Source organism: Oryza glaberrima, chromosome 8 (genome assembly GCF_000147395.1).
Source record: "Oryza glaberrima chromosome 8, OglaRS2, whole genome shotgun sequence".
NCBI classification, from domain to species: Eukaryota; Viridiplantae; Streptophyta; class Magnoliopsida; order Poales; family Poaceae; genus Oryza; species Oryza glaberrima.
This window is the reverse complement of record NC_068333.1, coordinates 6,699,923-6,771,446: the sequence shown is the minus strand read 5'-3', so window position 1 is coordinate 6,771,446 and position 71,524 is coordinate 6,699,923. Positions and strand designations below refer to the sequence as shown.

The 71,524-nt window shown below is 45.8% G+C and overlaps 2 protein-coding genes, 1 long non-coding RNA gene and 1 pseudogene across 4 annotated transcripts; 3 read left to right on the top strand and 1 right to left on the bottom strand.

The window, feature by feature from the left end:
- Positions 1-1,766: 1,766 nt before the first annotated feature.
- LOC127782622 (xyloglucan endotransglucosylase/hydrolase protein 24-like) lies at positions 1,767-3,498 on the top strand. Its single transcript, XM_052309893.1, has 3 exons — positions 1,767-2,521; positions 2,627-2,829; positions 3,043-3,498. Exons 1-3 carry the CDS (start codon positions 2,201-2,203, stop codon positions 3,428-3,430), a joined length of 912 nt encoding a protein of 303 aa, XP_052165853.1. The 5' UTR covers positions 1,767-2,200; the 3' UTR covers positions 3,431-3,498.
- Positions 3,499-53,864: 50,366 nt separating this feature from the next.
- On the top strand, positions 53,865-58,287 carry LOC127782337 (probable mannose-1-phosphate guanylyltransferase 3). Of its 2 annotated transcripts, XM_052309499.1 has the most exons (6): positions 53,865-54,246; positions 55,379-55,542; positions 56,303-56,491; positions 56,972-57,034; positions 57,126-57,365; positions 57,441-58,287. In XM_052309499.1, exons 3-6 carry the CDS (start codon positions 56,381-56,383, stop codon positions 58,110-58,112), a joined length of 1,086 nt encoding a protein of 361 aa, XP_052165459.1. In that variant the 5' UTR covers positions 53,865-54,246; positions 55,379-55,542; positions 56,303-56,380; the 3' UTR covers positions 58,113-58,287. The 2 variants fall into 2 exon arrangements, with proteins under 2 accessions (XP_052165459.1, XP_052165460.1); XM_052309500.1 differs by lacking the exons at positions 53,865-54,246; positions 55,379-55,542 and adding an exon at positions 55,557-56,181.
- A 1,714-nt stretch (positions 58,288-60,001) lies between these two features.
- On the bottom strand, positions 60,002-62,041 carry LOC127781404 (uncharacterized). The gene is made up of 2 exons (XR_008018987.1): positions 61,679-62,041; positions 60,002-61,487 (listed from the first exon to the last, which is right to left on the bottom strand). It is a non-coding gene; the product is annotated as an uncharacterized LOC127781404 (long non-coding RNA).
- A 3,794-nt stretch (positions 62,042-65,835) lies between these two features.
- Positions 65,836-66,992, top strand: LOC127782103 (probable mannose-1-phosphate guanylyltransferase 2; annotated as a pseudogene).
- Positions 66,993-71,524: the final 4,532 nt, after the last annotated feature.

The following is a 71,524-nucleotide window of genomic DNA, read 5'->3' as shown; positions in this document are numbered from 1 at the left end:
ACAATTTCTTTTACTGTTTGTACTGTACATGCAACATAGCCCTGCCTGTAGCTGACTGCAAAGCAGCACAAACAATCAGCCCCCTAGTTTATGAGGTAAAAGGATTAAACTTAAACAAACAAGCAACTTTTTAGTTTGATTTTTTGAAAACCATGAACCATTCTTACACTGTTACATTAAAAGGTAGATTGAAGATGCATTTTTTTAGTTTATGTGAGGTGGAGGTATGACTCCACCATTAAACTTAGGATTTCATATCCATTCGCTTATAAAACACATAAGCTAAAAATCTAACTTAAAAGCCTAAACCTAAATAAAGAGGGTCTTAGTTGTGTGCTAATTAAGTCAAAATTTTCTACTTTTAACTGAATTTATAGAAAAGATACACCAATCTATTTTAGTAGCAAATCAAATAAGATCAATACAAATTTATCACTTGTTTAGGGCGCACTACCAATTTTTTTGGGTAGGGTAACGATACAAACAGGCTCTAACTCAATAGTTTGACATTTGGAGTGCTTCGATTCCTCCTGCGCTGCCTCCTTTGGAACACGAGAATTAACTTTTCCAAAAAAAAAAAATCCTACCCATAATTTTATAAAGTAGTATTTATTTAAAGAGTAAATTGCGTTGACGGTAAAAAAACTTGACGGGCGGGTGCGATTAAGTGCGAGAACTTGAAAATTGGACATACTGATGCAACAACTTGGCTAGGTAGGGGCTTTTGTGGTTCAAAAGGCTGCCACATAAGATTTTTTTTTGCCATGTCAGCTTTCCACCTTGGACAAAGTCTACATGAGGGACACCCTTTACACATCATGATAATTTTGCACAAATCCCTTGTTGTTTTTCTCATTTGATGACATTTTTAGTACAGAGCAATTAATCATCAAGCCAAGATGAGGGATAGGACTTCAAATATGTAGTGCCCAGCTGCGGCGTAGAGGCGATGCAGTTTCCCCGTGCACTCACTGCTAGTCGCCGGCGCCTCTCGATCTGTTGAGGTGAGGAAATCACGGAGAGAAAAACAAAAGAGAGGCACATATATTTTTTGCTGTGTTAAAACAAAAGAACCAATTAGAATGTAAAAACTACTAGGAGGTTTTTTGTAAAATGAGATGGGATATCACTATGCTGATGCTAACATGGGACCTTTTTTTTTTTGACTGGAAGTAGCTAACATGGGACTTTGTCCAAGGTGGAAAACTGACGTGGCAAAAAATTTTATGTGGCAGCCTTTTGAACCACAAACGCACCCATCTAACCAAGTTGTTGCATCGGTATGTCCAATTTTCAAGTTTTTGCACTTAATCGCACCCACCGTCAAGTTCTTGTACTGTGAATGTAATTTACTATTATGAAAATTAATTTGGGATAAACTAAGCATCACTTGTCACACGTTGGAGCGTTTCCAATGCTTATCCAAACTAGCAAAAATAAGTTAATTGTTCCTACCTACTGCACATCTGCAGACCGCAGGTGTTTTAGGACATCTGACTGCCAGATATAGGTAACTCCAAAATAACAAGTCAACCCCCATTTTTGTTTCTTTCTTTCTTGGCTCCCATCAACTGAACTGAAACCATACTTTTTTTTATTACAAAAAAAAGAGAAAAAACTGAATCCATACGATGTGTACTGTACCTAGCTAGCTAATCAGCAATGTTCTCCATGTGACACTTTGCTATTTTTCGACAAGAAACATGGCACAGGCTATTAATTAGCCACTTGCTTAACTAGCCAATAATTAAGCGTGCATGCAGCATGAAGGTTGTTAGGTTGCATGGCATTTGGTAGGTAGCTAGGTCAACGGTGTGTTCTTCGTCGCTCGCCATGGAAGTTCTTTTTTATTTTTTTTTTAAGCTCTCGATCGAACTCCTGCATGCACGAGCCACCAGCGTGTGTGTTCAACTGTGTTCATCATCCAAATGCATTCCAGGCGAGGCAACATGCATGCAGATTATTGCAGTGTTTAGCCAGCCTGACATCCCCATGAATCGTAACATGCCATGTCCCCTATCTCAAACATTCCCCACGAACATGCCTCGCATGTTCCTGCAAATTCTATCATCTTCTCGATGATCAATCTGTTCTCGATTGGTTATTATAAATACAATTCCGCTCGAAATCGAATAGCAACAGCAAGAACAAGAACAAGAACAAGAAGATCAGGAAGAATCAATTGAAGAATTAATATTCCATGGCAATGCCGTGTTCCGGTGAGCGGTGCCGCCGCGTGTGGTGGTCGTCGGCGGCGGCGGCGGTGGCGTTCTTCTTCGTCTTTGTGGCGGCGGCGGCGGCGGTGGCGGCTACGGCGTCGATGTACGACGACGTGGAGGTGGTGTGGGGCGGCGACCACAGCTTCTTCTTCATGGACGGCGACGGCGACGCCCTCGCGCTCTGCCTCGACGAGACCCACGGCTCGGGCTTCCGCTCCAGGGACGCCTACCTCTACGCCCGCTTCGACGTCGACATGATGCTCGTCGCCAACAATTCCGCCGGCACCGTCACCACCCTCTACGTACGTTCCCCCTCCTCCTCCTCCTCCTCCTCGCCGCCGGCCGCCGCCGCCGCCATGGACGATGCATGCTGATCGACATGTCGTCGTGTGCGTGCGTACGTGCAGTTGATGCCGGACGACGTGCCGTGGGAGTATCACGACGAGGTGGACCTGGAGTTCCTCGGGAACGTCACCGGCGAGCCCTACACCCTGCACACCAACATCTTCGCCAATGGCGTCGGCGGCCGCGAGCAGCAGTTCCGCCTCTGGTTCGACCCCACCGCCGACTTCCACACCTACTCCATCGTCTGGAACCCCAAGCACATCATGTAAGTACTACTTCCTCCGTTTTATATTATAAGACTTTCTAGCTTTCCTCACACTCACATATATGTGTCTAGATTTATTAATATTTATATAAATATGAGCAATACTAGAAAGTCGTATAACCTAAAACGTAGATAGTAGTTCGTTTGATCCCTCGCCGCCGCCATTGCCGTCGAGACAGAGAGCTTCGCATTGACACGCCGCCATTGATGCAGAATTCTGGTGGACGGCGTGCCGATCAGGGACTACCGGAACACGGCGGCGCGCGGCGGGCCGGCGTTCCCGACGTGGCAGAAGATGCGGGCCCACGGCAGCCTGTGGAACGCCGACGACTGGGCGACGCAGGGCGGGAGGGTGAAGACGGACTGGTCGGAGGCACCCTTCTTCGCCTACTACCGGGGGCTCCGGGTGACGCCGTGCGCGCCGTCCCCCGGCGTGGCGTGGTGCGGCGACGAGCCGCCGGAGTCGCCGTGGTTCGATCAGCAGGAGATGGACGCGGCGGCGCTGAGCAAGGCGAGGCAGGAGCACCTGCTCTACGACTACTGCGAGGACACCAAACGGTTCAAGGACACGGGCCTCCCCGTCGAGTGCACCATCAACTAGCTAGTTATAGCTAGAGAGCGTGTTTAGTTTAGTCCAAAATTTCTTAATTAATTCGTGTGTAATTTCTCTCGGTTTGTATATCGGTTATATATATATATTTATATATATATAATCTGTTTTAGTTAAATTTAGAATTATTTCTATTATTATCTAAAAAAAATTAGAATTATTTTACTTAATGGATACGCATGCAACACCATTACATACCAGTATGTTCACCATCGATTACAAGCGTGCTCGATCCATAACACACACGCTTCAAGAGATGTGGGCTCATGCAACGCATGGACGTGGCGAGTCACAATGGAACATCCACTCGAGTGATTATAATCTATCTCCAGATTATACATGCATGTCTTTCTATAGTGTAGGTATGCGTGCCTCCACGTGCCTCGCACGCAGCGACGGTTACTCGTAGCAATCGAGCGACAGACTACTCGTATGGGATGACGTCTGGGCAAGGGTGGGGAGAAGGGGGGTGGGACGGCACGCACCAGATCAAAGGCGGTGTATGCGGCAGTGTTGTGGAAAATGGCCATACTGATTGACTAATCGGTCGTAACGTTAACGGTAGTAAAACCACCACCGCGTTAATGTGATACGGTGTACATTTATCGTTCACGAACGTTAAAACTCGTTTTTAGCGATTAGTTGGTCGTTTTCCGTTAAATCACCTGAATAATCGTCCGTATGTTGTATTTGATGATCATTTAGTGTAGTTTTCTTTACTTAATTTAGAATTGTTTTTGTTTTGTTACATATATTTTTATGTTTTACTTATTTAATGCAACCAATTCTACCACCATATGATATATAAATCCGGTGTTAGAAGAGTTAATGTTTTACTTATCTGTTTAATTAAAAAACAACATGAAGATATTTGATTTATATAGTTAAACACAACTAATTCTTCAAATAAGTATATAATATAATAAAATTTGTACATATATTCGCGAACGTTAAATTTTCGTATAATTTCGATTAATCGGTGAACGATACCCTTTATGTCCGACAACCGTATTCCGTCTTCTACAACACTGGTATGCGGCGAAGCCAAGGGCGCAGGCCGTGCCCCACCCGCAGCGAGAGGCCGCTCCATGTCTAGAGGCTGCCGGCCCAACTCCCTCATCTCGATCGCCCTCCTCCGACCCGCGCACTGCCCGACGTCCTCTCAGACGCCGCCCCGGCGACCGGCGGGCGGCGAAAGTTGGTGGGCGGTTTCCGGGCTGGGAGTTGAACTAGCGTTTCGGTTTTTCAACGCATTGAGGCTACGCCGCTACGGGGGAAGACTTTTCACGATGAGTGGACGGTGAAAGGTAGTGCACTCTCTCTGACGAGAAAACTTTTGGTGGAATGGTTGTGCGGTGACGACACCGGGTTGGGGCCGGCGGCGTCAAAATTTTTAATTAGTGTATACGCGGTTGCTAACGATCTGGCGCACGTTTTGGTTACGTCCTCGCGCGCGGTTTCGGTTCGGGCCCACCAGCGAGGCAGTTGTTTTTTTCAGGAGGAACCGCGGAGGCATGCACACACTAGCGCTTGATAAGAGGAACAATCGTGATTTTGCAACGTACGTATATTTCTCGATAATTACGGTTTTAATTAAACCTTCCTTCTTTTTAGGAGGTTTGTTTCCTTATTTTTACTAAAAAATAATCTATACGTGAAATTTTAAACTTTCTATAGAAGAAAATTAGGTCACACCCATATTTTAAAACTTCAAACTTGAAATTTGAATTTTCAACTCAAGGTTTAAAAACTTTCAACTTAAAATTTAAACTTTCAAGTCAATTTTAAAAACTTTCTACTCGAATTTCAAAAAATTTCAACTTGAATTTGAAAAATTTCGACCTGAAATTTAAAAACTATCAACTCGAATTTGAAAATTTTCAAGTAAAAATTTGAAAACTTCCAACTCAAATTTCGGAAAATTTTTAACTCAAATTTCGAAGACTTTCAACTTACCATGCAAAATTTTCATCTCAAGATTGAAACGTTCAACTCAAAATTCAAAATTATCATCTCAAATTGAAAATTTCCACATCAAAGTTCAAAAAATTCAACTCAATTTTTAAAACTTTTAACTCAAATTTCAAAATCTTTCCAACCACAAATTTAAAACTTTCAACTATTTTTTTAAACTAAATTATATATATTTAACATAATAATATGAATGATGGTAATTATCACTAATTATTGTAATTAGTGACGAGAACGTTGTAACTAGATAGGGGCACACGTGGGAGGGCCTAAACGCTAGGGAGTTGACTGGGGAAAAAGTGCGTGCTACATATCCAATTCGCGCGTCTGCGCGAACTAGGTGCCCCCTCGCGGTGTCGGGTGCGGGGTTAGCCGCGAAGGCAGGACGAGGTCAGTTGCATGGGTTTGCTTGCAAAGATGGAAAATTGGCGGGCGCACCCGTACTGCCTATGTTCGGGGGCTTTGGTGGGCACTTCAGCGAGAAATTTGTGGGATAACATACTGTAATGCACTTTCATTCTTCAGGTGATTTTTTGTTTGTCTTTCTTACACATCATATATATAGACGAAAATGCCCCAGGCATCACCTCGAGCTCGCCAAGTCTCATGCGACTCCCTTTTAGGCTAGACACAAATGCGTCTCTTTGTCATGTGGCTCAATCGTAATTCGTGCACACGCGCTTGCATATGAAAGGCCACTCGCCACTGTAGACTACGTAGGCAGCGTAGCTTCAAGGTGTCTTGAGGATGTGCTGGATCCATTTGAATGTATTTCGTGAGCCTGCAGTGTGAGATCCTTGCAACTATATGGCAGCTAGGAAAACTTATTTGATTTGTTTGCATTGTTACACCTTTATCGTGGACTTGCATTGGACGTATCCTCCGCGATCCACCACCGGGGACGAACACTACTAGAAAAATAGTTTTTAGTAACGTTGGTCTTTTATTTTTCCAGGTGGGTATGACCCTCAGAGCTAAATGACCGCCTAGAAAAATATAAATCGGGGTGAAGCTGACCGTCCGCCTGTGAAAATCAATTTTTCCAGGCGGACTACTTAAGAGGTCCGCCTGGAAAAATATGATTTTTGCAGGCGGAACCTTATGTGGTCCGCCTGCAAAAATCATGCCTCTACCAAAAAAAAAAATCTAGTCATCCTTATCCTCTCCTCCACCATCCTTATACTCTCCTCTCCACCACTCATTTCCCTCCCCCTCCTCTCTCTCTCTCTCCTCTCTCACACACTTAGCAAAAAAAAAATCCTCCACTGGCTCCGCTCCTCCCTGCCTCCGCCGCCGGCTCCCTCCTCGCCGCCGGCCGGCTCTCTCCTCGACGACGACGACCGCGACGCCGCCTCCGTGCGCCTTGGCTCCCCTCGGCCACGACGACGACGACCTTTGTGACGCAGTGAAGCTGCGGATCCACTGGCTCCCCTCCTCCCCGCCTCCACCACCGGCTGCCCTGCTCGCCGTCGGCTCCCTCCTCCCTGCCTCCACCACCGGCTGCCCTGCTCGCCGTCGGCTCCCTCCTCCCTGCCTCCACCGCCAGCTCCCTCCTCGACGACGACGACGACCGCGACGCCGCCTCCACGCGCCGACGACGACCTTTGCGGTGTCGTGAAGCTGCAGATCCACCGATTCCCCTCCTCGTCACCGGCTCCCTCCTCGATGACGACGACGACCCTCGCGACGCTGCAAAGCTACGGATCCACCGGCTCCCCTCCTCCCTGGCTCCGCCGCCGGCTCTCCTCCTCGCCGTCGGCTCCCTCCTCACCACCGGCTTCCTCCTCGACAACGACGACGATGACGACGGCGGCGCCAACGACGCGATGACAGCGCCCCCGGGTCCTCCTCGACGACGACGGAACCAACGACGTGAAGACGACGGCGGCGCCACCGGCTTCCTCTTCGACGACAATGACGACCACGACGCGACGACAACGACGACGCGACGACAGTGCCAACGGCAGCGGACGGAGGAGGAGAGCCGTCGTCGGCCGGAGGGAGAGGCCGGCGGCGGCGGTGGGGCGTTTTTTTTATTTGCTGAAATGTGCTTTGCAGGCGGGTGAATCTACCGCCTTCGAAGATGTTGTCCGCCTGCAAAAATTAATTTTCGCAGGTGGGCCTCGGGTCCGCCTGCGATAATTATCTATTTTCACAGTTGTTTGCTTATAGGCGGAACGCCGGTCTGCCTAAAAAGACGGATTAGGCCCGCTGCAAAAACCTTTTTTCTAAGGAGTGGAAGCCACTAGCCAGCGTGGCCTAGGCCAGGTGTTGGGTGCGGATCCTTAAGCTGCTGCAATTGTAGGGTCTAGGGGCATTTTTGTTCAATCATGTAAAAGAGAACAAAATCTACTGAATGAGAGAAAATGCATTCTATTGTGTTGTCCTGTTTAAGAGTGATACTGCATCGTATCATAGTTACGCGTTAGTATCGCGAGTGATAATCACAAATTTCTCAAGCCGAAATTAGTAATAGTATAATACTAGTAAGTACTCCTCCGTATTATAATGAGTTTATTTTTATCATAAAATAAGTTTATTTTTAAGTATTTATTGCATCAGAATTTGTAAAAGTATAGAATACTTTTATTTGGGAGTAGATAAAGTGAAGAATAATTGTATGGCAAAATTTGCTACAGGATATCCCAAAAATATGTAATTAGCTTGTGGACATCGTAAGAACGTAAATTTGCTGTCGGGCAAAAAAAACAGATAATTAGCTGCCGGACACTCGTAGCTTATTTTATTATTTCTGGAGGACTTAGAGAGAGAAATTGATGTGAGAGTTCAATTCTGCCCTGCCTTCAACCTCTAGCGAAAATCTAAGGTCTGCTACAGGGATTGAAGCATGCGCAAACGACTCCTCAGCATCTGTTTTGGCTACCAGGTAAGTTCAATGCAGCTTTGTCCGGCCATATTGACTGTGATGTCGTCGTCGTCTTCCTCGTCGCAAGTGATATGCCGCGCACTGGGCGGACGGGTGGGACATCGGCGTCGGGGAGGTGGCCATGATGGAGTCGCTGCTGCCGTACAGGTTCCTCGACGATGCGCTGCAGGGACTGACAGCGGCAGCGACGGCGCCGTACGCAAGATCATGGAGGTGCACCAGGACAAGGTGTGGGAATTGCCGGCCGGTGCCAAAGTGCTCGCCTCCTTGTCCAAGACCAGTGTCGAGATGTTCTGTGCCGGCGACCACATGCTCGCCATCCAGGGCCACCCGGAGGAGTACAACGATGGTCAGTGAAGGCTGACGCCCGTCGCCGCGGGGACTCTTGTTGCTCGGTCACCTCCACTTTCTCGGCGCGCTGCTGCACCAGGCGCTTCGATCCCTCGCTACGGCGAAAGGCCCGGTGCTGCCGCTTCGGCTTGGACGCGTGCCTGTGATGGTCGTTTCGTCGTCGGCCGCGGCCAGTTTGCACCAGACCCAATCAGATTGAAATAAATTGGACCAAGGGCAAACTTGTCTTTTAATGAGTGTTTCTCTCTCCAATTCTTTCGAAAATATTAAAATAAGGTCAGGAGTGTCCAACAACTAATTTTCAGTTTTTTATGGTGTCCGACAGCAAATTCGCATTCTTACGGTGTCCACCAGCTAATTACTTTTTTTTGATGTCATGTAGCAAATTTTGCCTAATTATATTGGGCTTTGATAAAGCAGAGATATTTTAGTTATTTTGGTTTTGTATTGGTATGTATGGGATAGATGAAAAATAAACTTGTTTTGGGACAGAGGGAGTTAAATCATAGGGTTAATTGCATCCATACCATTAAAAATTTGTTGAATTTGAAAAATGCTACTACAATCCATATATTTGTGGATATGCTATTATTACTAGTTTGTAATTATGATAGTGCCATAAACATACGTACTTTGCACGTATTTGATAAAAATGCCCTCACCCTCAACCCTACCTTGTCCTCTACCTTTGCTCTCTCCATTAAAAACACAGTGCCGGACCTTGTCCTCAACATACTCGGCCGTTATCTCCGGTCGTCCTCTTCCTTAGCACCACCAGCTGTCAAACTATCGTGAGGGGATCAAGATTCGGGGTGCTCAAAATCCATCCACGAGTGAGAGTTCCCAACTCTCCTCCCTCGTTTTCCACGCGCATACTTTTCAAACGGTTAAACTGTGCTTTTTTTAAAAAAAGTTTTTACGAAAATTGCTTTAAAAATCATATTGATCTATTTTTTAAAAAAATAGCTAATACTTAATTAATCACGTGCTAATAGACCACTTCGTTTTCTGTGCGTACTGTTCCGGTTAGGAACACCCTCTGCCGAACACAGCTACAGGGTGCTCAAATCCATCCGCCAACAAGGGAAGCCATTGACGGCAGATCAAGCAGAGAGAAGGGGACAATGTACCTTCGTAGGGCTTGCTCTCGTCCTGCGGCCGAGATGGACACCACGGTCCATTGGAGATGGAGCAGCCCATGGAACGCATCAACTTCACTGGCAATATGCAATCCCATCGAGCCATGGCAACAGATCTAGCACTAGGGAAGAGGTGCAGCCGGAGTGTGGAGATTATAGATACTTCATACCCACCTGGCATGGTTATCCGACTAGTTATAAGGGGTAACTTATATCTATGAAATATGTAACGGATCATGACTTGGTTATTACGTTTCCTTGTATATTACGGAACGGGATAAAGATCTGGTTTGATAATATTGTAAATTAGATTTAGGAAACTGATACTGTCGGAGGGTTAACTCCTCCAACAGGGAACCGTGAGGCCCCCCTTTGAGAATTCGGCTGGGGGCAGTGGGTGATTAGCGAGGTCTTTCGTAGGCAAAAGAGACACAAATGACTTATAAAGGTTCGGGTCGCTGAGAAGCGTAATACCATACTCCTGTGCTATGCTCACTGAGTGAAGGATTACAAGATCTCCTTGTTAGAGAAGAAGGTGGTGCTGATGATTGGGGGTAAGAGATTGCTCTAGAGTCTAAAATGGCTCATCCCGGATCCATCCATTGATCCCCCTTCCCAAGTAGGCCTGGATCTCCTTTTATATCTCAAGGGGTTACCACATGGGCCCAAAAACATAGCTTTGGAGGAGAAGTATTACAATCTTTGCATTAAATGCATGTCTTGTCTCTTAACTTGGGAAGCGGGCGCACGTCATCTTGATAATGGGGCATGTCAAATCTTGCCGCTTGACACGTGGGGGGGGCGCCTATGTCAGCTGCTACTAATGGGTGAAAACTTCTGGGCTCCTGCTTGCGCCGGGGAAATGGAAACCCCAATTGACCAGGGAGGATGGACCGACTCTGGCCGGGATGAGAGGTTAAGACCTTTCGCCATCACGACCGATGGGACAGGACGGGGTGCACGCCTCCTGACCCATGTGGTAGTGCACCTGACACCCCGGGTCCTGTCGGTCATTCAACCGGTCACATACCAATTTGGGCGCGCTGCACGCCACATTAAATGCGGCGTGGCGCACCTGCTCAGATTGCCATTAATGCGGGTAGGTGAGCGCTCGAAGGTGGCCACCTAACCCACCGCACGTGGCGACCAGCAGAGGGGGTCGGGGGAGCCCGACCCCTAGTCACAGGAGGGAGTGGCCGCCGCCCCGTCTCGGACCTGACTCCCCTCGGGGGAGGGCCACATGGCGTCGGGGGCAGCCTCCTCCAGCTAGTCTCTGGGACGGAGTGGCCGCCGCCCCGCCTCGGGCCTGACTCCCCTCGGGGGAGGGCCACGTGGCGTTGGGGGGCAGCCTCCTCCGGCTAGTCTCTGGGACAGAGTGGCCGCCACCCCGCCTCGGGCCTGACTCCCCTCGGGGGAGGGCCACGTGGCATTGAGGGGCAATCTCCTCCGTCTGGGAGGGGGCAACTGCCACTCCACCCCGGGCGCCACCCCCTCGGGGAAGTGCCACGTGGGTCTGGGGGCAGCTTCCTCCCTCCAAACTCGAGGCGCCACCCTCCTCAGGATACGTCATGTGGGTTTGGGGGCGGCCTCCTCCCTCTAAACATGATACCCCCGGGCCCATATCACGGACAGTAGCCCCCGGCATTAGCCCTGGCCAAAACATTCCCCAGGTGGCCAGAGTTGATGCCACTCTCCTAGTCTAATGATATGTAGGCCCGGTCTTCTGTTCTGGGAGTTGGGCAGTGGGAGTTTAGCCACGTTCATACATCGCCTTAACTTCCCACTTTCCTCCCGGTTTCCAAGGCGCTGTGGACACGGGAGTGGGACCGGTACACGGGGGGTTTTTTGCTCCAAAACTCCCTCTTTGCCATAGTTCGCTCCTACCGTGCCGTAGCTCCTCTGCTTTCTTGACTGGCAGTAGGGCCAATGAGCCTTTTTCGCCATAGCCTGAGGGCGACTCGCCGGCTCGTACCTTAGGCTGTGAACTTATTTCCTGTATCTATCTAGCAAACGTTGTTAGATTCTCTCGGGCCCGTGACCTCACGCCGCGTACCTCGCTTGCCCCTGCCTTTTGTTAACCTCTGTTCGTGTTCTACTTCATCTATTCAAACGATTATTTTCGCGTGAGTGTGAGGACTGAACTTTTCATAGCCAGCAATCTTCACTCGGGATCAAGCCAAGCTGGGCGCCGTAGCCAGCCGTTGGGGCCAAAGCCAGCCGCTACGGAAGAGCCAGCACAGGGGGCCCTGGGCGTCAACGGCGCCCAGAGCTCGACGCTGGGCTAGGATAGAGCTAGGAATCTTAGCCCCCACACTTTTAGCGAAGAATAGTTTGAATGGATGAAGCGAATACAAACTTTTTGTTACCAAGGGAGGCAAGCGAGCGCGCAACATGTGGGTACCGCGGGACCACGAGGAAGAGATGGGTGCGAGATAAAAATAAGCAATAATAAGTCTATCCAAACGATTATCTTCGCGCGAGTGTGAGGACTAAACTTTCCGTAGCCAGTAATATTCACCCACGATCAAGCTAAGCTGGGCGCCGTAGCCAGCCGGCGGGGCCAAAGCCAGCTGCTACGGAAGAGCCAGCACAGGGGGCCCCGGGCGTCGACGGCGCCCAGAGTTCGACGCTGGGCTAGGATAGAGCTAGGAATCGTAGCCCCCACACTTTTAGCAAAGAATCGTTTGTATGAATAAAGCAAACACAAACCTTACTTGCACGTCGCAACCTTTCAAACCTTTAGCTCGAAGAGGGCCTCCCACGTTGGGCTCCGAACCCTTTTGGGAAGCCTGCGACCACTTAGCAAACGAGGTCAGTTTCCCACAAGCCTGTGTCCCCACGCTACACATTCTGTTTGCTATTTCCTTTCGGTGGCCTCCTTCCAATTTCTCTTTCTTTTACACGAATGACTACTTTCGCACAAGTGTGAAAGCCGAAAAACTCTAGAGCTAGCAATCCCCGTCCACAGTTGAGTTGGGACGGGCACCGTAGCCTGCCGGCGGGACCAAGCCAGCCGCTACGGAAGAGCCAGCACAGGGGGTCTCGGGCTTCGACGGCGCCTAGAGCTCAACTTAAGGCTAGGATAGGGCTAGAAAACTTTGCCCCCACACTTAGCAAAGAATCGTTCATGTAGACTGGAGAGATGTTGGACTCTTACCACCGAGGGAGCAAAGAAATGCGCAACACGCAAGCGTCGCAGGGCCATGAGAATAAAATAGGGGAATTTAAATATAAGATTTCAAGCTGATGAATTAAAAAAATTGAAAATACTTGAAACTTGAAAGTACGATCAGTTGAGCCGGGCCGGACACCGTAGCCAGCCAGCGGGATCAAAGCTAGCCACTACGGAAGAGCCAGCACAAGGGGTCCCGGGCTTCGACGGCACCCAGAGCTCAACTGCAAGAGTCCTCCCAGGAGTGAACCGAGGCGGCAGCAGGTTCATGGGCCAACATCGCGCTTGGCCCTTGAGGGCCATGGGAAGACGCTCGCCATGACCCGGTCGCCACCCCCCACCGCCTCTATGATCGCCATGCAGATCTGGAGGGACTCGGAGGGGTCGACGTCGCCGTCGTACTTCTCGGTGAGGCAGGGCTGGAGCTTTGGGGGCCATCGGACATTCCGAAGACTCGCCACAAAGACCTGGCAGCCAACCTTACCCGGTGGGGATGTGGGGGGCCTTGCCCCCTACCTGGGGTGGCGTGACACTCCTGAGGAGGCTGCACCTTCCCCCGCATCGGCAGCACGACGCTAATCACGCCGGCGCTCGGAAGAACCTCAAAAATCACAAGGGCGCCCCCTACCTGGCGCGCCAGATGTCGGAGGGTTAACTCTTCCAATAGGGAACCGTGAGGCCCCCCTTTGAGAGTTCGGCCGGGGGCAGCGGGTGATTAGCGAGGTCTTTCGTAAGCAAAAGAGACACAAGGGACTTATACAGGTTCGGGTCGCTGAGAAGCGTAATACCCTATTCCTGTGCTATGCTCACTGAGTGAAGGATTACAAGATCTCCTTGTTAGAGAAGAAGGTGGTGCTGATGATCGGGGGTAAGAGACTGCTCTAGAGTCTAAAATGGCTCATCTCGGATCCATCCATCGACCCACCTCCCCAAGTAGGCTTGGACCTCCTTTTATATCTCAAGGGGTTACCACATGGGCCCAAAAACCTAGCTTTGGTGGAGAAGTATTACATTCTTTGCATTAAATGCATGTCTTATCTCTTGACTTGGGAAGCGGGTGCACGTCATCTTGATGATGGGGCATGTCAAATCTTGCCGCCTGACACGGGAGGGCGCCCATGCTACTAATGGGTGAAGACTTCTAGGCTCCTGCTTACGCCGCGAAATGGAAACCCCAATTGACCAGGGAGGATGGACCGACTCTGGCCGGGATGAGAGGTTAAGACCTTTCGCCATCATGACCGATGGGACAGGACGGGGTGCACGCCTTCTGACCCATGCGGTAGTGCACCTGACACCCCGGGTCCTGTCGGTCATTCGATCGGTCACAGACCAATTTGGGCACGTTGCACGCCACATTAAATGCGGCGTGGCGCGCTTGCTCAGGTTGCCATTAATGCGGGTAGGTGAGCGCTCGAAGGTGGCCACCTAACCCACCGCACGTGGCGACCCGTAGAGGGGTCGGGGGAGCCCGACCCCTAGTCACAGGAGGGAGTGGCCGCCGCCCCGCCTCGGGCCTGACTCCCCTCGGGGGAGGGCCACATGGCGTTGGGGGGCAGCCTCCTCCGGCTAGTCTCTGGGACGGAGTGGCCGCTGCCCCTTCTCGGGCCTGACTCCCCTCGGGGGAGGGCCACGTGGCGTTGGGGGGCAGCCTCCTCCGGCTAGTCTCTTGGACAGAGTGGCCGCCGCCCCGCCTCGGGCCTGACTCCCCTCGGGGGAGGGCCACGTGGCGTTGGTGGGCAGCCTCCTCTGGCTAGTCTTTAGGATGGAGTGGCCGCCACCCCGCCTCGGGTCTAACTCCCCTCGGGGGAGGGCCACGTGGCATTGAGGGGCAACCTCCTCCGTCTAATCTCTAGGACGGAGTAGCCACCACCCCACCTCAGGCCTAACTCCCCTCGGGGGAGGGCCACGTGGCATTGAGGGGCAGTCTCCTCCATCTAATCTCTAGGAGGGGGCAGCCGCCACTCCACCCTGGGCGCCACCCCCTCGGGGAAGTGCCACGTGGGTCTGGGGCAGCTTCCTCCCTCCAAACTCGGTACCGTAAGCTGGGAGGGGGCGGCCGCCACTCCACTCAGGCGCTACCCTCCTCAGGGGACGCCATGTGGGTTTGGGGGCGGCCTCCTCCCTCTAAACATGATAACCCCGGGCCCATATCACCGACAGATGCCGTATTGGTTAATGTTTCTGTCTTGTAACCTGCTCCCATCCAATAAAAGGTGGGTAGGAGGCCCTCTAGGGGGTAGAGATTCTCAACTAGAACGTCAGATCAACATACACTATCCCCAAACAGGAGTTGGGTATTACCTCTCATTGAGAGGGACTGAACTTATCTTCCTTATCTCCGCATCTATCCACTTTTAAGTCTCGTGCGCTACCCCTTTTCATATTGCCAAAATCTTGTTTCGACAATTAGTGCGCCAGGTAGGGATGTATCGAGTTACCTATTGACAAGTGCGATGGAATCAACTTCATAAGTCACTGTCTTCGTCTTCGCTTCGGGAATTTCGATTTCCTCGTCACCGACAACTTCGACAAGCTCTCGCTCTCTGACTCGGATCCAAACCAATTAGGAGAGATACAATTTAACCAGGCGAGTTTCAGATTCAATTACTGGAGCTACCAGCTGTTTGAATTAATGGATGGGCTAAGGCCCACTCGAAGATTAATTCTTTGGAAAATCACAAAAGCCTACCTCATGGGATGGCATGCTTGGAGAGTTTAGTACCACCTTACTTATTCTAGGAGAGGGGGACCTCTTTAAAAGGGAGGATGCCCTCCTAGCCATTTGAAGCATGTGTGGTGGAGAGAAGAGGGGGAACACACGCGCGCGCTCGCTCGCCTGGCCTGGCAGGGCAGGCGGCGGGTGTGCACGACGTACGTGTCGAATGGTTTGCAAAATTGGCTCCTCACCCTTGTGCAGATGTAGCCTCCTTTTGCAGTTTTGTTTTGCCGCGGGAAATTCAGATTTGTTTTGTTTTGGAAACATTCCGAAAAATCCGATGCGTGAAAATGGCGTGGAGTCCGGATAAGTTACGCGTGACATATCTGGTTCGGTTATGCGGAGTGGAGATCGTGTGGGCGCCCTGATCAAGCGACCTATCTCTATATAAACCGAGCCGCCGCCTTCACGCAACACACGCGAAATCAATCTAGGGTTTGCCTCCTACTCCGGGCCGCACCGTCGCTCGTAGACTACTCCATCCCGCTTGCCGGCTTGCACCGGCGAACGAGAGAGCAGGTCTCTGGAACCTCTGCCTTCGACGTCCTGCACCGGGAGAAGGCGATAGTAAGGTTTTTGGGAAGCGCTTTGCGCGACTGCTCTCTGTTCGTTTGCGACGGCTCGTCTTCCTCTTCGCTCGCGTGCTGCGCGCCTTCGTCGACGTCCGCAACCGCGAGTGATTCCTGCCGAGCAACCGGTTGTTCCGAAACCTCGGTACGTGTTCAATATGTTGCGCATATTTGATCTGTTCATGTTTTACTGCTTAGTTTACATGTGTAGATCTAATGATGGGTCAATGCTAGTATACATCTGCAATGTCATGCTTTATTTATGGAATATATTAAATCATTATATGCCTATAATCTCAACAATCCAAAAACCTTATTATAGGCACTGTGATTTTACTATGGCTGGTTTTGCCAATGCACTGAGGCCGGATAAATTCACCAGTGTGCATTTTAAGAGGTGGCAGATCAGGGTTACTCTGTGGCTGATAGCTATGAAATGCTTCTGGGTGAGTACTGGCAAGGCTATGGGAGTTCTTAATGTTGACTAGCAGAAAGAATTCGATGAGGCCACTACTCTCTTTGTGGGATGCATTTTTAGCGTGCTTGGTGATCGTCTGGTCGAGGTGTACATGCATATGACCGACGCTAAGGAGTTGTGGGATGCACTGAATATTAAATTTGGTGCTACTGATGCTAGCAATGATCTGTACATCATGCAGCAGTTTCATGACTACAAGATGTCTAACAACCGTTTTGTAGTTGAGCAGGCTCATGAAATACAGACCATGGCTAAGGAACTCGAACTCATTAAGTTGTCTTACCCGACAAATTTTTGGCCGGGTGCATTATTGCGAAACTTCCTCCATCTTGGAGAGGTTTCGGTACTGCACTCAAACACAAGAGACAGGAATACTTCGTTGAGGGGTTGATAGCGTCTCTTGATGTTGAGGAGAAAGCTTGGGAAAAAGACTCCGCGTCTAAGGGCGATGGTGGGCAGTACAGCGCCAATGTCGTGCACAAGGCCCAGAACGAGAGCAAAGGGAAATACAAAGCTTAGCAGACCACCAACTTCAAGAAGAAGAAGAACAACAACAATCCTAATTAGGATGAGAGGACTTGCTTTGTGTGTGGCCAACCTAGTCATCTGGCTAGGAAGTGTCCACAACGCAAGGGGATGAAGGCACCTGTAGGGCAGACTTCCAAGTCTGCCAATGTGACCATTGGCAACACTGGAGATGGAAGCGGGTATGGTAATTTACCTACTGTTTTTTCAGTTAATCAGTCTACTAATTGGTGGGTTGATACAGGGGCCAATGTAGATGTTTGTGCTGACATCTCATTGTTTTCTTCTTATCAGGTCGCACGGGGTTCCACCGTCCTAATGGGGAATAGGTCACATGCTTCTGTTCATGGTGTTGGCACGGCAGATCTGAAGTTTACTTTGGGGAAGATTGTGCAGCTGAAGAACGTGCAGTATGTCCCTATTATCGACAGGAATCTTGCTAGTGGCTCCCGTCTGACTAGAGACGGATTTAAGTTGGTTTTTGAGTCTAATAAAGTAGTTGTGTCTAAACATGGATATTTTATTGGTAAAGGTTATGAGTGCGGAGGCCTGTTCCGCTTTTCCCTTTCTGATTTCTGCAATAAGTCTATGAACCATATTTGTGGCAGTGTGGATGATGAGGCTAATGTTTGGCACTCACATTTATGTCATATTAATTTTAGCTTGATGTCTTGGCTTTCCAGCATGTGTTTAATTTCTATGTTTTCCATTGTCAAAGGTTCTAAGTGCCATAGTTGTGTGCAATCAAAGCAACCTCGCAAGCCTCACAAGGCTGCTGAGGAGAGAAACTTGGCACCTCTAGAACTCCTACATTCAGATCTCTGTGAAATGATTGGGGTGTTGATGAAGGGTGGAAAACGATATTTCATATCGTTGATTGATGATGCTACTAGATTTTGCTATGTTTATTTGTTGAAAACTAAAGATGAGGCTCTAGACTATTTTAAAATTTATAAGGCAGAAGTTGAAAATCAACTTAACAAAAAGATAAAAAGACTTAGGTTTGATCGTGGTGGAGAGTTTTTCTCAAATGAGTTTGACTTATTCTGTGAGGAACATGGCATTATACATGAGAGGACGCCTCCCTATTCTCCTGAGTCTAATGGGATTGCCGAAAGGAAGAACCGCACACTGACTGACTTGGTGAATACCATGTTGGACACCGCGGGACTACCTAAGGCATGGTGGGGGGAGGCATTGTTGACCTCGAATCATGTGTTAAATAGAGTTCCTAACAGAAATAAGGACAAAAACACCATATGAGATATGGATTGGGAGAAAACCATCACTTTCTTACTTGCGCACATGGGGGTGCTTGGCGAAAGTCAATGTACCAATAACAAAGAAGCGCAAACTTGGGCCTAAGACTGTGGACTGTGTCTTTCTGGGATATGTTCATCACAGCGTTGCCTATAGATTTTTAATAGTTAAAAATGTGGTACCTGACATGCATGTTGGTATAATTATGGAGTCTCGTGATGTTACCTTCTTTGAGAGCTTTTTCCCAATAAAGAATACACATAGTAGTTCTAACCAACCCTCTAAAATAATTCCCAGTTTAATCACACCACCAGAACAAACTGAACATACATATGAACATGTCACTGAGGAGGATGGCAATGAAGCTCCTCGAAGGAGTAAGAGACAAAGGACGGCTAAGTCTTTTGGTGATGATTTCACTGTGTACCTCGTGGATGACACTCCTAAGTCAATTTCAGAAGCATATGCATCTCCTGATGCAGACTACCGGAAGGAGGCTGTTGGTAGTGAAATGGATTCCATTATCGCTAACGGGACTTGGGAGTTGACAGAGCAACCCTATGGGTGTAAACCTGTGGGATGCAAGTGGGTGTTCAAAAAGAAGCTTAGGCCTGATGGTACCATTGAAAAGTACAAGGCTCGACTTGTTGCTAAGGGCTATACTCAGAAAGAAGGCGAAGATTTCTTTGACACTTACTCACCCGTTGCCAGATTGACCACAATTCGTGTGCTACTTTCCCTAGCAGCCTCACATGGTCTTCTCGTTCATCAAATGGATGTTATGACAGCTTTTCTTAATGGAGAACTGGATGAGGAGATCTATGTGGATCAGCCTGATGGGTTTGTAGTTGAAGGTCAAGATGGCAAGGTGTGCAAATTGTTGAAGTCTTTGTATGGTTTGAAACAAGCTCCTAAGCAATGGCATGAGAAATTTGATAGAACATTGACATCTGCAGGCTTCGCAGTCAATGAGGCAGATAAATGTGTGTACTATCGCCATGGGGGGGTGAGGGAGTTATTCTGTGCTTATATGTTGATGACATACTGATATTTGGGACAAACCTTGAGGTGATAAATGAGGTTAAATCATTCTTGTCTCAAAATTTTGATATGAAGGATTTGGGAGTAGCTGATGTTATCCTAAACATTAAGCTAATTAGAGGTAAGAATGAGATTACACTCTTGCAGTCCCATTACGTTGAGAAGATCTTGAATCACTTTGGCTACATTGATAGTAAGCCTTCTCCAACACTTTATGATCCTAGCTTGTTGCTTCGCAAGAACAAGAGAATTGCTAGGAATCAACTGGAATACTCCCAAATCATTAGCTCGCTTATGTACCTGGCTAGTGCAACTAGGCCTGATATCTCCTTTGTTGTGAGCAAGTTGAGTCGGTTTACCTCTAGTCCGGGAAATGATTACTAGCGTGCGCTTGAGCGAGTAATGCGCTATCTGAAAGGTACTATGAAATTGAGGCTTCACTATACTGGGTATCCTGTAGTACTGGAGGGATATAGTGATTCTAACTGGATCTCTGATGTGGATGAGATCAAAGCCACTAGTGGATATGTCTTCACACTAGGTGGTGGTGCTGTTTCGTGGAGGTCTTGCAAACAGACCATTTTGACGAGGTCAACCATGGAAGCAGAGATGACGGCACTGGATACTGCTACTGTTGAGGCAGAATGGCTGCGTGATCTATTAATGGATCTGCCTATTGTTGAAAAACCGGTGCTGGCTATCCTTATGAACTGTGACAATCAAACGATAATTGTCAAAGTGAATTGTTCTAAGAATAATATGAAATCATCTAGACATGTGAAAAGACGATTGAAGTCTATCCGGAAATTGAGAAACTCCAGAATTATAACGTTGGATTACATCCAAACAGCCAGAAACCTGGCAAATCCCTTCACGAAGGGACTATCACGAAATGTGATAGACAATGCATCGAAGGAGATGGGTTTGAGACCCATGTGAGTTATATTATGGTGGTAACCCAATCTATGTGATCGGAGATCCCGTGAATTAGAACCTGGGAAGAACAAACCATTAGTAAACTAGAGGAGAGTACCAATCTATACCCTCTCTAAGTGAAGATGCGTGTACTCTCGTGAGCTGCAAGGCAGGTTGGCTATACTTTAATGAGTTCTGTTGGCTTTAACTAGCGAAGATGCTGTCCTGCAGAGCATTCTTGAAAGAACTCACCTTTGTAAGCTTGACTGTTGGTCGCAGTCTATGGAGATTTTGGATGAATCTTCTAGGAAGCTTATTAAAGACCTAGGAGTATGACTTATACGCTCCACCCGAGGGGTAGTCTACAGACGGTCTATTACCAGATAAGACTCTAAGTTTAACTTGCTTGCACAAGATTTGCAATTCAAGACGTAGTCCATTGTTCAAGTTGTGAGTAAGTGTAGCTTGTAGTTCTAGGTGGATGTTCAACCTTAATCGGTCTTCATCAAACCGCTGGTTTATAAACAGTACATTGGAAAAGGCAAATCTCAGTGGGATTTTGAGATATGGTAGGGATTATTGGAATTAATGGATGGGCTAAGGCCCACTCGAAGATTAATTCTTTGGAAAATCACAAAAGGCCACCTCATGGGATGGAATGCATGGGGAGTTTAGTACCACCTTGTTTATTCTAGGAGAGGGGGACCTCCTTAAAAGGGAGGATGCCCTCCTAGCCACTTGAAGCATGTGTGGTGGAGAGAAGAGGGGGAACACACGCGCGCTCTCGCTCGCCTCGTCTCGCCTAGCAGGCGCGAAATTGGCTCCTCACCCTTGTGCAGATGCAGGCTCCTTTTGCAGTTTTGTTCGGTTACGCGGAGTGGAGATTGTGTGGGCGTCCTGATCAAGCGACCTATCTCTATATAAACTGAGCCGCCACCTTCACGCAACACACGTGAAATCAATCTAGGGTTTGCCTCCTACTCTGTGCTGCGCCGTCGCTCGTAGACTACTCCATCCCGCTCGCCGGCATGCACCGGCGATCGGGAGAGCAGGTCTTCGGAACCTCTGCCATCGGCATCCTGCACCGGGAGAAGGCGGTAATAAGGTTTTTGGGAAGCGCTTTGCGCGACTGCTCTCTGTTCGTTCGCGACGGCTCGTCTTCCTCTTCGCTCGCGTGCTGCGCGCCTTTGTCGACGTCCGCAACCGCGAGTGATTCCTGTCGAGCAACCGGTTGTTCCGCAATCTCGGCACGTGTTCAATATGTTATGCATATTTGATCTGTTCATGTTTTACTGCTTAGTTTATATGTGTAGATCTAATGATGCGTTAATGCTAGTATACATCTGCAATGTCATGATTTATTTATGGAATATATTAAATCATTATATGTCTATAATCTCAACACCAGCACATTACCTTCATCCCCATGCAGACTTGTTTGTTTCGGGAGCTTGGGCTTCGCCGCCGATACTGGCTTTGCCGTTCTATTCTTGTAACTGGACGGTGGGGATCATCAGTTCCTTGAGCAAGCGTACCGAGCCGACTGAGCACTTTTCCTGTTCCAAGCCCGAAGCTTCCCCGCCGTCTGTGCAGCAGCGTTGTCGATATCGAATCGGATTCACGCAACTACTATTTGACACAACGACCTTACAAGCACAACTGGCTGATCGTTGATGAGGAGCAGAGGTGTTCAGTAAGAGCAAGTTTAATTTTAATAGTATAGCCAACTACTAGCTCCAATTCATCTATAACCAACCTAATAGCTTATTCATACAATAGTTACATACTACACTATTAATACCTGGTCCTACTTATCATACACACAGTTTGTCTTGGAGTCCGTGCTACAGCTGGCTAAAAATCTGTAGCCCGCTGCTCTTCTCTCTCCTTATTTATCTTCTTAAAATATGTTTGTAGCTGGTTTATAGCCTGCTATTGTACCTGCTGTAAAGGCCTTGTTTAGGCCCTGTTTAGTTTTCAAAATACTTTTCTCAAAAACATCACATCGATACATGCATAGAACATTAAATATAGATAAAAACAAAAACTAATTGCACAGTTATGGGAGAAATCGCGAGATGAATCTTTTAATCCTAATTACTCCATAATTTGTCATAAGTGCTACAGTAACCTACATATACTAATGACGGTTTAATTAGTCTCAAAAGATTCATCTTGCGGTTTCCAGGCGAGTTATGAAATTAGTTTTTTTATTTGTGTCCGAAAACCTCTTCCGACATCCGGTCAAATGTCCATGTGATATCAAAAGATTTTCATTTCGCGAATTAAACAGGGCCTTAGTTCCCCAAAACTTTTCCCAAGAACATCACATCAAATCTTTAGACACATGCATGGAGTATTAAATATAAATAAAAATAAAAACTAATTGCACAATTATAGGGGGAAATCGCGAGACGTATCTTTTGAGCCTAATTAGTCCGTGATTAGCCATAAATGCTACAGTAACCCATATGTGCTAATGACGGATTAATTAGGATCAAAATATTCGTCTCGCGGTTTCCCGACGAGTTCTGAAATTAGTTTTTTCATTCGTATCCAAAAACCCCTTCCGATATTCGGTCAAACATCCGATGTGACACCTACAAATTTCCTTTTCGCTAACTAAACAAGCCCAAAAAAGAACGGAGGAAAGCATGTACAAGATCCCTGCAGTAGTCGAGCAATTGAGAGCAAGGCTAGGAGAGAGTACAATAGCAGGCTACAGGTCAGCTGTAAGCACATGTAGAGAAGAGAAGAGAAGAAAGAGAAGGAAAGAAGAGAGAGAAGAAAAGCGAGCTACAGATTTGTAGCTAGCTGTAGCATGAACTCCAATACAATATGTGTATATGAGAGATGTGACTATATATTAATGGTGTAGTATATGCTTATAGGTAGAATAAGCTATTAGATTAATTACAGATGAATTGAAGTTAGTAGTTGGATATACTATTAAACTTACTCTAATAATATAGCATGTTTGTCGGTTGAAAGATTCTTTGTAGCTTTCTCTCAGACTACCCATATAATAGTTAGCTCTTTATAATTAATACATGGCCGACTTGTCTCTTTCATATATTTTCTTGGTTTTGAGTACAAGCCAGCTGCTAGCGATATAAGTGTGTCACGTCATGTAAAGCAAATTAATTAGTAGCTAGAGAATACAGTAACAGGCTATTGGCACGTTAAACAAGATTAAGAAATTTTACTATTTTTTTACCGCATGGTGCCTTTCCTCTCTTCCTCAGTGTTCTTTGTTTTGCTTCAACAGGGATGCAGTTAATTTGGGTGCATAGGAGCCTGCGTGTAGTCGGCGACAGATTTGTCGCCCGCTTGCTCTCTCTTTCCTCTATTAATTATAATATCATCGATTTTAAATTGATTTAAATTCTAATGACTATATATAATTATTCTATCCCCAACTTAAAATTGGTTTAAAATCTAATAATCATATAAAATTGTTTTAAAATTGGTTTAAATTCTAATAATCAGATATCGCCATACAACAATAGAAAGAGATGAATCTTCAATACATTTTAAAACAAATTTACATCATCCATACAACATTCTAGGCTAATACATCGGTTTTCCTCACGTACTTTCTCCTCACTAATGTTTCCTCCTTATGATCAGCTCGTGAGTAAGCGGTGTCTTCATTTGATAGGAGGATGCTCAGGTCAACTGTCACCGCGAACGGAAGTTGCCCGTCGAACTGATCGTAATCTTCGTCAGTCTTATCCTCGACTCCGACGATTTTCCTTTTGCCAGGGAGAACCACGTGGCGCTTAGGCTCGTTGGGCCCTTTCCCCTTCTTTGCTTTGCTAGTCATGTCCTTCAACGTAGAAAACTTGCGTTACATCATTGGCTAGGACGAATGGTTCGTCGGAGTATCCAACCTTGGTAAGGTCAACCGTTGTCATCCCACTATCATCGATCGTTATGCCTCCACCAGTTAGCCTAACCCATTGGCACCGGAACAGAGGGACCTTCAGAGGTCAATAGTTAAGTTCCCATATGTCGTCGATGGCACCGTAATACGTGCTGGTTGGGTCATTCTGTCTAATGGCATCGATACGAACAACACTGTTCTGGTTCGTGCTCTTGCTGTCTTGGGCTATTATGTAAAATATATACCCATTGATCTCATATCCTTGCCATGTCGTGATCGAGCCAGATGCCCCTCGCCAAGAAGGCAAGCTGTTGGTTAATCGTCGTTAGCCATGAGATGTTGTCGTAGCCGCCACGCTGGGAAAGTATCAATGTGATGTCGTGCAATCCAGGCATCGGACTTAACGATGTTTTTGGACCGAACAATCGCCATGTGCTCCTCGATGTAAGGAGCCACCAACGAAGATTGTTGCAAAACCGTGAAATGTGCTTTACAGAATAAATCGTTGTCTACAGTCATAATTGCTTTCCTTCCAAGAGTCCCCTTTCCCCGTAGCCTCCCTTCATGTCGTGATTTCTGCCACCCCGATTGGACGAAGGTCTTCAATAAATTCTAAGAAAAACTCAATGACCTACTCTGTTCCATACCCCTTGGCTATGCTTGTTTCCGGATGAGAACGGTTATGAACATACTTCTTTAGAATGCCCATGTACCTCTCGAAAGGAAACATGTTGTGTAGGTACACAGGCCCGAGAGCTGGACAATATTGATCTCTTTCAGAATGTGACTTGGAAGATGCGTCATTATGTTGAAGGAAGGTGGAAAGATCAACTCAAAGCTGACAAGGCATTGCACCACATCGTTTTGAAGGGCTTCTAATTTGTCTGGATCGATGACCTTCTGCGAAATTGCGTTCATAAAACACATAGCTTTGTTATTGTTGCCAGACGTTGTCACGGAGAATACCTCGAATTATAACATGAAGCAGTTGTGTCATCAACACGTGACAGTCATGAGACTTTAGGTTTGTAAACTTCTTATCCTTCGTAATTATTATTCTATTTATATTAGAGGAGTACCCACACGATACCTTGATACTCTCCAAGCATTCAAACATACTTTCCTTCTCTACCTTGCTTAGAGTGTAGCTGGCTGGGCTCAAGTACTGGCTTCCTTTCTCCTTTGGTTCCATGTAGAGGTTCTCGCGTTGATTCATATCTCAGAGATCATTGTGTGCTTCAAGTGTATCTTTCGACTTCCCGTATACACCTAGGAAGCCCAGCAAGTTGATGCAGAGGTTCTTAGTGAGGTGCATCACATCGATTGCATGGCGGACGTCCAAGACTTTCCAATAGGGTAACTCCCAAAAAATAGACTTCTTCTTCTACATCGCCACGTGACCATCTTTGCTGGCTATGGGTTGGCTGCCAGGTCCCTTTCCAAACACTACTTTGAGATCTTTCACCATATCGAACACGTATTTACCGTTGTGAAATATAGGCTTCTTACGGTGGTCTGCCTTCTGTTCGAAATGCTTGCCTTTCTTGCGGAAAGGTTGGGTCACAACAAGAAATCGACGATGGCCCATGTACACAATCTTTTTACAATGTTTCAGATACGTACTTTCAGTTTCTTCCAAACAATGTGTGCAAGCCTTGTACCCATTGTTTGACTGTTCGGATAGGTTGCTAAGGGCAGACCAATCGTTGATGGTTACGAACAACAGCGCTCGTAGGTTAAATTCCTCCTATTTGTCCTCATCCCACATAGGGACGCCTTCTTTTTTCCACAACAGTTTCAGATCTTTGACCAGTGGTCTTAGGTACACATCAATATTGTTACCGGGTTGCTTTGGGACTTGAAAAATAATCGGCATCATGATGTATTTCCTCTTCATGCATAGCCAAGGGGGGAGGTTGTAAATACACATCGTAACAGGCCAAGTGGTATGGCCACTGCTCATCTCTCCAAATGGATTCATGTCATCCGTACTTAAACCGAATCTTACGTTTCGTGCATCCTTTCCAAAGTCTTTAAACTTTCTATCGATGTTTCGCCACTGTGACCCATCGGCGGGGTGTCTCAGCATCCCGTCTTGTTGACGTTCTTCTGCGTGCCATCGCATCATTCTTGCATGCTCTTTGTTCCTGAACAAACATTTGAGCCATGGTATTATAAGGAAATACCACATCACCTTAGCAGGAACTCTCGTCTTCGAAGGCTGTCTGTCAACTTCACCTGGATTGTCTCTTGTAATCTTGTATCGTAGTGCATTACAGACCGGGTATGCTTCTAGGTTCTCGTACTTCTCACCACGATAGAGGATACAATCATTCGGACATGCGTGTATCTTCTGCACCTCCAGTCCTAGAGGGCAGACTATCTTCTTACCTTCGTATGTTGTTTCGGGCAACTTGTTTTCCTCCGGAAGAATGTTCTTCACTAGTTTTAATACGTTGCCGAATGCCTTGTCGCAGACACCATTTTCGGCCTTCCATTGCAAAAATTCCAGAGTTGTACCCAACTTTTTGTGCCCCTGTTCGCAACCTGGTTACAACGACGTCTTGTGATCCGCTAACATACGCACTAATTTCTGAGCCTCCTTTTCACTTTCGCAGTCCTTCTTGACATCCTGCAACATCTGACCACGATCATTTGCAGCGTCATTATCTTCAACAGCCCTTTCCACCTCGCCCATTGTATTTCCTTCAAATCTACCATATTGAGCTCAGTCCGGAATGTTCTCGTCTTCTATTTCATCTTCTTCCATTTGAACATCTTGCTCCCCATGCGAGGTCCAAACATTATAGCTCGGCATGAAGCCCATCTCAAACAAGTGAATATGAGTAGTTCTTACTGTAGAATACTCCCTCTGGTTTTTGCACTTAGTGCATGGACAACGGATAAAACCATTATTCTTCTTGTTAGCTTCGGCCACTCTCAGAAAATTATGCACGCCGTCAATAAACTCTTTCGACCGTCGGTCCGCGCACATCCATTGCCGATCCATCTACACGAAAAGCACAAAAATCGAGAAAAATAATTCACTAAAGCCAAACTAATTAAACAATCATACAATATTTATATATAATTATTCAAACAATAATTATAAAATATTACTACAAATTATTCATGTTTCAATTCCACATTAAAGTTGTAAACTATTTAATGTGTTGTACTTAATTTAATTTAAATTAACTTAGTTTTATATTCTTTTAGATTAATTTTCTATCTTTTTCTTTCTCATCTCTTTTATCACATGTTTTTTCTCAAATTCTAAATAAAAAAAATTTCTATATTATTCCATCTGTACACAAACTTTCTCTCTCATCATCTCCCATTCCAAATTTATAGAGGCAAAATAGTGTACAAAAAATATCTCTAAATGCAAATGCTAACCACAAAATAGAGGAGGATGAAGTTGCTAACCTTTTTGACACCTCCAAGTTGTATATTATCACCAAAACAAAATCACCAAAAAATTTGGCAGCACATCCCCTCAAACTCAAGAAAATTTTGAAGCCTTCGTTGACGGTCGTTAGCGATCAGTTTCGACCGTCAATATTACCAAAATAGAAGAGAACTAGTTATGCTTGCAATGCATATTTCTGTTAGAATAATAATATTCCACTAGTATTTGGTTCACTAACCTTTTGCAGTGAATAACTATAAAGTGGAGGAGAATCGACATCAAATAAGACGATTAATCAATCGGACGATGTCGAAAATCAGACTTATGTATAAATGGCCTAAGAACTCAGAAATGACACGATCAATTGGGCCAAAATTCACAAGTCTTCGGAGAAGAGAAGTCCAGAAGGCCACCAGCCAAACTGTGGGCTGGTTGGGCCGGCCCCTGGTTCGGCCGAACCAGTGGGTTCGGCCGAACCCACCTCCACCGTTAGATGTGGGGTTTGGCAGGGATGCTCTAGATCTTCTCCTGATGGTGGTTGCAGGGTATTTCAGACATTTCACAGCAGTTACAACCGTCATACCTGCCTATTTAAGGACTTCACCTTCTCACTTCACTCACACACCTCAAGCAAAGCTCTCTTATATTCTCTCAAGTTTAGTTTAGTGTTCTGAAGCCAGTGGAGTAGGAATAGAGTAGAAATCGGAGTCCGGAAGCCTTCGGAAGAGTTCGGGTATGGCTCTAGTAGATCTCCTCTTCTCTTTTGTAAGCTTTTTGCTTTTATTAGAATACTCTTCTTTATACATTTATGGTATTGAAATACTTTCCAAGTATATGAATGCCAACTTTGCATTATGTTCATATTATACTGATTATACTGCTAGCTTATCTGGGAGATGCATCAGTACGGGTATAGTGTTTGCTTATGCAATTACTCTATGTCACGACGATGATATTAGAGTAGTATCTGGTAGTTTAGGCGTAGTATCTAGATTATGGGATATCATTATTTGGGTTATATGCTGCGGATGAGAGGTGGGCCGCTGATGGTGATAGCTCAGCACGGGCATTCCTCCGCGCGTGTATATAGTCCTAAGTTAATTTTCTGGGGAGGGTACTCCTCCGTATTTAGCCCTGGTTTTATGGTCATGACGGGCTGCCGTGAGGAACTCGGCAGTCAGGGGTGGCTTCTCGAAGTACCAAGAGGGCATCGGATAGAGAGTATTAGCTAGTTAATCTTATAACTAGAATGTATGTATACTATGTATACTAGAAGTATAGGAATAGATTCTCTTTCTATTTTCTTTCCACTTAGCTTAGATATTTTAGTATGAGAATGAGTAGCTCCCTGCTTGTGTGTCACTCTACCCTTGGATTATCTTAACCTCTACTTAGACTCTGATTATTTCAAGTAACATATAAATTATTAGTCCGGTTCTCTCTACTATGATCTTTCCACGGGATTAAATAAATACGATCCTGTCAGGGTTATGGATACCACATACCTAATAGTAGTTGACTAAATCTCAGCAGGACCCACCACATACCATGTCTTATACAGAAACAACCTTCGGATATAGGAGGAGTTCCGCATAAGGAAGGATGAATATAGTTCTATATGGAAACGACAAGGACTACTCGGATTGTATCCATATTGGTTTCCCTAGTTCTATTTGGACAAGGGGACATCTATGGGTATAAATACAAGGCCCCCTAGGAGGAAAGGGGAGAGGGGAACGATAGATCAATATACAAGCCAACATACGCCAAGACAAGACGCCGGATATCTATGTCAGAGATTTGTCTAGGAGGACCCTCGTATGGTACTTATGACTACCGTCAGGAGGGATCTAGCACTATCTCTAATCTCCCCGGGCACGGATTCGAGGAGGAAGACTACCCTGTTGTCGACTACGTGATGATACTTCAAGCCATCACGTCGACAACAAATAGATAGGCTACCCCAAATATTGTACTGGTGTGATTATGGTGAATAAGAGCAACGACCAGCATCAGCCAATAGGAGTAGGGTTATTACCTAATAATTCAGGGGCCCGAACCTGTATAAAAATCCTCATCCTATCTCTTTTACCTCAATCTCGCATATATCCTAGTACCGATGATCCCCATACTATGCAAATACCGGAATCGCGACATCAAACGTCGACAGATACCCTTGGAATACTCTCGGGTGAAATGCTATAATGATATATCCGTGCACTTGCGGATGAACTCTGTAACCATAATATACCAGGAGTATTTCTGCGCCATTGCTGGGAGTTATATTTCTAGTAATATCGTTAAGAAATACCAACAGCCTTCTCGGGCTAGCTAGAGGAAGAAAAAGATTATATATGGATGGGATCTTTAGTCCCGGATGGTGTTACCAACCGGGTCTAAAAATCACCATGATCTTTAGTTCCGGTTTGTAACATAAACCGAGACTAAAGCTCTCATCTTTAGTCCCAGTTTGTAACACCAACCGGGACAAAAGATCCCCCGGTGCCTGACAACCCCTGACGCATTCACAACCGGGACTAAAGATGACATTTAGTCCCGGTTTGTGTTGCCAACCGAGACTAAAGATCATATCTTCCTGTTGCACTTATAAACCGGGACAATTGTGGTTTTTGCCCATCCTGGCAAAGATCACTTCTCCAGTAGTGTCCTCTCCGTCCGCGCACACCTCCTCCTCTCGACAAGACACCGTCCGCGCACACCTCCTCCTCTCGACAAGCTCACGGACGACGGCGGCCATCGTGGCCGAGAGAGGCGAGGAGGTGCCCACCGTGGCCACTCCTCCGTGGTCACCTAGCTGTTGGCACCAGGGCCGGTGATGGCCGAGAGGGCTTCCTCCTCTTCTTCACCTGTCAGCTTCGCGGTGGGGCAGGGAGGCAACTGCGGCCGCGGCTGGAGGAGGTGGGGGAGAGGGGGCGGGAGGTGACGGGGGGTGCTGCTATGAGCCTGCGGCTGAGGGTGGGGCTGCCTCAGCGTGGAGCTGATAGGGTGGGGGAAGTGGATGAGTTACAGGAGTGTGCGCGGTGCTCGTCGAGGTACCTCTACGCCAAGCCCACCGCGAGTTGTGAACTGGCCAATCTCATAGGTACGAATGTTGAGACTTGTACATTAAAGTTGTAACTTTTTAGATCATGTTCATGTGCGACACGAAGTCCGTGTCGAGATCGGATTTCAATTATTTTGTGTTTCGGTCTTGTACAAATAGAATAATTTATCTGGTGTGTGAAATAGTTTGTTTTGAAAAAAAATTACCTCTTATCTAGAACTTGACATAAGATTGTATTCGCGCGCACCGTGAAGAATATTCTCTTAAAACGCTTGGATCATGAAAGTATCATAATTTTAGTTTTCCATAGCAACGCATGGACATTTTTCTAGTAAATATAAAAATTAAAAAATATGCAAGGCTTCTAGATGAATTTTTTCGTCCGTCGCAGGTAGAAACCTCACGCGCGCGGAAGCCTTTCATCCGATTCCTATTTCTAGTACTATAGTTGGGAATCATCACCACCGCTACCCATGCCGCATCCGCCTCCCGCCACCGGCCACCGCCACCAGCCACCGCCACACGGCCGCGCCACCTCAGCCTCGTTGTCAGCGCCTTCCTCCTCGCTTTCCCTCTCGGCATCTCCTAGCACAGCGGCGGTGCACCTTTGAGGCACACACGATAAAAAAAAAATCCTCCGAGTTACTCCCTGCTGCCCCAAATGCAAATTAATCCCCATCCCCGAATCACAACTCACAACATACAATATGCACCGACACTAAAAAACGAATCCAAAATTTTAAGTATCATAGCCGAATGTATAAAAGAAATAAGAACACAAACTAATCGATGCGGGATGAGAGCATAAGTCACTCCCAACATTTTTTTACACATGCATTGACCAAACTTAGAAAATAAATAAAACAATTAAGTTTTTTTTCTAGAGATTACAGGGAACAAATAATCACTAAATTGACTCAAAAATTTAAAATTCTCCACGGATAGTCGGTTCCAATAGCCTTGGATGAACAGAACGCTTGCCCAATTAATTTCTTTGTACACTTGATGGGCTTCAAGTCTTATGATCCATGTTTCGCTGATGCGTGTACCGAATAGTTGGTTGATGTGTTGAATTCGGATAATTGATGAGTCTAATCTAAAATTTACTGTCACAGCCTGATATTTCGTTTCAGGATTTATAATTTATTCAATAAATTATTAATAGAATTTATATTGAAAGTTCATTAATTTACAAGTGAAGTTAAATGTGGGAAATAAAATTTCCTAAACATAAAGCATGGCTGGATTTAATTTGTATTAAATTTTCCATGATTAATTATACTCTCTGAAATTTTCTCGGATTTTTCAGACCTCAATTCCTAATTTTAATAATACAAAGAACAGTTCAGAAATTATTTAATTAATAAATTAATCATTAAATGATATGGTTTTAATATTTTTAAATACTTAGATTGTCCAAGTATGTTCAAGATATTTCTTGGAATTATTTGAGTATTGGAAGTATTTTTAACAATGAAAGATCATTTCACTGATTAATTTAATTGGGAAAAGTAATTAAAATCCCCTTTTCCTTTTCGGGCCGAAACAGGAAAAGTTCACCTTCAGTTATCGGCCCATTCTTCCTTCTTTTCGGCCGGCCTTATCCATTCCCGAACTCCATTTTGCATCCCTCCTTCAATCGTGCCAAGGAAAAGGAAGCCCAGCCCAAAAGTCTAATTTGCCTCCCTCCACTACAGTACCTTCTTCAACCTCTGGACAGAGGCCGAGCCTGAGCAGCCGTGCCGATCTCCTCCTCCAATCCGGCCTCCCCGTTGCTCCTTTTTCCAAATTAGTTGCGGGAATGGAGTCCTCTCAATCTCCTCTTCAATTTCACCAACAAATCCCCAAAAGTTTCTATTGAAATCCTTTCCAATTTCGCGAATCAATCTTTCCTTTTACCGGTGAGAATCCTAAACTTTCCCGAGTTTTTCCCGTCGATGTGGGCTCGATTCCGGGTTCCCATGGCTATATATAGAGCCCCCTCCCTCCCTTATTTCGGCCGCCATCTCTCCCTCTCTCCGCAATCGCCGGAATCGCTCTCCCCGCGCGCTCCTTCTCTCTCCGCCGCCAGCCGCCGTTTCAGCCGCCGTTGCCGTCTTCCCTGGTCGCCTTCGTCCAGCGCCGCCACTTCCTTCGGCACCGCAGCGGCAAGAACAAGACCGGCCTCCACTTCCCCGAAGCCAAAATCCACCGGAGCTCCATCGTCGCCGTCAACCCGAAGCTCGCCATCGCGTTTTGATCTCCGGCGAGGCCCTGCTGCTCCTTCCGTCGTCGCCAAGCTTCGCCGTCACCTCCATTGGATTCGCGGCTGCGAGGAGAACACCGTCCACCACCTCTTCTTCGCCGTGGATCGCCGGAAAGCCGCCGCCACCGTTGATCAGTACCTCGCCACCTTTTCAAGCTCGTCGCCGGCCATCTTCCGTCGCCGTCTGTCGTCGCGTAAGTGTTGGTAAGAATCGCCGTCGCCTTCTCTACCTTCTGGTGCCCTCCGTTTGCTTTATTGTGTCGTGGCTCGCCGGCAACCGCTGCTCCCATGCTATTCATCGGTGTAGGTTTTCCCTAGGGCCTTAATCCAATCTAACCTAGTCCATTGTCTGTATAGCATCGTCGTCTCCGTGTGTTGCCGCCGGATCGCCGTCGTCATCTCTCCCTCTCCGAATTTTTGGGTTCGGTGCGACTTCTATCTGTATCCCCTTGGGTTAGGTTTCAATCCCTCGGTCGTGTTTCCGCCACTGTCCAAGCCGCTGTTGCTCTAACCCTAGCGCAGCCACTGTCACGTCGCTTGCCGGCTGCTCTGTGCACCGCCGCTGCCGCCTTCGCCTTGTTGCCCCCACGTCGCTGTTTAGCCACTGGTGTGCCGCTGCCGTGCGCACCGCTTGTCGTATCGCTGCGCCGCTAGCCGCCTAGCCGCCGCCGTGCCACTCCCTGCCTCAGCGCCTCAGCCATGCTGCTGCTGTTGTGCATGCCGTGTTGTCGCTGTTGTGTCGTGTCGCAGCTGTGTGTCGCTTAAACCTAGCCGCCACTTTAGCCCGTTGCTCGGTAAACGAGTTGTCTAGCCGTAGGTGCAACCCTAGGTTCCTACTGGCCTATCGTTTGCCGTACCGAGGCTTTTACCGTGAATCGTGTCTAGCCATCGGTTTAGTCGTAGCCGTTGTTGAGTCGTTCGCTCGTTCATTCGAACGAGGTGTTCCCCGTGTTTCGTTCGTTCATCCATGTGGAGTCGTCCTTTAGTTTAGAGTTGTTCAGAGCCGCCGGTTCCGTTCGCCGGTTTCGGTTGATCATTTGGGTGATCCCGTGTCACGTAGAATTGACTCGTTGAGTCGGTATCTCGTGAGGCCCGCTTGCCAGATCAATCCAAGCATTCTGATATTGGTCAACTAGGTCAAGATTAATCTCAGCCGTCCAAAATCAATATAAATCCGTTTCCTCTTTTCAGTGACATATTATTCCTTTTTAATATATGTCATCCACTAAATATATTCTAATCTTTTTCTGGAGGTTGTTTTAATCTTTTATCTCAGTTATAGATCATTTGTAAATTATTTAATTAATTTGGAATAGTCTTTTCTTTAATAGATTTAATTGGAATTAAATCTTGTAAAATTCATAACTAATTCATATGAAGTCGGAATGAGGCTGTTCAAGTCTCTAAATTCATCTAAAATTATGATCTACATGTTTGTTTACTTTTATGTATTGTTTATTTGGTTTTTATTAGTCTTCCTCCTTGTTTTGCGTGTTAGCTTGTCGTTTCCGTCATTTCGAAGGTTCGCATGTGTGCCGGGAGTATTCAAGAAGATTAATTGAAGACCGATTATTGCAAGGCAAGTCACACAGATCCCAAACACAATTCCTTTGAGCATGTTGATCCTATATTTAAATTCTCTATTTATTTCAACTGTGCATTTATTTTCGAATGTCACCGGGTGGTGAGCCTTTCCCATTTAATTATGCTCGAAGATGACTTTATTTTTCTATGGGTTATAATTTGATTAGCTAGAACCTTATATATTGGTTTGGTTCAGCTAGATGCTTATAATAGATGCTTAGCCATGCTTAGAAACAATAGCTCACTAATGGGAGAAATCATGCTTCACTATCACTTTTGGATATTTAATGGAAGCTCACGATGGTCAATCGTGAGTGGTTAATTAATTACTTGCCAACTAAAACTTGATAATGGTGGGTTGTGAGCACATGGTTTTGATGGTCGTGCTCATGACAATTAAGGACCGGTTCACGAGTTTCGGTTGTGAAACATTAACCGTGCCAACCACAAGCCAGCATGGGCAACGGCTTTACCTTTTATATAGCATGGTTCATTGCGGGGCATCAGACTGAGAAGTGGCGGAGATAAGCCCACGGGGGTCGCTGGGGAGTCCATGCCTTGTTTTATAAGGGGGTGATTATGATCCAGGAACGGTGCGCTGTGGTGGATTGTGTTGTGCAATGGGTACTGTCACAGCTCCTTTCCAAGGTATCGTGGTCATGGGCGAGTCTAACTATTTGAATAGCCGTGCCCGCGGTCATGAGCGAGTCTAACATCTTTCGTGATTAGTCTCACATTTCTCATCATAATAACTGATGCTATAACTGGTAATAATTTGATTAGCTCCTGGTTTGGAATGGTACATTCCTGGTTTGGAGATAGATCTGTACAGCTGGGTATGGTTGTTCAGGATGGTTGGGCCTGAGCAGTATGGGTGTGTTGTTCAGTGTTGATTAAAATTGATGATTAATTACTCTACTGTTTTACAATTCTTAACTGTTTGCTAAATGCTGCTTTTGTAAATGAGCTCTATATTATGCTATCCTTTGGTATCCTTGTGCGCTTGCATATTTGCTATGTGGCTTGCTGAGTATGTCATATGCTCACCTTGCAATAATCAATCAAATCTCAGTTGAAGACAAGTTGCGAAGGAGAAGACGTTTGGCTTATACCCCAGTTGAGCTGCCTGTGGGAGTGGAGCCGGAGCTTCGCTAGACCGTAATTCCGTTGTTGTTTTCTCTTTTCTTTTATAAGTATGTAACGTTATTATTATGATGATTCTGTATATTAAATTGTCAGTTTGTGTATCTCGGCTGATTTCTGGACAAGGATTTTATGCACAAATTAGTTCAGAAATTACTAGTGAATTTCTGGGCGTGACATTTACCCTTCCTTATTTTATGCGGTGCATGTATATACAATGGCATTGACATGTTAAATTATACAGAAACACCAATGAATGGCACCCGTATATGTGCCGATTCATTTGAAACCGATATTTATAGAACATTTTTCAATCCATGTTACTCTTAGGAAAGATAAAAGTTAAAACCAATCCCTATGAATCTCTATATATGTGATTCTTAATAAAAACTGACAAATATACCGGTTTTTATAAAAAAATTTGACTTATATATAATAAATATGGGTGCTAACGCCCATCCGAACGCTGATGCGGGGAAGGAAATTACGTAGGATATATAAGTCCTACTCCTACCCTCATCCGAAAAAAATCTCAGGGCAGGTTTACCCCCTCATCTCTTCCCATTCGTTAGCTTTCCTCGGAGGCTGTTACGCCCTAAGTTCCCCTTTTTAGCTTTAAAATTTGTTAAATAAATCGCCTAAAGAAATTGTTGATTTAACCTAGAGCTAATTCCTCAAATTAATAAATACAAATAATAATCGAAATCGGCATGTGGAATTTTTCTTGGGTTCTACATGTCAAAATATGCTAACAGGAATTTTAGTGGAATTTTCAGAGCCTTGGAAATAATTTTAACCAATTAAAATAAGCACAGCGCAATATTAAATCCCTGGGAAAATCCTTTTTCCCTTTTCTCTTTTCTTTTTCCTCCTTTTTCCCTTTTCTTGGGCCGTCGGCCCATTCCTTCCCGCGCCGGAACGCTTCTCCTCCCCTTCCCAAAGTCCTCCCTCCCTCCCTCTCTCCTTCGGGCGCCGATAGGTGGGGCCCACCTGTCGGTCGTCTTCCTCCTCTAGCCGTTGGAGCCGGAGCTCCAACCGCTCCACGCCGCCGCCTTCTCCGCTCCACGTCGCGTCTCCGCTCCGCGCCCGCACCTCGCACCCACGTCGCCGCCCTCTCCCCCGCCTCTCCCGCTCTCGCGCGCGCGCTCGCAAGGGGCGGATTCAATTTTGAATCCCCTCCCACTCTCTCTCTCCACCTCCCACGTCGCCGGCGAAATCGGGAGCACCCCGGCCACGTCCGTCTCTCCCGAGCCCCAACAAAGCTTTCCCGCACTCCCCTCCACCTTTTTCCTCTTTCCGCCGCCCGCTCCCATGCCCTCTATCGTTCTCGCGCCGCTACACCCGCCACCGCCACCGCCTTTTCCACTTCTTCGGCCGCCGCTCGCCGCCGCTAGCGCCGCCGCCGAGCCGCACCGTCGTCATCTTCGGGTTCGCACGGCCGAGGGCTACCTCGTCCACCCCTCCTCCATCGAATTCTGCCATCGAAGTCCGTCGTTCTTCGTGTGCCGGTGAGCCCTTCCATAGCCGCCGCCGTCGGCCATGGCTCTCGCTCGCCGTGGACACCCTCTCTTCCTCTAACCTCTCTCATTTCCTCTCTTAGGGTGTCCTGGAGCTCGGCCGCCGTTCGACGTCGCCCTCCGGTCGCTCACCGTCGCCGTTTGTCGTCGTCTCCTCCCGCGTCGCCGGCGAAACCCCGGTGAGAACTCCCTCCCCTTCTCCTCCTCTCGTGCGCGCCGCCGCTCCCCGCATGCGCGTCGCCGCGATGCGCCATCGCCCGCGTCGCCGGCCGCCGCCGTCTTCTCACCGGTCGCCGCCGTCGGTGGCCGCTTGCCGCCGCCGCTCGCCTAACCGGCCGGCCGTCTTGGAGCTGAGCCGAGCCCGGCAGACGCCACCCCTTCCCGCCTTGTGCCACTACCAGTGGGGCCCACGTGCCAGCGCCCCTCCCTCTCTCTCTCGAGCCGCTGACCCGTGGGGCCCGCATGTCGGCGCCGCCCGCCCCCCTTGCTGACGTCAGCCCTGGGGCAATATTGCGCAATAAATACATTAAGGCTTTTCTTTAATAGTAAAAACACATATAATCTTCTAAAAATCATAACTAATTCATCCGAGCTCCGATTAAGTCCATTCAAGTCTTAGTAAATTCATAAAAATGTATAGAATCCATTAAAAATGGTTTGGTTTCCTGTTTCAGTAGACTTATAGCATGTTTTGCTTGTGTGCTTTGTTTATCGCGTAGATTTCGGTCGTTTCGTCGATTCGCGGTTTCTCGAAGACGTTGCTGTGGTTCCATCAGTGCGAGAGCAAGGCAAGTCATACATTACAATTGATCATATTGTACCCAATTTACAAATGTCCCGCATTTCTATTAAATATTGCATTGTTTTACAATATCATGTGGGATGGGTCCTATTACTCAACTATATGTTGTTTCCCTTATGCCATTGATAACTTGGGTATTAAAATGACTAGATGTTGGTTTAGGAGATGCTTAGCCATGCTTAGTTCAACTAGTGCACAAAGGGGGATCACATTAAAGCATAGACTTGTTTATTGGCATAGATTTGGTTTAGTGCCACCATAATGGTGTTGGTTAATTAAAATACACTACATGGTGGGCTGTGGGTGCATGGTTTTGCTAGTCGTGCCCATGGCAAATAAAGACCGGTTCGCGGGATTAGGGATGGCAGTCGGGCACGACGGGCACGGGTAGTGACTACCCATGCCCGTGCCCGCGAGGTAATTTATGCCCGTGGGCATGCCCGTTACTATGTGACGGGCAAGGAGTACTTCCCATGCCCGTTGCCCGCGGGCGCCATGTGCCCGCGGGTATGCCCGTTTACCCGTCCAAGATCAGTTCAACTATAATTCCCACAAGCGAAGACAATATCACAATTTAAAGAATTGAAAGAAATGGTACAATAGTACCAAGTTCAATACAAGCATTACAAGTTCATTAATCACAACTTCAAATGGTACAGGAGTGTAGGACACTATGAAGAGCATGTCAATTAATCACAATCGGAATCAATGGTTGACACAGACTCCCTCATGTCCTCTTGAACTTCATCAAGGCATGTCCAGAAACTTCCATCTCCATTATCACCTACAACCAAGCAAATGTACATTAGAAGCAGTCTACTAACATGATAATTATACATATGACACAATTGTACAAACTTATTATACCTTCAAGTTGAGAACATAACCAATCTTGGCTACACATCAAGGCCTCCAACAACTTTGGAGTGAGACGGCTGCGATGTTCACTTAAAACCCTTCCACTAGTACTAAAAGCAGACTCCGAAGCAACTGAAGTTACTGGAATAGCCAAGATATCACGAGCAACCATCCTTAGTGTTGGATAGCTAGTGCCAGCAACCTTCCACCAACTAAGTATATCAAAATCCTCACTTGCATCATCATGAGGAAGTGTTTCATCTTCCAAATAGCGATCCAACTCATTTTTTGCCCTTGCAGCAGAAGAAAATTTCTTGGTGGCATTGAGAGAATGAAATATTGACATAACCTCTACAGACTTGATTGAAGAGCTAGCAGTACCAGAACCAGAAGAACTACCCACACCCTCTTGATCAAGTATAACTTGGTAGCTATTCATCAAGTCAGTCAATAACTTGTATGCATCATTAAGATAGGTTTCACAATTTCCTTGACCAAACAGTGCAATGTAGCAAGCCCGTAACATTGTCATTTTATACCGTGGATCAAGAACAACAGCAGCAGCTAAAACACCATGAATATCCAACCAATACTTATCATACTTCTTTATCATGGCTTCAGACATTTCCCTAATCAACTCATCTTCAGATTGTTGCCAAGTTCTAATTTTAAGCTTAATTTCACATATTTTCGGGAAGCATAAATTAGCTGTGACATACTTAGTTCCAGAAAATAACTCAGTGAGGGAGGCAAATATTTGCAATCTATCACAAACAGCTTGGGCAAAGTCCCAATCACTACCAAGTGGAGCAGTATACTTATGTACTTTCTCTAAGCGATCAAAAACTTTCCTATATGGTATGGCAACAATAAGCATTTCATAGGTGGAATTCCATCTAGTTTTGCAATCAAGACACAACTTTTTAGTTAATTCAACCTTTTCATGTTGAGCTGCTTTCTCAAATTTCTCATACCTCTTTGGTGTAGCAAGCCAATAAGCAACACTGTCCCGGATGGCAACAATTTGATCACCAATCACATCCATCCCATCTTTGACAATCAGATTAAGGATGTGTGCACAACATCTCATATGCAACATCTTCCCTTCTAGCAAAAGATTACGTACCCCAATCTTGGTGGTCATTTTGTCGACAAGACTATCATTTGTGGTACAATTGTCAAGTGTCATTGCTGATATCCTACAATCAATATCCCAGCTCTGGAGGCAGTCATACAGAACATCGGTAATAGCAACAGCCGTATGAGGACATGGCACATATATAAACCTACACAGGTAATATATCATTTCAGCAAGTTAATTGAAAGAAAACTATGCATAAACTACAACAAATACAAAGCAAGTGATGGAAAATAACCTCAATATGCAACTTCTAAGCCTCCAGGAATCATCAATAAAATGTCCAGTGACTGCCATATAACCCCTTTTTTGGTTTTGGGCTGTCCAAAGATCAGTTGTAATAGCAACACGACAATTCATCTTTTGTATGAAAAAACGACCTTTGCTTTTCTCCATCTCATAATATGTCATAATATCTTTTCTAATTGTGTTCCGGGTGATCATTTTGAACAAGGGTTGCAATGCACTCACAAATTTTCGGAAGCCATAATGATCAACAATGGACAGAGGGTACTCATGCAATACAATCATGCAAAAAAGGGCTTTCCTAGCTACTTCCTGATCAAAGACAGTTTTCCACAGCTACATGCCCTTGTTCATTTGTTCCAAATCTCAGAGATGACTGCACTTTCCCTCCCTCCCTCTTTTTATAGACGCATGTTTTTAAATGTGCATGCAAATGCTTAGTACCATTTCTAGTTTCACCTGAAAGAAGCTTGCCGCACCACGAGCACTTTGCCTTATCAACCCCTTTGACCTTCACTCTTGTGAACTCATCCCAAACAACAGAAGTGAGTTTCCTCTTTGTACCACGCTTGTCAGCCAAAGTTTCTTCTTCTTCTTCCTGTTCAGCATGTTCTGCAGATGCATCCACACCAACAGGAGGAGCAGTTTGTGAGGCTTGCTCACGGTCAGGCTGGCTGCTGCTGACCGGAGGAGTAGCACGCCGGCTGCTACTCGCCGGAGTATTTGTATGCTTGCTGCTGCTTGCTGGAGTTGCCATAAGTTCAAATCACTAGCAATCAAATCACAAATAATAGATCAAAATCAGGAGAGACTAGATCGAAAAAAATAGATACCTAGATCTAGAGGAGAGAAGGGGAGTAGAAGGGGAATACCTTGCGGAGGACCGGAGGCGGCGGCGACCGGAGACGGCGGCGACCGGGCAGAGGGGGGGACCTCCACGGCTCGGCGCAGTGGAGGCAGGAAGCAGCGGCGACGGCGGCCGCAAACGGAGGGGGCCTGGATGGAGGACGACCGGCCGGAGGGGTGCTCGGCGCAGGGGTGAAGCCCCTCCCGGAGGCAAAGCCCCTCCCATCCCCTCCTGCGGCCGTGAGGCAAAGCCCCTCCCATCCTCTCCCGTCCCCTCACGGCAGCGACTGCCCGGCGGCCGGCGGCGGGAGTGGGGGCGCCGGCGGCGGGGGGGGGGGGGGGGGCGCCGGCGGAGACCGAGGCGGCTGGGAGGAGGAGTCGAGGCTGGGAGGCGGCTGGGACTGGGAGTGGGAGGAGAGGCGGCTGGGAGTGGGAGTGGGAGGAGGCCGGAGGGAGAGAAACCCTAAAGATTTTAGACGGTGGTTTTTATACTAAGTTGATTAAGGGCCCACATGTCAGTTGGTTTCACGGGTAAACGGGCGAAGCGGGCATGGGTAGTGACTACCCATGCCCGTGCCCGTGTGCCCGTTGGGTACATGTTTTGACCTAAAAAAATACCCATGGGTACTAAATAGAGAACAAACCCAGCTCTTTAGGGTTTTTACCCGCGGGTAAACGGGTAAATGGGCAACACTGCCATCCCTACGCGGGATGCCCTGGAAGAACTTATCGTACTTACCACAAGCCAGCGTGGGCAACGGCTGGGCTTGTAGTGTAGCTTTTCTCTAGCCGACGTACCCAGGCGAGGGTGGGCGTGATGGAGTTGGGTCGGCCGGGGTGTCCGGTTGATTGGCTTCCGGATTCACCGCGGCACGAAAGAGGGGCTGCCCGTTGCCTGCTGGGGACGGGGGCGAACCCTAAGGTGTGGTGCGATCGATTAGAGAGGGTTATGCGAAGGGTCCTGTCACGGCCTCTTTCCGGTATGTCGTGGTGGCATGTCGGCGCACGGGAACGTGTCGTGGGGCTGTGTCTTGTGGGTACAGTTGTACACCTCTGATCAGAGTAAAACTATTCGAATAGCCGTGCCCGCGGTTATGGGCGGTCGACCAGATTCACCGTGATTAGTCTCACCCCTAGTTAGCTAATGAACTGGCGTAGCTCAGGTGGTTGGTTGGGCCTGTTGCAACGTGGTGTAGCGTTGGACAGTGATTGGTTAATATTGATTAATTACTGCAATTGTTTTCCTGCTTTCAACAACTGCTTTTAAATGCTAGCTTTATGCAAAAGAACCTTTAGCCTCCCTTGGATATACCCTGCATCATACCTCCTCTTCTGGTATGACTTGCTGAGTACAGTGGGTAGTACTCAGTCTTGCTCTCTTTTTCCCCACACCAGAGTTGAAGTCCTTCTCAGTTGAAGATGTCTCAAAGAAGTTAGTTTCGTCGCTGCCGTCAAGGATGCCTGTGGAATGGAGTCGCCCGCTGCAGGAGTCCAGTCTTCAGGCTTAGCTCGCTTTTATCTTTTCCGCTGCATTTGTAATCTTTTAAATTTTTGTAAGACGTGGATCTGTATGTCAACAATTGTCGTTTGTGTACCCTGGCTGGTCCTAGACAGGGGTTTAATACACATTCAGCTTAGAAATTCTGGTTCGGGAATTTCTGGGCGTGACAAGTTGGTATCAGAGCCGACCTTGACCGTAGGACAAACCAACTGGAAACCCTAAGAGCCCTCTGAAACTTTTTCATCTGCATATGCTCTTTGCACTTGGATTTGTTTCGGGAAAATTTTGGGGTTTGTTCTTTTGATTTGTGGGAAAAATCTTGATCCCTATTTCAATTGGATTTATCGACTAGGAATAGTATGGTGTTTTAGAAAAATCTTATTTGGAATTTAATCGACAGTCGGTCGGGAATTTGCTGGGTGATATGCATTAAGTTGTGTCTAGGTTCATTAGGATGCAATCTTTATGCGCATCATTCCTATCATGCATCTATTTCATGCATTAAGTTATTGTTTAGTCAGTTGCATTAGTGTCTTTTGTCTGGGTTCATGAAAAATGTTCCATGCATAAAAATCATCATGCTTGGCTAGTTGTTTGAGTCATTTGTTGCTTTGTTTAAATTTGGATTTGAGCATGCATTGATTCCTATCCCTTGTCTACTTTAGAAGTCAGACCTGTTCTTCGATCGCAAGCGTCGCTCCGAGCTTCAGAGTCGTTGCCTTTAGCCTTATCGTCTTCTTAGTTTTGACTGCTTGCTAGTTTTTGTGTTTAGGTTTGTTGCTTGTGGGTTAGTCGGTGGTTGATATCATGTTGAGTGGTATGACAGCCTTAATTAGGAATTGCGTGCCTCTTTTTCAGTGTTTTAATCAAGATTAAGATAATTGCACTTAAATTTTCAAGAAAGATTAGTTGTCGAGCCCTTTGTTTTCTTAATTTCTCTTATTTCTACCTATCCTCGTCCAGATGGTGAAGACAGGGAATGATCCCCGTGCCTCCAACGACGCCAGGGGCAGCGAAGAGCAGACCCATGGAGCTCATATCAGTGGTGCATCTGACAGCAGTTCATCCCCACCGCCCGGGAACCCAACGGTCACTCAAATGATGACAATGATGATGCAACAGATGCAGCAACACCACCATCAGGTGTTGCAACAGGTGCAGTAGAACCAGCGGTTTGCTCCTCCACCATCACATCTGTCCAAACTATTAGACTTTCTTCGTATCCAGCCACCCGCTTTCTCAAGCACCACCAACCCAATGGAGGCCAACGACTGGCTCCGTGCTATTAAAAAGAAGCTGAACCTTCTGCAATGCAATGACCAAGAGAAGGTTGCTTTTGCTACACATCAGTTGCAAGGTCCCGATTCTGCCTGGTGGGATAACTACGTGGTGACCCGTCCAGATGCAACGGAGGTTACTTGGGCAGAGTTTTGTCAAAGCTTCAGGAAGGCACAGATTCCTGAGGGGATTATGGCACAAAAGAAAAGAGAGTTCCGCGCACTGCATCAAGGAACCAGGACAGTTATAGGGTACTTGCATGAGTTCAACCACCTTGCACGCTACACTCCTGAGGATGTGCGCACCGATGCTGAGAAGCAAGAGAAGTTTTTGTTTGGTCCTGATGATGAATTGACCAACCAGCTGATCTCCGGAGTCTATGATGATTTTGAGAAGCTTGTGGACAAGGCTATCCGTCAGGAAGAGCAACGCAACAAAATGGACCGTAAAAGAAAGGCAGCTCAGTTCGGGACTCCTCAGGGGAACAATCAGAAGCCTCGCTTCATGACGGGACAGCAAGGTGGGCCTTCCACCATGATCGTCCATCAGCACCGTCCCTATCACCCGAGTAACTTCAACAACGACTACAACGGTGGCAGTCGCAACAGTACCGAGCAGCATGACCACAACTCAACTCTACCACCACTAATGGCACCAGCTCAGTCAGATTTACCAGCTGTGTCAGCTCAGTCAGAACAGCTCAAGAAGGAGTCTGTAGGAAAGCCAGGACCCTGCTTCAACTGTGGCAAGCATGGCCACTTTGCTGGCAAGTGTCCGGAGCTGAAGCGCGCTGGACCCAGGTTCATCCAGGCCCGCGTCAATCATGCGTATGCAGAGGAAGCACAGGCAGCACCAGAGGTCGTGTTGGGCACATTTCCAGTGAACTCATATCCAGCAACAGTTCTCTTTGATTCAGGTGCCTCGCATTCTTTCATTTCCAAGAGATTTGCTGGGGCACATGGATTATCGGTAGTGGAACTTAAAATACCGATGCAGGTTCATACCCCTGGAAATGACATGAGGACAGCACACTACTGCCCCTCGGTGACTATAGAGATCAAAAGATCACCGTTTCTATCCAACCTCATCCTTCTCGAATCCAAAGACCTAGATGTCATTCTCGGAATGGATTGGTTGACCAGACACAAGGGAGTGATCGACTGTGCAAGTCGCACCATCACCCTAACCAACGACAAAGGGGAGAAGATCACCTTCCGTTCTCTAGTGTCGCAGAAGTCCATAGCGAGTCTGAATCAGGCTGCTATTGTGGATCAGACAGAGGTAGTGAAGAAAAGTCTAAAGGAATTGGAGGATATTCCTATAGTACAAGAATATCCTGAGGTATTTCCTGAAGACCTCACTACAATGCCACCGAAGAGAGAAATCGAGTTCCGGATTGATTTGGTACCCGGAACTGCTCCAATCTACAAGAGGCCGTACAGAATGGCAGCTAATGAGCTAGCAGAAGTCAAGAAGCAGGTTGACGAACAGCTGTAGAAAGGGTACATCCGACCGAGTACTTCACCTTGGGGTGCTCCGGTTATCTTTGTGGAGAAGAAAGACAAGACCAAGAGGATGTGCGTTGATTATCGCGCCCTTAATGAGGTCACAATCAAGAACAAATATCCGTTGCCCAGAATTGATGACTTGTTTGATCAGCTAAAAGGAGCTAAGGTGTTTTCCAAGATAGACCTGCGATCAGGCTATCATCAGTTGAGAATTCGGGAAGAGGATATTCCCAAGACAGCCTTCACCACTCGGTATGGGTTGTTTGAGTGCACGATTATGTCATTTGGACTCACCAATGCACCGGCTTTCTTAATGAACTTGATGAACAAAGTGTTTATGGAATTTCTTGACAAGTTTGTCGTAGTGTTCATTGACGACATACTTATCTATTCAAAGTCTGAAGAACAACATGAGCAACATCTTCGTCTGGTACTCGAGAAATTGAAGGAGCACCAGTTATATTCCAAGTTTAGCAAGTGTGACTTCTGGTTATCGGAGGTCAAATTTCTGGGTCACGTCGTTACTGCTCAAGGTGTGGCAGTGGATCCATCAAATGTAGAGTCAGTTACAAAGTGGACCCCACCAAAGACAGTTTCTCAGATCCGGAGTTTTCTTGGACTTGCGGGCTATTACCGTCGGTTCATCGAAAATTTCTCTAAGATTGCCAGGCCCATGACACAGTTGCTAAAGAAAGATGAAAAATTCAAGTGGTCAGCTGAGTGCAACCAAAGTTTTGAAGAACTCAAGAAGAGGTTAGTCTCTGCACCAGTTCTAATTCTGCCAGATCAGACAAAAGACTTCCAAGTCTACTGTGATGCATCTCGCCAAGGGTTGGGATGTGTGTTGATGCAAGAAGGCAGAGTGGTCGCATACGCTTCGCGACAGTTGCGTCCACACGAGACCAATTATCCCACTCATGACCTTGAGTTGGCAGCAGTGGTTCATGCTCTGAAAATCTGGTGGCACTATCTTATTGGCAACCGCTATGAAGTATACACTGATCACAAAAGTCTGAAGTACATCTTCACTCAGCCTGACTTGAATCTCCGACAGCGAAGATGGCTGGAGTTAATTAAAGATTATGACATGGGGATACATTATCATCCAGGCAAAGCAAATGTGGTAGCAGATGCTTTGAGCAGAAAAAGCTATTGCAATGCCTTATGCACTGAAGGCATGTGTGGCAAATTGCAGCAAGATCTTGAGCACCTAAATTTGGGCATCGTGGAACACGGGTACGTAGCTGCCCTAGAGGCACGGCCTACGCTCGTGGACCAAGTCAGAGCAGCTTAGGTAAATGATCCTGAAATAGCTGAGCTGAAAAAGAATATGAGAGTTGGAAAAGCTCGAGATTTCCATGAGGATGAGCATGGCACAATCTGGTTGGGAAAAAGATTGTGTGTGCCTGACGACAAAGAACTGAAGGATCTCATACTCACAGAAGCTCATCAAACTCAGTATTCAATTCATCCCGGCAGTACTAAAATGTACCAGGACCTCAAAGAGAAATTCTGGTGGGCCAGCATGAGAAGAGAGATAGCCGGATTCGTCGCACTCTGCGATGTTTGTCAGCGAGTCAAAGCAGAACATCAGAGGCCCGCAGGACTGCTACAACCCCTTCAGATCCCGGAATGGAAATGGGAAGAAATCGGAATGGATTTCATCACTGGTTTGCCCAGGACATCGTCAGGGCATGATTCAATTTGGGTAGTCCTGGATCGCCTCACGAAAGTTGCTCATTTCATTCCAGTGCACACTACCTATATGGGGAAAAGGTTGGCAGAGCTGTACTTAGCAAGGATCATGTGTCTGCATGGGGTACCTAAGAAGATAGTATCTGATCGAGGGAGTCAGTTCACTTTAAAATTTTGGCAGAAACTGCAAGAAAAATTGGGGACTCGTTTGAATTTCAGAACGGCTTATCATCCGCAAACTGATGGTCAGACCGAAAGGGTCAATCAGATCTTAGAAGATATGCTGCGAGCGTGTGCGCTCGATTTTGGTGGAGCATAGGATAAAAGTCTGCCTTATGCGGAATTCTCGTACAACAACAGCTATCAGGCCAGTCTACAGATGGCACCGTTCGAAGCGTTGTATGGCCGGAAGTGCCGCACACCTTTTCTGGGATCAAACAGGCGAACGTCAACTGTTCGGGACAGAGGTGCTAACCGAGGCAGAGGAAAAAGTCAGAACTATCAGAGAAAGGCTGAGAATTGCACAATCTAGACAGAAAAGCTACGCAGACAACCGCCGAAGAGAACTCACTTTCGAAGCAGGAGATTATGTGTACCTTCGTGTCACTCCGCTTCGGGGAGTACACCGCTTCCAAACCAAAGGCAAGTTGGCACCACGCTTTGTGGGACCATACAGGATCTTGGAAGGCAGAGGTGAAGTTGCTTACCAGCTTGAGCTCCCATCTAATATGGTTGGTATCCACGATGTGTTTCACGTGTCTCAACTGAAGAAGTGTTTGAGGGTACCCAAGGAACAAGCTAGCTCAGAGCACATTGACATCCAGGAAGATCTGACATATGTGGAGAAGCCGATTCGTATCCTTGAGACCAGTGAGAGAAGGACCAGAAACAAGGTGATCAAGTTTTGCAAAGTTCAATGGAGCCACCACTCAGAAGAAGAGGCTACCTGGGAAAGAGAAGATGAATTGAAGGCCGCTCATCCGCACCTCTTCGCCAGCTCTTCCGAATCTCGGGGTCGAGATTCTATTTAAGGGGGGTAGGTTTGTCACGCCCTGAAGTTCCCCTTTTTAGCTTTAAAATTTGTTAAATAAATCGCCTAAAGAAATTGTTAATTTAACCTAGAGCTAATTCCTCAAATTAATAAATGCAAATAATAATCGAAATCGGCATGTGGAATTTTTCTTGGGTTCTACATGTCAAAATATGCTAACAGGAATTTTAGTGGAATTTTCAGAGCCTTGGAAATAATTTTAACCAATTAAAATAAGCACAGCGCAATATTAAATCCCTGGGAAAATCCTTTTTCCCTTTTCTCTTTTCTTTTTCCTCCTTTTTTCCTTTTCTTGGGCCGTCGGCCCATTCCTTCCCGCGCCGGCCCGCTTCTCCTCCCCTCCCCAAAGTCCTCCCTCCCTCCCTCTCTCCTTCGGGCGCCGATAGGTGGGGCCCACCTGTCGGTCGTCTTCCTCCTCTAGCCGTTGGAGCCGGAGCTCCAACCGCTCCACGCCGCCGCCTTCTCCGCTCCACGTCGCGCCTCCGCTCCGCGCCCGCACCTCGCACCCACGTCGCCGCCCTCTCCCCCGCCTCTCCCGCTCTCGCGCGCGCGCTCGCAAGGGGCGGATTCAATTTTGAATCCCCTCCCACTCTCTCTCTCCACCTCCCACGTCGCCGGCGAAATCGGGAGCACCCCGGCCACGTCCGTCTCTCCCGAGCCCCAACAAAGCTTTCCCGCACTCCCCTCCACCTTTTTCCTCTTTCCGCCGCCCGCTCCCATGCCCTCTATCGTTCTCGCGCCGCTACACCCGCCACCGCCACCGCCTTTTCCACTTCTTCGGCCGCCGCTCGCCGCCGCTAGCGCCGCCGCCGAGCCGCACCGTCGTCATCTTCGGGTTCGCACGGCCGAGGGCTACCTCGTCCACCCCTCCTCCATCGAATTCCGCCATCGAAGTCCGTCGTTCTTCGTGTGCCGGTGAGCCCTTCCATAGCCGCCGCCGTCGGCCATGGCTCTCGCTCGCCGTGGACACCCTCTCTTCCTCTAACCTCTCTCATTTCCTCTCTTAGGGTGTCCTGGAGCTCGGCCGCCGTTCGACGTCGCCCTCCGGTCGCTCACCGTCGCCGTTTGTCGTCATCTCCTCCCGCGTCGCCGGCCAAACCCCGGTGAGAACTCCCTCCCCTTCTCCTCCTCTCGTGCGCGCCGCCGCTCCCCGCATGCGCGTCGCCGCGATGCGCCATCGCCCGCGTCGCCGGCCACCGCCGTCTTCTCACCGGTCGCCGCCGTCGGTGGCCGCTTGCCGCCGCCGCTCGCCTAACCGGCCGGCCGTCTTGGAGCTGAGCCGAGCCCGGCAGACGCCACCCCCTCCCGCCTTGGGCCACTACCAGTGGGGCCCACGTGCCAGCGCCCCTCCCTCTCTCTCTCGAGCCGCTGACCCGTGGGGCCCGCATGTCGGCGCCGCCCGCCCCCCTTGCTGACGTCAGCCCTGGGGCAATATTGCGCAATAAATACATTAAGGCTTTTCTTTAATAGTAAAAACACATATAATCTTCTAAAAATCATAACTAATTCATCCGAGCTCCGATTAAGTCCATTCAAGTCTCAGTAAATTCATAAAAATGTATAGAATCCATTAAAAATGGTTTGGTTTCCTGTTTCAGTAGACTTATAGCATGTTTTGCTTGTGTGCTTTGTTTGTCGCGTAGATTTCGGTCGTTTCGTCGATTCGTGGTTTCTCGAAGACGTTGCTGTGGTTCCATCAGTGCGAGAGCAAGGCAAGTCATACATTACAATTGATCATATTGTACCCAATTTACAAATGTCCCACATTTCTATTAAATATTGCATTGTTTTACAATATCATGTGGGATGGGTCCTATTACTCAGCTATATGTTGTTTCCCTTACGCCATTGATAACTTGGGTATTAAAATGACTAGATGTTGGTTTAGGAGATGCTTAGCCATGCTTAGTTCAACTAGTGCACAAAGGGGGATCACATTAAAGCATAGACTTGTTTATTGGCATAGCTTTGGTTTAGTGCCACCGTAATGGTGTTGGTTAATTAAAATACACTACATGGTGGGCTGTGGGTGCATGGTTTTGCTAGTCGTGCCCATGGCAAATAAGGACCGGTTCGCGGGATGCCCTGGAAGAACTTATCGTACTTACCACAAGCTAGCGTGGACAACGGCTGGGCTTGTAGTGTAGCTTTTCTCTAGCCGACGTACCCAGGCGAGGGTGGGCGTGATGGAGTTGGGTCGGCCGGGGTGTCCGGTTGATCGGCTTCCGGATTCACCACGGCACGAAAGGGGGGCTGCCCGTTGCCTGCTGGGGACGGGGGCGAACCCTAAGGTGTGGTGCGATCGGTTAGAGAGGGTTATGCGAAGGGTCCTGTCACGGCCTCTTTCCGGTATGTCGTGGTGGCATGTCGGCGCACGGGAACGTGTCGTGTGGCTGTGTCTTGTGGGTACAGTTGTACACCTCTGATCAGAGTAAAACTATTCGAATAGCCGTGCCCGCGGTTATGGGCGGTCGACCAGATTCACCGTGATTAGTCTCACCCCTAGTTAGCTAATGAACTGGCGTAGTTCAGGTGGTTGGTTGGGCCTGTTGCAACGTGGTGTAGCGTTGGACAGTGATTGGTTAATATTGATTAATTACTGCAATTGTTTTCCTGCTTTCAACAACTGCTTTTAAATGCTAGCTTTATGCAAAAGAACCTTTAGCCTCCCTTGGATATACCCTGCATCATACCTCCTCTTCCGGTATGACTTGCTGAGTACAGTGGGTAGTACTCAGTCTTGCTCTCTTTTTCCCCACACCAGAGTTGAAGTCCTTCTCAGTTGAAGATGTCTCAAAGAAGTTAGTTTCGTCGCTGCCGTCAAGGATGCCTGTGGAATGGAGTCGCCCGCTGCAGGAATCAAGTCTTCAGGCTTAGCTCGCTTTTATCTTTTCCGCTGCATTTGTAATCTTTTATATTTTTGTAAGACGTGGATCTGTATGTCAACAATTGTCGTTTGTGTACCCTGGCTGGTCCTAGACAGGGGTTTAATACACATTTAGCTTAGAAATTCTGGTTCGGAAATTTCTGGGCGTGACAGAGGCGTCGAGTTCAATGTAGCAGAGAAACTTACCAGCATCCATGCTCGCATAGTCGCATGAGACGTTTATCGAGAAGAATCATCAAAACATCAACGTTATTTATAACCCTGAAGGCTCAACTGCACGAAGAAATCCTTGAAGGCTCAGTCAAGTTCAGTCACCAGCAAAAATTATTAGTGAAATTCACTATACAAACTAAACTCAATGGCATACAAAATCTAATCATTGAATAACTTCATCATGAGGCAACTCCTTGCATTGCAGTTCAAGAAGCAGATTGGAATTGATAACGCAGGCACGTACCCTAGGGGAGAAGCCCTCCTGCCGCTCAGCCTCGGGGCGGCACGGGCGGGAACACTTCTCCTCCTCCCCTCTGCCTCGCCGCCGCCCGAGCGGCAACTGGCAAAGCCGGGTGGGTGCAAGGACGGCGGCGGCGGGGCTCCTTGCCTCCTCTCGCAGGCACGGCGGCTCGGGGCGCTGCCAAGACGGAGGGAGGACCCCAAGTGGTGGTCATCGGCGACCAGCTTCGACGATGGTGGGGACAGATCTGGGCCTCTCATGGTCGGATCCGGTGTCCCAGTTGGTGTCCACACGGAGGTGGTCGGTGTGCGCACGGAGGAGGCCGGCGGCGCGCTGGGCAGAGGTCGACGACGTGTCGGGAAGGCTGCAACGATGGTGACCCTCGGCCCGATGATGGGGACGGCCGGTTCCGGCGCCCCTTGGCCAGATCCGCCGTCTGGATGACGACGGCGAGCTGCCAAGGCGAGGTGGGGGCCGGCGTGGCCTCGCCGGCGCGGGGAAGGCTACGGGAGGCCGGCCACAGAGGGAATCGAGCACGTGTGACGGAGGCGGGGGCCTGGTGCTGCGACGGAGGGGGCGGGCGCGCCACCGGCGGTTGCGGGAGGCTCTCGTCGGCGCGGAGATAGTGGTAGCCACTGGCTGCGCCCACCGGCGGTTGCGGTGGTGACGGTGGCAGCGGTGCAGCGGAGTGTGGGCGCTCGCGGTGACGTTGGCTTGTCGAGCTTTGACGGCCGGATCCACGGCCGCCTTGGCCAGATCGGGTCGGTGCAGCAGAGCATGGCAGCGGGTTGGCGGCACGGTGGACTCGTGAGCCTGCCTAAGTTGTGGGTGGTGGGCTAGGCTTGGTGGCTAGAGGGATGATGTGGCGGTCCGGCGTCATACGTTGTGCGGGTGGGTTGTGTGGTTTTGGATGACGCTGGCGAAAGCCTTGGCTGGCCTTTGGTTGGCTTGACGACGGTGGCGCCATTAGGCGTCGTTCCCCTCCTTGGAGGCGTTGCTATGGCGTCTCCCTCACTACCAAGAACCTTTTCCATGCAAGGATGGTCGTTCGTGGACCCCCTACGTCGAAGCTCTATAAGCCTAGCAATTCGGCGAGGCCTTCGTCTCTTGGGTGCCGCTCTTGGATGTGGCAAGCGTCCAACTTTCTCCGTTTTCTTCTAGGTGAAGTCGGAGCTACTTTATTGGGGTGCGATGAAGCTTGACAACGATAACACGTTGAAGTTTTCGAGGGAGGTTGGTGTTAGCTGTGTACAAGTAGTAGTGCTCAAGTGGCTTGGGTTGATGTTCAAAGTGGACAGTCGGTGTCTTGCTCGTTTTCTGCGATGCCTTTGGTAATGATGATGTGATAGCTGTGGAGTCGAAGCTGCTGTGTCGCTAGGTGACAAACTCGGCAACGATAACACTTGCCACGCGAAGTCGAAGCCTTTGTGTCGCTTTCAACAAGCTCTTTATCGATGGCTGTTTTGGGCTTCGCCATTCTTTCTTTTTTCGCGGTGTTGGTAGCTTATGTTAGAGTGTTGTGGTTTTCGTTCAGTTTTTCCTAATTAACTGCGCATTGTAAGTTTTGGTCTTGTTTCTTCTTAAAATGAGACACATTCTTCTTTATATAAAACGTCGGCAACGGCCTGACTGTTCGAAAAAAGAAGATAATGCATGCACATGACTTATCTTTTTATCAGTAGGACGGCAGCACGGTGTGTTCCATGCGAAAATTGGAAGTTTAACTAAAATTGAAAGTTTGAAGAAAAAAGTTGAAAGTTTATGTGTGTAGGAAAGTTTTGATGTGATAGAAAAGTTGGAAGTTTGAAGAAAAAGTTGGTAGGGCTTAGCTTGATGCCTTGACTCCAATTCCCGGCTACCATTATGAGCTCAACGGCACTCAACACCGCGTGGATGGTTCGACCCAAGCTCAACATCTCACTAGGGTTTCCCTTACCGCCGGTAACCGGACTTACCGCGGGGATACGGTAATATAAATACCGCGGTAACCTCCTTAAATTTAAATAAATTTAAAAAATAATTTAAATCTTTGATAAATTTTGCACGGTTTTGTACGGTTTTTCACAGTTACCACGGTTACCGCGCGGTAACCGTGCTTACCGTCGGGGTACGATAACCCTGGCTCTGGTGGTTTGGGAAACCCTGCATCTCACCGGGAGCAAAAGAACTGGGAACCACATGGTAGGAGAGAAGGAGGGGGGACATGTGTCGCTTTAGAGGAAATAAGTGTTTGGGATGAGACTAGACTAGAGGAGAGCGGCGTCTCAATGCTTAGGCCCCATCGACCTTATTATCTCTTTCCTTCCCCACCTTCTCTCCTTCTCTCTCCCCTGCGCGTTAATTCCTCTCCCTCAGTCCCTCTCTCCGGCCCCCTCCTCCCCCACCGGCGACGCCGCTTCCCCTACCCTTCAGCCAGCGCGCCCTCCCTCTCCCCCCACCGACGACGTCGCTTCCCCTACCACTCACCCAGGGCGCCCTTCCCTTCCCTTCCCTTGGCAGCCGGCGTCTCAGCCGCGGTGCCCTCCCCCTGGCTCCTCGGCGGCGTCCTCACCCTCTTCTCCGCCACAACACAACGGACGGTGTCGACAGCCTCGGCGGCGGCACCCTCCTCGTAGAAGCGGCGTCCTCGCCTCCCATGACCAGTGGCGTCACTGATTTAGTTTTTGTGAGTTAATTTTCCCTGGATGATTTTGGATTTGTGATTTCGTGATTCATTTTCTATCGTTTATGTATTGTGTCTTGGCTCAGATGGATCGAATTGGGGGATTAGATTTCTTGGGATCAAATTCATGATATCTAGGTTAAGTTTGGTATTTTCGTGCTGTTTTTGGTTGATTGATTAATTTGGGTATCTAGCACGGGGATTTTTTTTTTCCTTGAAGACCGACTTGGACTCAAAACATACAGATGACAGACGAAGCGGACTGAATTTTTTAATTAGGGGTAGGTATATGATAGATTTATATTTTTATTATATTATTAATTATAATATAGGTAGGTAGATATCTATCTATCTATATCTAATCTATATCTATATCTATATCTACTAGCAAAATGCCCATGCGTTGCAATGGGTGAAGACAGAAATAGTAATTAGTGTGTGGGAGCATAAAACCACAATGTAAATTGAGGTCTTTATAGTCGAATCGAATCTTTCTAGTGCAAATAAGACGCTAACATGATATAATTATTTGCTGCTCTAAATGCACTGACATGGATACTAAAGTTTGAAACCACAAAAAATATTTACTTTTTTGTCATGTATTATTATGAGTCAATTGCAGTACTTTGTTATTTTTTTGGTACTCAATATTGATAAGCATTTTTTTCATATTGTAAAGAGTAGCCATAATACAAGAAATAATTTTTTGCTGGCTATCAGATCAACCTCATTGCACTCCAATTGCATAACCGCTCACTTAAATAATTAGAAGGAAAGAAAAAAAATGTGGTATATCGCAGAATAACTTTCACTCTAAATAATAGAAGAAATTATATAATGAATGGAAAAAAAAGTGATGTGATTAGGTGTCCTATGGCGAATGAGCAATTGATGAGGGGAAAAAAATCCAAATGTAAACACGATTCATTTTGTTGGTGATTACTTCTTTTTTTAAAAAAAGAAAGACACATGTGATTATTTTTATTTTAAAAAATAATTTATTTTGTCGGTAAATAATTCATTTTATTGGTGACTATATTGGTGACTACATGTTTTAAGTAATAAAATCGCTTCTTTTATTATCCGATTCCTGCTTGGCGTGAGTCCAAACTTTATTCGTGTTCGGTTGCTACAGTGTTGTGCAGTACTGTGCTGGGCTGGTGGGCTGCTTCTCCTCCGCTCTGTGGGCTCGCTGGTGGGCTGCGGCTGCTATCTGGGCCGGCCTGCTGCTGCTTTGGGTGGGCTGCCTCGTCACTAATCCAATCCGGGCTGCTTTGGATGGGCTGCTCCACAAACAAGGTTTTCTCTTTTTATTTTTCTTTTCTCCTTTATTTGCAGGCGTAAGAGATCGTGGCCACGCTTTCGGATCGTGGATTAGCGACGAATTATCGTGTGGGCCCACTCTTAATGACAGACGAAAAGATTAACCAGAAGCCTTACTTATTTTTTAATTAGGTATATAGATATCTATATCTAATAAAAAAATTCGTAAGGCTTCCGTTAGTCCGCTTCGTCCGTTGTTTCTATATAGATATATAGATATAAAATAACTTATAGATATATATAGTTTATAGATATAGATATCCAATAACTTGATGAGTTTAACGTATCATACCTTACCCATAAACCAAACACGAGATTGTGGAGATGATGGGATTTGCTTTGAGATTTGTGATGGAACACGTGTCACCTGTGGTCGAGAATTTTCTTTCGTGAGAGCGAGACACACACAAGTACACAACCGCATCTCTACTGTGGGCCCCCTTCCCCTCCTCGCGTCGCCTCTCCACTTCGCCTCTATAAAGTCCCATCCAATTCTCGATTCCCAATCTAGCACAGCACAAAGGCTCCTCCTTCGACCGCAGCTGCGCTACCTACCTCCAAGGGGTCTGGTCGTGGAGAAGGAAGAGAGATCTTCCAGGCTGATCCCTCCTATTGGTACGAAAGCAGCTCACTGGAGCTTTGCCACGACCGCAAGCAATCAAATCGAAATCTTTCTTTCTTTGTTATTGATGCTCCAACCTAGTTTCACATTTGATTTTGTCTGTTGCAATGGCAGGTTCCCCTTCCCAAGCCTGCTTGAGGATCCCTCCGCCGGAGTAGGGATTAGGGAGGGAAGAACAGGAGGCGATTCACCATGAAGGCGCTCATTCTGGTTGGAGGCTTCGGCACTCGCCTTCGGCCTTTAACGCTCAGTTTCCCAAAGCCTCTTGTTGATTTCGCGAACAAGCCCATGATTCTGCATCAGGTAATATGTGGTTTCGCTAGTACTCTGATGGAGTAATAAGAGCACTTAATTTGCAATGCCAATCGATGAATTGGGCACAAGTTAATTAGTACAGTATTCTTTACCAACATTCCAACACTGACACTGGCCTCTCCATGAAAGGAGGGAGAGGGTGTTAAACTGGTCAAAGAACATTAATACTATTTGATTTGTTTATTACCCCCACATAAACATGGTGTAACAACTAAACATCCATGATAGGTGGCATTTGCATGTGATTGAATGCACCTTTTTACTATTCAACTGTTTCTTTCCTTATCAATTTGGTTACATGATTTTGGAGAACTCTTTTGGTATCACACCAAATTTTCTGTCCTTGAAAATTCCAATCGGTTATCAAGAGTACTTCATTTATATCCAAAAGGTTGGCTCCAGCAAACATGAGCATGAGGATTGAGGAGAGTAATGAGCTCTGAATTAAAAGTTTTCTGGTTTATGCAGATTGAGGCCTTGAAAGAAGTTGGAGTAACAGAAGTCGTTTTAGCCATCAACTACCGCCCGGAGGTAAAAAGGAGATAATATTTTACTGTTGTCTCATGGTATAAGTATAACTATCTTCGCATTCTAATTGGTTTGTTCTGTATTCGTCTTTTAGGTAATGCTCAATTTCCTGAAGGACTTTGAGGATAAGCTTGGCATCACAATCACGTGTTCCCAAGAGACTGAGCCCTTGGGAACTGCTGGCCCTCTTGCTCTAGCAAGGGACAAGCTTGTGGATGGATCTGGTGAGCCATTCTTTGTCCTCAACAGTGACGTCATAAGTGAATACCCTTTTGCTGAGCTCATAAAATTTCACAAGAACCATGGTGGTGAGGCAACAATTATGGTCACCAAGGTAGATCCTTTCTTTGACCACTTTCTTGGATTATAAACTCGTTGATTGTGTATACTGACTATTATTTCAATATAGGTGGACGAACCATCAAAATATGGTGTTGTGGTTATGGAGGAGGCCACTGGAATGGTGGAAAAATTTGTTGAGAAACCAAAAATATTTGTAGGCAACAAGATCAATGCAGGAATTTACTTGTTGAACCCGTCTGTCCTGGACCGCATCGAGCTAAAGCCAACTTCAATTGAGAAAGAGGTCTTTCCTCGAATCTCAGCTGATGCAAAGCTCTTTGCTATGGTCCTTCCAGGTTTTTGGATGGATGTTGGCCAACCAAGGGATTACATTACAGGCTTGCGCCTTTATCTGGATTCACTTAGGAAGAGATCAGCCAACAGGTTAGCCACTGGAGCACACATTGTTGGGAATGTGCTAGTTCACGAGAGTGCGAAGATTGGCGAAGGCTGTCTGATTGGTCCTGATGTTGCTATCGGTCCTGGATGCGTCGTGGAGGATGGTGTGAGGCTTTCCCGTTGCACGGTGATGCGTGGTGTGCGTATTAAGAAGCATGCTTGCATATCAAACAGCATTATTGGATGGCACTCAACTGTTGGACAATGGGCACGGATAGAAAATATGACTATCCTGGGAGAGGACGTACATGTAGGTGATGAGGTCTATACCAACGGCGGTGTTATTCTCCCGCACAAAGAGATCAAATCAAGCATCCTGAAACCTGAGATTGTCATGTGAAATAATCCTTTTTATGTTATGGTATACTCAAGTTCGTTTAATGCAGTATAGATACTTTATAATTGTGATCCTTCCAAGATGTTGACATAGCATGTATGTTACTCACATTCTGATAACCTGCGCCAAGAGGACCAGAAGAAACTCTTTTTCCTATAAAAGAAGTGGATTACTGTCACATTTTGAAACAAATATATACTGCTATATGGATAGATCCATAATGTATTGCACAATTTGTAGCAAATGATGCAAAGTTGATAATAATAGGATTAGGCAGATCCGTATAAAATATGGGCCAATTATTTGTACAAGCTCATTGCAAAAACTAGAAAAAAAAGTAGAACTACTTGCATGAAAGTATGAAACTGCAATTTGCTCATGCTGCTGTACTGCGAAGATGCTGCTGTAATGAGCTTCGCAGTTGTGGTTGTGATTTGTGGTGGTGATTGCATTGTTATTTTCTGTATACCAATGAGTGATGGTTTATGAATCTGACTTCAGCATCTCAATCAATAAAACTGAAGCCAACGAGATGAGAAACCATCCTAGGCCATGCTGCTTGTTCTTCCATCGGCTTCAATCCTGCAAGGCATTGTGAGGACGAATTTTTTCTATATTATTTCCCACTCAACAAGATAGCTTCCAGAAATGGTTAGAGATATACATATGGTCAGGAGAAACGCAGGAAGCGAATATGCATTAGACCTTTTCTTGGTTGGGATAAAACACAAGTACCTATCATGTTGTCCTCTCAAAAAGAAAGAAAAAAAACTATCATGTGCTGTAAAAAGGGCTGGGATGACTCAACATCATGTGGACTGGAGGCTTAGTAATTGAAACCACGTCACTCTCGGATACGGTTCTTGTCGTTTGGTCATTTAAATAGAACATGTTTCATCTCAGTGCGCCTACTCCGTTAGTCCCAAAATAAATTAATCTTATACAAGATTTGGCACATCATAAAACTACGAATCTGGATATAATGTGTCACATTCCGTACGAGGTTGGTTTATTTTGGGACGGAGGGAGGGAGTATCTCGGATGCCTACCGCCGTATCTCATGACCTTACAAGTTTATCCGTCCTTAATTCAGTTAACCATTGTTGCGGTGGAGAAAATTTCGTTTGTTACGTTAAAATTTCATTTACTCCTTCCGTTCCATTTTAAATGCAGTCATGAGTTTCCATATCCAACATTTGACCATTCATCTATTTGAAAAAATTATAAATTTTTTTTAAAAAATAAGTCAAACATAAAATACTATTCGTGTTTTATCATCTAATAATAATAAAAATACTAATCATAAAAAATTTCAAATAAGACAAACGGTTTTATCATCTAATATTAATAAAAATACTAATAATAATAAAAATTTCAAATAAAACAGACAGTTAAGTGTTGGAAATAGAAATTTACAACTAGGGTTAAAATGGAATCTATTAAAGTAATTAATGTAGGACTACAACAAAACATGCATTTCAAGACATTTTATTTGTGGTTTAGAGACGTTCTACACCGTCCTTAGGCATATGCAGAGTAACTTCTTCAAAGCGTCCCAGAAGCGTCTTCGTTGGGATCGTCTCAAAATTGTAGAGACGTTTTCTAAAGCATCTCTAATACATCTCTAATAGATTTGAGACGCTAAAATAACATCCCTATGGAGGTTGAGACGCTTTTATGGATGGGCTCAAATAACGTCTCATGGACTATTCACGCGTTCTTAAGAGTAACTGAGACGTTTTATTTAATCCAACTAATTCATACGGCACTTGTAGGATACCAAAGCTTTCCTACCAAAGCTTGTTGCAATATTGACAGCATTCACATCTGAACATCATATATATTATTGCATCAACATATCAAATGCCAAAAAACCGTAATACATTTCAATCAATGAGAAGGTAATTATATTAAGAGCAATTGTTATTAACATGTCAGGTCAACAATCATACAAAAAAAAAAGGAGATTTGCATCTCTAAAAAGAAATTTAGAATGAATCATATGCTAACACTTGCTTTAGCTCCTCCCTTCTTCACAGCATGATACGTTTCTTCTTTACAATCTGCCTCTGTATAATAATTTTTTACTAACCAAATCAGTTCAGATCATATATATGACCTACAAAAATTATAAGAAAGTTAGCTTACTAGGCCATGCAGAAATAATAAGACAATACATACATGTGTTTTCTTCATAGAAGACACGCCATGAGATATGACAGGAACCTGTTCTTGGGATTGTTTATTAGCTTCACCAAAGATCTATGAAATACAGCCTAGCTACATAAAGTTCTTCAAGATCAAGTACTTCAATTTGTATATTTCTGAACAAAGAGATTATAGCCATACTATTATCCTACAGATCTACAACAATTTACATTAAAAAAACAAAGGATGACCATACCTTGAAACTTCAGAAGTTACTCTTGTTCTTGCATCTAAATAATTTGTTATTCAGGTTTAAACACAACTAATATATCAAAATAAGCTAGAGGGCAACCAATAGTTAGATAACTTGAATATAGCCTACAAGCCTTTACATGAGTATTCACTGCTCTTAATTAATACATGAGTGTAATGGAAAATGTAATTAACTTAAACGAATCATCTCCTGTATGTACGGCCAGATAAAAATGAACCACTACTAAATTCATGATTCAATAAGCTTTTCCTCAAAACAAAAACTTAAACCTAAGTTCCATCAGTGTAGAATAAGGCATGATTTGTATTCTGGTAGCAATATTTTTTAAAACAAATCTGCATAAAGTTAACTTCAATAATACTCATCTCTAGATGTGTACCTTTTCTAAGCTAAAATTTCACATGTAGACATCAAATGAAACAAAAACAGCAGTAGTAATTCAGAACTTAAGATGAGACAGGGAAAAGGCCAATGAAGAGAACCTGAATATTGTCGCAATTCCTTGCCCAATGGTAATGTAATCTTGAGATAAAAAATATAAGTTTAATTACTCTGCTAATTCCAATTCTCTTGCCGGTTCTGTAGACTGGATGATATAACTATATATATATGCTTAAACATCACAGATTGCATGCATGCATTGGGCTTGGGCCACTGTGTCTGCACATGAGTAGATACTATCATAGTACTCCCATTAGTCAGTATCTTTGGCTAATTGCAATATAAATTCAATGAATTATATATCAGATAAGAAATTTCAACAAGAAAAATACTGTTAAATATGCATAGGACTACCCTTAATGAATACTCTTCTAGAGCAAGTGTAGTATCATATTTGTATGGATAGAACTGCAGAGGTCCACAAAGCATCAACTCGATTATCAAATCTGTACAATGCCTGTTAGCCTGTATTGGTATTGGCATTTCATCAAACAACTTTCTGCCATGCAAATCCCCTGAAGCAAAAGGGTCCAAACAATTGATTACTCATTTTTGTAGTTCTGCAGGATTATAACAAATAACTCAATGGGGGTAGAACTGAACACAAACTCTTGACAAATTGAATAACACAAGTGGATAAATAATTAGTTTTTCTTAGCACACATTGGTTTTCCCTAGCTAGCTATCAGGGGACGAGAGAACATACCTGCCACCGACGGAGCCGCCTTACTGAGCCGTGAAACCAGCGCAGCGCGGCGACAGACAGCTAGCGAAGACGACCGAAGAGAGATGTGGCGGCGACGGGGAACCGGCGGCTGTCAATGGGCGAGGACGGGCTGCCGGCGGCCTGGTGGACTAGCCAGCGGCGACCCAATTGAGGGCTGGCGAGCGGCGGCGCTCCGGCCGAGGATGAGATGGCAGCAGTGGCCTGAGGAGGACGAGGCGGAGGTGGCCTAGTTGGGGAGAAGACGAGCTGGCGGTGGGCAAGGGGCGGTGGCACCATGCGCCGACCACAGATCTGGACGGGATGACGAGGTCGGGAGTCTGTTGCGCCGCACAGAGAGGACGTGGGCGTGGTGGTTTTCAGGATTTCTTTTTCTTTTCTTTTTGGTTTGACCATCTTTTCAGGATTTTTTTTCTTTTGCCAAAAAATAAAAATAGATGTGAATGTAGGACGATATAGCACCGAACGTCTTTACTTTCAGGGTGGCTTCGAAAATTGAGACGACTACAGTCTCGTCTTAAGAGAAACGTCTTAATACGCTCATTTTGTTGTAGATAAAATTTTATTAAATACTTTGAGTGTCCAAGTGTTTTCTAGATTTTTCCCGGAATTATTTGAGCACTGAAAGTATTTTTAATAAATGAAATATCATTTCAGTAATTATTTAAGTTAAAAAGTAATAAAAATCCTCCTCAGCTTGAGCTTGGCCCTTTTCAGGCCATTCTTTTTTTTTAAGAGAACACAGCAAGGGAGGCCCCCGCTGTTAGAAAAACTTTATTAAGAAAACAAGAACAAAGTTACAACCCATTAATCCGACTTATGATTACATCGTGATATCTCGCAGAAATTCTAAACAACAGAAGGAAGAGGTCACCCTTTAAGAGTTGCCTCCAAGTGATGAAAGAAGGGATCTTTTGCTCAAAAATGAACCCATTTCTTTGCTTCCATATATGCCAAGCAGCATAAAGGAATTTCTCCATTAAACAGCTCCCCTGATAATCCAATTTAGCCCTTATAAACATTGCTTCCAAAGATAGAGTAGTATCCCATGTAATGCCTAGAAGACTCCAATAATTTTGGGCAAACGGGCATAAAAAGAACAGATGTATGAGGTCTTCAACAGCTGCCGATTGACAAAGAACACAAGAAATATCACAATCCGGAGGAGCACAATTCTTATGATCTAGCATGAACTTGGTGTTTAATCTATTCATCATGAGTAGCCACCCAAAAACCTTTATTTTTGAAACTGCTTTGCACTTCCATAACCATAGAAAATGAACTGGCAGCTTAATAACTCTGAAATTCAATGCATAGAATTTTTGTGAAGAATATTTCATATTTCCCCAAATGTAAGACCAAACATCATTTTCATTAACCAGCTCAATATCTAGAAGGGAAGAAGTGAGCTCTTAAAACTCTTGAAAAGCTTGAGCAGATAAAGATAGTGTAAAATTTTCTTCAGCCTCAATGGACAGAAAATCAGAGACAGATGCATTCTGGTTTTGAGCAAAAGAACAAAGCCTTGGCATAGTGTGAAGAAGAGGGGGTTGATCATCCCATACATCATACCAAAAGGAGCAGGCATTTCCACTTTTCAGATTACACTTTGCAATACCTCTAAAGACATCCATCAGTTTGCAAATATCTCTCCAGCAGAATGAGCCCTTCAAGTTTGTCAGATGAGGGACAGAGTTACCATAATAGGCAGACCAAACAAGATTGACCCAGGGCAAATCCTTCTTATTGTAAAACTTGTCCAAAAATTTGATGAGCAGAGCATGATTTTGGATAGTAAGGTTTAGCACTCCCAAACCACCTTTTCTCTTAGGCTTACAAACTTTATCCCAGGCTGCCAAAGATCTTTTATTGGAGTTGACCTCAGAGCCTCTCCAAAGACAATGTCTTCTTGCTCTGTCAATGTTATCAATCACTGTCTTTGGCAACATTAAAGTACACATATAATAAGTAGGTAGTGAAGAGAAAACTGAATTAACCAGTGTAAGTCTATCTCCATAGGACAGGAATGAAGCATTTGATGTAAGACTTCTTTCAATTCTGTCAACTAAAGGTGCAAAATCTATTACCTTTGGCTTAGTGGTACCAAGTGGTAAACCCAAATATGTAAATGGCAAAGATCCCAATTGATAGCCAAAAACTGCAGCTAAGTTCTGAGCTTTTCCTTCATCAACATTTCTTGGGATAAGACAAGATTTATTAAAATTTACCTTCAAAACCAGTTCCCAGCTGGAAGGTTTGCAATAAAACCTTTAGAGTAAAGAGCTCTTTACCACTAGCTTTCAAATAAAGCAGGGTGTCATCAGCATATTGGACAATAGGGAAATTTGGGTCAAAGTCTGATGGAAAAGGCTTTGATAGAAGACCCATTGCATAAGCTCTGTTAACAATGACCTGGAGGAGTTCAGCTCCTAAAACAAAGAGTAAAGGTGATAGAGGATCACCTTGCCTTACTCCCCTCTTGCAGTGGAAATTTTTTCCAGGTATCCCATTGACCAGAACTGAAGAAGAAGCAGAAGAAAAGATCTTCCTTATCCATCCAAGCCATGTAGCACTAAAACCCATGGCTTCCATTACAAGCAAAATAGCTTCATGTTCAATAGTGTCAAAAGCCTTCTCAAAGTCCAATTTTAGAAGGACTATTTCCCTTCTGGAGTGATGGCACTGATGAAGGAATTCAAAGTTCCATGCTAGACAGTCCTGTATAGTTCTCCCTTTTATGAATCCATATTGATTCTGACTGATTATCTCCAATATCACCTTTTGCAGTCTATCAGCCAGGACTTTTGTTAAAATCTTAAGAGAGATTCCCATGAGTGATATTGGCCTATAGTCATTTATACCTTCGGGCACAGATTTCTTTGGAACCAAGATGATAAAAGAATGGTTTAAAGGATCCAGGTCCAGTGTACCAGAGTAGAACTTAGCTGCAAGTCTATAATAATCCTGACAAATGATTTGTCAACATTTCTTCACAAACATCCCATTAAACCCATCAGTCCCAGGTGCTCTATCTATAGGCAGATTCTGTATAATTTTGTCTAACTCAGAAATACCAAAGGGTTGATCCAAAAAAGCAAGAGATTGATTTGCATGGAAAAGTTCTTGCAGCTGAAAAGGCATAAACTCAAACTGAGAACAACCCATTCTTGAAGAGAAAGCACTCCACGCTATGTGAGCCTTTTCCTCATGTCTTGTACAGACTAAACCAGAAGAATCTACTAAAGAGGGTATTGCATTTCTTCTATAAGACTCAGTAGCCATAGCAGGGAAAAATTTTGTATTCTCACCCCCAAACTTGGCCCATCTGATAGTACACCTTTTTTGCCAATAAATTTGTTTATACTTTAGGTATAACAGTAGCTTGTTCTGATAAGAATTCTAAAGTTCCATTCAAGAACAGTGAGATCTCTCAAGTTTTTAATGGAGTCCAAAAAAGCTATGACAGCATTACAATTTTTAATCAACAATTGAAGTTTAGAGAGAGATTTACTCCACTTCTTCAAACCCTTCCTCAAAGCCTTCAATTTAACAGAAATATTCTTGGCTGCATTACCTTCATACCCATGATTTTGCCAAATGGATTGAACTAAATCAAAAAAACCATCATGCTCTACACAAAAATTTTCAAATCTGAAGATGTCAGCCTTGGGGATGTCAGTTCCAATTTGCACAACACAAGGTGTGTGATCTGAAGTAGACCGAGCAAGTGGCTTTACTAAGGTATGGGGAAAGGTTAAGGTCCAAGCAGTAGAAGTAAAAAACCAATCCAATTGCTCTAGTAGAGGACTATGCTGCATGTTACTCCAAGTGAAAGCCCTTCCCTTGAGGGGCAGCTATGAATGACTACATACCTGCCAGTCGTTGAAATCCAGGCCATTCCTTTCCTTCCTCTCTTTTCCGCTGGCCCAACCTGAGCCTGCAGCCCTCTCCATATCTTTGCTAGAGTTTATTGGACATCTCTCCATCATTCGGGTCGAGGAAACGATGCCCAGCCGAAAGTCTACTTGACGTCCCTCGCGCAACAGTGTGTCTTCCACGTCCAGCCGCCTCCTCCCGAGCCCGAGTGCCGCCATTCCCATTCCCAAATCCAAGCACGAGCGACAGACTACTCGTACGGGATGACGTCGAGGCAAGGGTGGGGAGAACGGGGGCAGGACGACACGCACCAAAAGGCGGTGTATATGGCGAAGCCGAGGGCGGAGGCTGTGGCGCAGACGAATGCGGCGGCGAAGACGAGCTGCCCCACCCGCAGCGAGAGGCTGCTCCACATCCCGGGGCTGCCGGCTAGCTCCCTCATCTCGATCGGCCTCCTCCGACCCTGCGTCGTGCGGTGCCCTCTCAGAAAATCTTTGAAATGAACCAGAACACAAGAGTTTCAACAAACTTCAAAAATCCATGAGTTCTGCAACTAAAACCTCCATTCATCAATCATGGATTTAGATCCAAATATCCCACCAAATGAGAGTGATGAAGAGGCTTTACCTGACCTAAATCAACCAGTGGATGAAGAAGAAGATGAAATACATGCCCCTCAAGAGGATGATCAGCTTGGAGGTGATGTCCAGGAAAGTGCCAACTTTGTGCTTCCTTGTGATCTCAACCTGTATACATCTAGCCAACAACAAGATATGTATGCAGGTACTATGTGTAATAGTACTATGTGTTTTCTTGTAGAGATGACTTGCATAAATCACTCCAAAATCTTTACCAGTTTTCTACAAATATGATCAATAACATGTGCATTACTACAACTATTATGTTGTTTGAACACAATCAATCTTTAATAAGTTTTAGGAAACAACAAAGAGTTGATTTTTGCTATGGTCCTTCCAGGTTTTTGGATGGATGTTGGCCAACCAAGGGATTACATTACAGGCTTGCGCCTTTATCTGGATTCACTTAGGAAGAGATCAGCCAACAGGTTAGCCACTAGAGCACACATTGTTGGGAATGTGCTAGTTCACGAAAGTGCGAAGATTGGCGAAGGCTGTCTGATTGGTCCTGATGTTGCTATCGGTCCTGGATGTGTCGTGGAGGATGGTGTGAGGCTTGCCCGTTACACGATGATGTGTGGCGTGCATATTAAGAAGCATGCTTGCATATCAAACAACATTATTGGATGGCACTCGACTGTTGGACAATGGCACGGATAGAAAATATGACTATCCTGGGAGAGGACGTACATGTAGGTGATGAGGTCTATACCAACGGTGGTGTTGTTCTCCCGCACAAAGAGATCAAGTCAAGCATCCTGAAGCCTAAGATTGTCATGTGAACTAACATTTTTTATGTTATGGTATACTCAAGTTATTTTAATGCAGTATCTTTGTAGTTTATACTTGTGATCCTTCCAGGATGTTGACCTAGCATGTATGTTACTCACATTTTGATAACTGCTTCTCAATGAGAATTCAGTGTGCCATATTTCATTGTTCCTTTATTTGGACCATTCAGTAAAATTCTCAACCCTACGCCAAGAGGACCAGAAAACAATTCTTTTTCCTATAAAAAAATAGGATCAGCCTTGTACTTTGTTCTTTTCGAAACAAATATATACTGCTATATGGAACAGATCCATGATGTATTGCACAATCTGTAGCAAATGATGCAAAGTGGATAATAATAGGATCAGGCAGATCCGTATAAAATATGGGCCAATTATTTGTACAAGCTCATCGCGAAAACTTGAAAAAAAAAAGGAGAACTACTGGTACGGAAGTACGAAACTGCAATTTGCTCATGCTGATGTACTGAGCCTCACAGTTGCGGTTGTGGTTTGTGGTGGTGATTTCGATTTTTACCGGCAACAGAAGCTTTGTCATTTTTTGTATACCAATGAGTGATGGTTTATGGATCTGAAGTTCTTCTGCATCTCAATCAATGAATCAAACAAGCTAGTGGAGCAACTGAAGCCAACGAGATGAGAAACTATCCTCGGCCATGCTTCTTGTTCTTCCATCAGCCTCAATCCTGCAAGGCATTGTGAGGATGAGAGTGTTCCATATTATTTTCCACTCCACCTTCCAGAAATGGTTAGAGATATACATATGGTCTGGAGAATCGCAGGAAGCGAATATGCATCGGACCTTTTCTTGGTTAGGACAAGACACAAGTACCTATCATGTTGTCCTCTCAAAAAGAAAGAAAAAAAAACTATCATGTGTTGTAAAAAGGGTTGGGATGACTCAAAAGTCAAAATCATGTGGACTGGAGGTTTAGTGAATTGAAACCACGTCACTCTCGGATACGGTCCTTGTCGTTAGGTCATTTAGATAGAACATGTTTCACCTCAGCACGCCTAATATGTTTCATCTCAGCACGCCTACTCCCTTCGTCCCAAAATAAATCAACATTGTACAAGATTTGACACATCACAATGCATGAGATGGAAAAAAAAGCTCAACATATAAATAATTACCCAATCGCCAACAACAAATAAGCTCACGAGAACAACACTATGGAGATCATTCTTGAATTTCAAGGCATAGCAATCAAGGCAAGCAAGTCCCAAGCTCCAGAGTGCCTGTAGTCCCATCGATGCAATAAAGTAAGTGAGATTGAGAGTTCACGAAAAACTGGTTACTTAATAGGATACTATTCACTTTGCAAGTTCTTTCATAGTGCATATCAAATGGTTTTACTTTGATGGATGCATAGGCGAATGTTCACATATGCAAACGCCTTACAGATTCCTTCCACAAAATGAACACACCAACCTTATCAGCGATACAAACAATACTGAAACTTCCTATGTCACTCATCAAATTGAATAGAGTAATAAATAGGACAAACAAACAAAGAACAGATTATGATGAATGATTGGCATGCCTACCCTACTTAAACAATGAATGTTGGATTTGAGTAAAGTTCTTCAATGTTCCAGCAGCATATAAATTTTAAATTTCATTATATTGACTACCTTTCGTCTCTCATAGTGCTTCAAACATTTAGATAACGGGATAACAACATCCCCGGCTGCTGCATCCGAAGATGAAAAAAGCCATTCTACTGCTTGAAACAGATGCCTCAGTCATCGAATAGTTTTAACTGATTGTCAATTTTGAAGGAGTGTCTATTCAAATCTTACAGCTATCAGTGGTTACAAACTTAGACCAAAAGCCTAACGCCAACTTGTATTCAAAGCAACAGTGACAATATATTTACTTTTATGATCCAAATTGCACAAACTTGAATCACAAAATGAATCGTTCTGTCAATGAAATTGTGAATATTATAATGCACAAAAGGACACCTCATTGCCACAAAACTTTCATCTCCAATTACAGCAGCAGACAGCTCCAGGAAGCAAGCAGTATGATATAGAAACAATGATTATCCAGCAACAAAGCTGCAGATACCCTGCAATCGTATCAGTTAGCAAATTGCAGGGCAGCATGACATGCCGGCAAATTTTAATAAGCCACCATCAATCAGCAAATTGTCAACTCAATCATGATTGTTCAAGCGTGTTACGCGTGTATGATACTATGATGACTATGATCTGCACTAAATCAACCTGCCCAAGCACGCAAAACGCTGTCACCAAAGCATGCCCAATCGATTTGCAAACGCATATGGCGCGCAGCGACGGTTTGCTCGTAGCAATTAATCGAGCGACAGACTACTTATACAGGATGACGTCGAGGCAAGGGTGGGGAGAAGGGGGACGGGATGGCACGCACCAGAAGGCGGTGTATGTGGCGAAGCCGAGGGCGGAGGCCGTGGCTCAGATGGACGCGGTGGCGAAGACGAGCTGCCCCACCCACAGCGAGAGGCAGCTCCACATCCCGGGGCTGCCAGCCAGCTCCCACATCTCGATCGCTCTCCTCTGACCCGTGCGCCATGCGGCGCCCTCTCAGACGCCGCCCCGGTGACCGGCAGCCTTGCAGGCGGCAGGATGCGAAAGTTGGTTGGCGGTTTCCGTGCTGGGAGTTGAATTGGCGTTTTGGTTTTTCAACGTATTGGAGCTACGTTGCTAGGAGGGAAGACTTTTCACGATAGGTGGACGGCGAAAGGTGGCGCGCGCACTCTGACGAGAAAACTTTTGGTGGAATGGGTGCGCGGTGATGATGCCGGGTTGGGGACACACGGCATCGGGTGCGGGGTTAGTAGCAAGGCAGGACGAGGTCGACTGCATGGGAAGACTAGGATCAGAAAAAAATTAACTGAAGTGTTTTTTATGTTTCATGGCGCTGCCATGTTCCAGTGAGTACATCACACCCTATAAATCTTTGAAATGAACCAGAACACAAGAGTTTCAACAAACTTCAGAAATCCATGAGTTCTGCAACAAAAACCTCCATTCATCAATCATGGATTTAGATCTAAATATCCCACCAAATGAGGGAGATGAAGAGGCTTTACCTGACCTAAATCAACCAGTGGATGAAGAAGAAGATAAAATACATGCCCCTCAAGAGGATGATCAGCTTGGAGGTGATGTCCAGGAAAGTGCCAACTTTGTGCTTCCTTGTGATCTCAACCTGTCTACATCTAGCCAACAACAAGATATGTATGCAGGTACTATGTGTAATAGTACTATGTGCTTTCTTTTAGAGATAGCTTGCATAAATCACTCTAAAATCTTTACCAGTTTTCTACAAATATGATCAATAACATGTGCATTACTACAACTGTTATGTTGTTTGAACACAATCAATCTTTAATAAGTTTTAGGAAACAACAAGGAGTTGATTTTTGCTATGGTCCTTCCAGGTTTTACATTACAGGCTTGCGCCTTTATCTGGATTCACTTAGGAAGAGATCAGCCAACAGGTTAGCCACTGGAGCACACATTGTTGGGAATGTGCTAGTTCACGAGAGTGTGAAGATTAATTGGCGAAGGTTGTCTGATTGGTCCTGATGTTGCTATCGGTCCTGGATGCGTCGTGGAGGATGGTGTGAGGCTTTCCCGTTGCACGATGATGTGTGGCGTGCGTATTAAGAAGCATGCTTGCATATCAAACAACATTATTGGATGGCACTCAACTGTTGGACAATGAGCACGGATAGAAAATATGACTATCCTGGGATAGGACGTACACATGTAGGTGATGAGGTCTATACCAACGGTGGTGTTGTTCTCCCGCACAAAGAGATCAAGTCAAGCATCCTGAAGCCTGAGATTGTCATGTGAACTAACCGTTTTTATGTTATGGTATACTCAAGTTCTTTTAATGCAGTATCTTTGTAGTTTATACTTGTGATCCTTCCAAGATGTTGACCTAGCATGTATGTTACTCACATTTTGATAACTGCTTCTCAATGAGAATTCAGTGTGCCATATTTGATTGTACCTTCATTTGGACCATTCAGTAAAATTCTCAACCCTGCGCCAAGAGGACCAAAAAAAATTCTTTTTCCTATAAAAGAAGAGGATCAGCCTTGTACTTTGTTCTTTTCAAAACAAATATATACTGCTATATGGAACAATCCATGATGTATTGCACAATTTGTAGCAAATGATGCAAAGTGGATAATGATAGGATCAAGCAGATCCGTACAAAATATGGGCCAATTATTTGTACAAGCTCATCGCGAAAACTAGAAAAAAAATTGAAAGGAGAACTACTGGTATGGAAGTATGGAACTGCAATTTGCTCATGCTGCTGTACTGAGCCTCGCAGTTGCGGTTGTGGTTTGTGGTGGTGATTTCAATTTGTACCGGCAACAGAAGCTTTGTCATTTTCTGTATACCAATGAGTGATGGTTTATGGATATGAAGTTCTTCTGCATCTCAATCAATAAATCAAACGAGCTAGTGGAGCTACTGAAGCCAACGAGATGAGAAACTATCCTAGGCCATGC

What these genes read in the sequence shown, in the direction of transcription:
- LOC127782622 (XM_052309893.1), top strand. Translation starts at nt 2,201, where the DNA reads ATGGCAATGCCGTGTTCCGGTGAGCGGTGCCGCCGCGTGTGGTGGTCG. An exon ending in GCACCGTCACCACCCTCTAC is followed by an intron (nt 2,522 to 2,626) that starts GTACGTTCCCCC and finishes GCGTACGTGCAG; the next exon opens with TTGATGCCGGACGACGTGCC. An exon ending in TGGAACCCCAAGCACATCAT is followed by an intron (nt 2,830 to 3,042) that starts GTAAGTACTACT and finishes CCATTGATGCAG; the next exon opens with AATTCTGGTGGACGGCGTGC.
- LOC127782337 (XM_052309499.1), top strand. Translation starts at nt 56,381, where the DNA reads ATGAAGGCGCTCATTCTGGTTGGAGGCTTCGGCACTCGCCTTCGGCCT. An exon ending in AGCCCATGATTCTGCATCAG is followed by an intron (nt 56,492 to 56,971) that starts GTAATATGTGGT and finishes TGGTTTATGCAG; the next exon opens with ATTGAGGCCTTGAAAGAAGT. An exon ending in CAACAATTATGGTCACCAAG is followed by an intron (nt 57,366 to 57,440) that starts GTAGATCCTTTC and finishes ATTTCAATATAG; the next exon opens with GTGGACGAACCATCAAAATA.